Genomic DNA, 60,948 nt, shown 5'->3' on the forward strand with positions numbered 1-60,948 from the left:
ATTCTGGGATCGCCAAAGACAACTGCTGCAGGATTCATCCTCATGGGGATCGCGAATGAGCCACGGAAATCCGGGAAATCCACTTAGTTAATGTCCATCCATCCATTATCTGTTCCACTTTATCCTTTAAGGGTCACGGGGGGGCGGGAGCCAATCCCGGCTGACGTTAGGCGAGAGGCGGGGTTCACCTTGGAGAGGTCGACAGCCCATCACAGGGCAACATGCAGAGACAAACAACCATTCACAACTATGGTCAATTTCGTATCAAATTTCCCGGCAATCCGTCCGAACCGCGCGCGTCGACCTGCTGGTGGCACCGGGGCAAGAGCGAGCGGATCACTGCGGTCAGACATATGCATCACCTGGGGGAAAAGGTTTTCATCCATCGCATAGTTGCAGAGATATTTCAGTCCACGCAGACGTGACTTCAGTGACTTCTCTAATAAATGTGGTGATTCTGCTTAATTGTGTCATCAAACAAGCGCTCCAGCATCTTTCTCATCCCTGCAGACATGGCACTTGTAGGAAGAACTTTGCCCGTTCCGGGACAATAGAAAACCATATGGACCCGGAGCGAGCTAAATGAACGCGAGCAGAGAGCACTCAAAACCCGCAGCGGTGCCATCTGCGTTCGCTTTTTACATCGCAGAGAGAGCAGTGAGGCAGCCGTCCGCCCTTGTCCAGTGCAGAGGAATGTGTGTGTACTTGTATGTGCCCGATAAATCAAATCCAGCGGGGCGGCATCGAGTTGAGTGAGCAAGGGGCCGCTTTTATCAAGCAATCCCGCTCGGCGTTGCCTCCACGTGCACAACACACTACGATGCCCCTGAAGCTTCAGAGGGGCACAGGCCCAGCAGGGGAATCCCCTTCAAACGCCCTCACCCCTCAGAGGTTGACCCCTGTGCAGGAGGCTACGCAGGCTGCGATGACACCACCGATCAGGGGGAGGAACACCCACTCCAGAGGGTGGAGGAGAGTCCGAACAGGAAAACGAGAAGCTCCCAGGAGGAAAAATGTGAGCTGTAACTTTTCCACAATGCAAGTTCCACTGTAAACACACACACACGCACACACACGTACACACACACACACACACACAGGCCCTGAGGTGGAGGAGAAGCAACATGCAATCATCAGAGCAGAGTCTGAGCAGCATTGGTGCAAGAGTGACATCTGCTGGCAAGCACTCGAATCTACTCCTCGTTTATTCTATTTATTTTATATATACTTTTGTTTTTTCTGTTTCTGGCCGGTGATGCTTAAATTATTGTCTTTTTATCCTTTTTTGTTATTTTCATGTGTTTTTTTCTGTCTTGTGAGGCACTTTGTAACTTTGTTTGGAGAAGTGCTATACAAGTAGAGATATTTTTATGATTATTAATGTGCAAAAGTTCACAGTATGAATTATAATTACTACATGCAATGTGCAAGGAAACTGTTTCCTTTGTCTGTCTGCAGCCCAGTGTGTGATGCAAACTGAAGTTGTGTATGTGTGTATGTATACTGTATACATATATATACACATTTACAGTGTCTCTCACAGGGGATATCAGACACTTTAACTTCATTCTACTAATCTGCACTTTTTATTGGCATAGGATTTTGAATCCATGACTTCTACTTGTAATATCAGGCTGGTTATGAAGTGAAAGATATGAATATGCGCTGCTACACTACTTAGTCGTACTTACCTTCATTGTTGCCGTTTTGCCGAGGGCTTCTCCAAATATCTGACTCTTGTTTGTTTTCCACAACGTCCCCGGAGCCCGGATCCGTCTGCGGCTTCAAATCATTTCCAGCTGTGAGCAACTTATTCCTTTTCCTTTTGTGCATCTCTGATGAATGAAACATGAAATAACAGCGACGGTTCATTATCTGTGGAAACAACACAAACACAAGAGACACTGCTACAAGTTAATCCTTTATTCAAAGAAATGTTTGGAACCATAGGGATTAAAAATATGAATGCTACAAGCTGTAAATAGAGGGTGAGGTAAAAAAAAAAAAAAAAAAGAAAAAGGGAGGAAAAATTACAACCAGTTTTAAACATCACCAAAAGGAGTAATTAGCTGTTTTGTAATATAAAAAAAACACATTAAAATCAAAGTCAAATGTGTATTAAACATTGCTAATATACACACATTCTGCTCCTCTTTGCTTACTGTACAATACTGAAATGGATTCAGGCCGAACTTATGAGTGATAATGGCTGAAACGGATGCATTTAAGTGACATATGTTCATGACTTCAAAACTAAATTACCCTTTTTCTTTTTTTAGATACGTTAATATTAGAAGTTCATGTATAATAGGAGTCCAATTTAAAACGAAAAATAAAAGAACTTCCTGGCATCAGAGCAGCGTTAGGAGGACGGATTCATAAAAAGGAAGACGGGAGTCCCCTAAATAATGATTCCATCTCTTTAATCAAATCAGGGCATGCACACAATGCACCGTTCACCTACCGACAAGGTCGACGACACATCTCGGTTCATTAAACATCCTTTTAATAAATGAGAGAATAACACGGAACCATAAAATAAAAAATAACTACACAAAAACATCCCATTTGTTCATTTTCAGCAACTGTTGAGATTATGACACATTAAGGGGACAGACGGTATCAACAGAACAGCACTGACCAGGTCTCGTACTTAACGTGGAGTGAATAGAATGTTGGTGTATTCCAGCTGATTGTAGAGTTTATAGTTTTTCTCTCACGTGGTGTAGTTTTCAGCAAACAAGCCGATGTTTTGGTGCTATAAACGAGGATCCTCCTCATTAAGTTCCTGTGATGACAGGATGCCCACTTCGACCACGGAAGGAAAACAAACGTGGCTACTATTGCGAACATTTGTCCATTTTGCTCGAGCCCTGGAACAAAAACTCGAGGAGGGTTCCACGGGGTCAGAGGTCACCTTTGTTTTAACTTGTATTGGCTGAATGAGACGACGGCGCAGAAAGTGTCTGGAGAACTTTTTTTTTATTCTAGTTTCTATATTTTTTAGCAATATAATCATCATATATTATTATCACACAGCCAGACAAACTGTAGCATCACTTTTATAATTTATAGATGTTTATTTATTTACTACCCACATTTTTTTTCAGCGTGGGAATCGATCGGAACTTCCTGTTCGTGTTAAGTTACCACTTTGAATCAAAGTACAGGAAGTATTTTATTGTGAAACCACCAGGTGACTTGTGCTTCAGCTGCACCAGTCGCTGTTCTGCGTTTCTCACAAATTCAATCTCATCCCCTCCCGTTATTCACCGCGTGTGGATCCACGTGTGAACGTCGTTTTGTTGGATCGAGCCGTCACGAATTGTAGAATATGAGCTTACGTAAAATAAAACGCTTTAGCAGAAGGGTAAAAGAAATTCATACGATGTGAACCTCAAACGCAATGCCTGGTATAATAAACTCGGAGATAAAACATGTAATAACACACAAATCTTTTTTTTCTTTTTTTTTACAACCAAAAACGATGCATAGCATGAACGACCCTGCAAAATCCAGCTCCACTGCAACTTCATACCTAAAAACCTTAGCCAGGTCGTTTGTTCCCACGAGTGAAAACAGGAGTCAGGAGTGTTTGAACTTTTTTTTTTCCCCAGGTGAAGCCCGCTGCTCAGGCAGATGGCGGTTTTCGATCTAAAGCGCTCCCCAGTTATAAAAAACAAGGGAGGGAGAAGAAAGGAAGCAAGGTGTTTTCTAGAGGCCCAGAGGAGGAGGAGGAGGAGGAGGAGGAGGAGGAGGAGGAAGAGGATGTTCAGGGCTCCCTGCTGTAAACACTGTCGCTCGGCACCGAGGCTCCTCCAGTTCTGCTCTGACTCTGCGCGCTCTTCTCAAAAAGGAGTACGGGCCATGTTAAGCTCCACACTGACGCTCTTATGTGTCCTCCTCGTCGTCGTCGTCCTCCTCTTCCTCCTCGCGGCTGCGCACCTGCCTCTTCCTCAGAGCTTCGTCGGCGAAACCCTGTCCCTTGGATTCGGGGCGGCCCTCAGGGGACCCCCTTCTCCTCCTCCACACGTCGTCCTGGTCGCCGTCCTCTTCATCGTCGTCTTCGTCGTCGTCCTCCTCGCCGTCGGCCTCGTGCTCGTGCTCTTGTTGGTGGATCAACCTCGCCTGCTCCATGGACTGTTTCTCTGCAGAGTGACGATCAAGGCGAAAATCCATGACCATCAGTTTATGGAACCAGCCACGAACACTTTATAATTTATATACTCCTTTTTAATTAAGTCAATAATTGATAGACTCACTCTGGTAGTAATCAGGAGAGGAAAATCGCCGAGAGGGGAAGGCGAAATCTGCAATGAACACCAGCAACTGCAAAGACAAGACGACAAGAGCAATAGATTTACTGTTAAATCCTAAATAACTGTTTCACCGTTAAAGAAAAAGGATTAATAATGAAGCAGAATTACTGACCAGTCCAAGAGCGAGACCGGAGAACAGAGTGGCCAAGCCGAAGATGACGTACGATCCCCAAACAGGGATCCCCAGCTGCTCCGTCATGTAGTTATGACACCGCTGGAAAACACACATTCAGACACATTCACATTCATTTCCGTCTGACATACAATATATATTGTCTCTGCGATATGTGAGGTACGGTTACACTTTGTTTTCTGTGTCTACTGTATCAGATCTGTATCCTGTATAACTGGATTAGATTTTGTTTCCAACACCCACAGCTCTTTTCCTAATACAATTTCACACGGGACGCCTCGTTCTTCCTCGAATGGACTGAGGGAAACGGTATAAATACATCACTATATGTAATAATAACAAGCAGAATTGACAGTCAGCCTCACTTACCCGGATGAACATGGAGAGCTTGAACAAGGCGGACATCGAATTCATTCTGTCAAAACAAGGAGGAGGAAACAACAAAAGAACGGCAGCTTGTAAATTAACAGAGATTTGTGTGTAACAACACAACAAACAGAAACATCACAACAAGGGCTGAACACACAAAAAAAAGTATGGAAGAACATGGGACTTGTTTGTGGTTGTGATTTTACAGCAGCAGAGAGAGATAGAGACACTAAAAATAGAGCTAATGGGGCAGGAGGGTTATTTTCTGTTATTTCAAACTAAAACAGAATCACTGGTCTGATACTTGAAAGACAAGATTCTACTTTATGTTCTCATTGCAATAGAAAGAGGGAGGGACTGTGGATGACATGAAACATTCTCGCACTATTAATATACTCAACATATTACAAGCAATTTGTTGCAGAACTTAGATGAGGCGTTTAAACTCACAAGACGGAGGACGGCCCGAACCAAGAGGAAATTGGCTCCACTCCTTTCCATTTCTGCTCGTCGACGAAGCTGAGGAAGTCTTCTTTGGTGCGAGCTCCCTGGTACTTCCTGAAGACGCCGTCCTTACAGCTGAAACACACACACACACACACACTGAGTCATGATTTCTTTGGAACATCTCAATAACCGACACACTGTCACAAATACAGTGAATTCAGAAAGGAGTCAGACCTCCTTCACTTTTTCCACATTCTGCTATGATGCGGCCTCATGCTAAAATAAAAAAAAAAAAATCCCTTTATCAATCTAGACTATATACCCGGCAATGACAAAGCAAAAACAGAATTTTTAAAATGTTTACTAATTTCTTTAAATGGAAAAAAAACCTGACAGTACACATTGACGTAATAACTGAGACCCTTCGCTGTGACACTTCACAAACATTTCAGTGAATTCAACCGATCGGACACAATTTGGACTTCTGCAGATTCATGTTCTGTCGATCGACTTATCAATAAGTGTTTGCTGATCAGATTCTAAACTGAGTTAAGACCAGAAGATGCTTTTTTTTTAATCCGTATGACAAACACCACAAGCAGTCGCACGAAAAGAGGAAGCAACGAAAACCACAAAGCACCCAGGAACTTACTGGTAGATAGTAGGAAGTGACGTGATGATGAACCGTCCACTCAGACCTTAAGGAGGGAGGAGACGAAGAGCACGGTCAGGTTTAAAAAAAAAAAAAAGAAGTAAGTTAACAGTTTAAGAGAGGTGGCGATTCAAAGTCATGCTCATTTCAGTGGGTTGTCGTTCGGTTAAAACCTATCGATTACACCAATGGTTTGGTTTAATTTTCTGCCGATTGATTAATCAAATGAAGGTTTAACTGTTTCACTTCTACTTCAGCTTTTTCCAAATAATATAGAAAAGGTATTAGAAACATATGTTTAACAGCTATGACTTCACAATGCTCGTCTACATTTACTATCACAGCTGACGAAGAATAACAAGCTCATTCTACCACTTGAAGAGCGGAAAACCGCAGAATGACATGGGTGCTTCTACAATTATATTTCCAAAGAAGCTGCCGGCTCATTTCCTGTTGATCGGCTGATGGGATGACAGTTGGAGCTCTGATAATTGTAATAGACACACGGCCGCAGTTTTAGCAAGTTGGACCTTAAGTGTCTCACTATTTCTGGCATGTCGACAATAACACAACATAACATAACACAGATGTGGCTGTTTCATCCTACGGTTATTATGGTTTGGCTATGGTTTGTTATTACATAGCGGAAATTCACAGTGAGGTTGCCAGGTTGGTGAAGGGTCGTTGGGACTCACCGGGTTGTTCCGTCACGTCCACCTTGGCGATGTTGACCCCCATGTCCTCCCCCCAGTCGGCAAACTGCTTCCACACCGGCTGCAGCTGCTGACACGCTGGACACCAGGGAGCATAGCTGGGGGAGGGGAGGACATGTTACAGTTCACATGTAAAGACTCTTGTGACACTGTCAAAAATCACGCGTGTCGACGTGCAGCTGTTCGCCGACTAGCTGCTTGTGCTCGTTATTAGCTTGACGGACAACAGACGTTAGCATTACACAGACACAAGCTAGCTTCTTGTCAACACTAACTAGAGTAAAAGAAAAATCAGATACAACATAATGATTAAGTTTGGCAATGACGGCAGAGAGGAATTCATGCGCCATGTTTTTGTTTTTTTGTTATTTCTCTTTGAACTAGCTAAACAGAGCTAAGTGACCAGCTAGCTGCTCGGTTAGCCGTTAGCCGTTAGCCGTTAGCCGTTAGTTAGCGGGGCGACACTGACAACTCAATCATCCACTCCCCGGACAGGATCTCCTCCCAGTTGCCGTCGGTGACCTCCCGCAGGCTGTCCGGCTTCGCGCAGACCGGCAGCGACGTGAGCTGCGCCGCCAGGAACAAACAGCAGAACAACATCGCCGCGTCCGTGCGGCCGCTGCTCGCCATGACCGTCCGAGAGCTGCTGCTGTATCCGGACTGTACTTCCGCTGAGCGCCCGAGCGGCAAAGTCACGTGCTCGCAGGAAGTGAAACGTCCGAGCGAAGTGAACCGTTAAATGGGTATGGAAGATGATTAGTGCCACGTATGAGGGCGGGAAAAACAAATGAGACGAGGAAGATTTTTATTTTGTTGAGAATAAATCCTTAAAGTCGAAATTAAACTTAAGTAAAAAAAAAAAATTATGTCAAACTTTTGAGGATATATCAAACGTGACGCGTATTAGTATGGAAGAGTATTCGGGCCAGGCAAAAAAATAAAAAATAATCGACAAGAGGAAGATTTTTTTTTTCCATTTTGCTTTTTGAGAATTATGTTGAAATGTCTTTTTTATGGAAGATTATTAGTGTCAGGTATGAGGGCTGAAACAAGTGGGACGAGGAAGATTTTTTATTTTGAGAAAGAAATCAGAAAAGTCGAAATTAATCGTGAAATTAAAAGATTTAATTGGAACTTTTAAGAATATATCGAACTCAACTATGATCGTGACGCTTATTTGTATGGAAAAGTTTTAGGGCCGGGCATTTTTTATTTAGTTGACAAGAAAATGTCTTTTTGCATTTTGAGAATTATGTTAAAATGTCTACAAAAAAAAGGCAACATTTTAAAAAATAAAGTTGAACTGAGCCTGAGGAGAAAGATTTAAAAAAAAAATTGGGTATTGGGGCCATATAGAAGAAGAGGAAAAAATGGAGATTTAGAGAATAATGTCGTAATATCGCAAGAATATAGTTGTAGTTTGATGAGGGGGAAAAAATCCTAATACTGCAAGAATAAGGACATAATTTAATAAGAAAGTTGCGGCTGCGTTTGTGCAAACTGAGGTAGCTGATGATGGACAAATGTAAGGATCAATGGTTGCATCAACACTCCCAGGATGCAACACTCTGGCAGTTCACATAGCTGCTGCGTTGACTTTATCCTTGACAGTTGACTTTATTCATGAAATAGTATTTCAACTTTATCCTCAAATTGCAAAAAAACAACAACCCTTCCTTTCCCTTAGTTTGACTTTATTCTTAAAATGCAAAAACGACAAGACAAAGATATTCTGAGAAAATGGCAGACTGACTCATTCTGTATCAGTAACCTACAGTTTGAATTTTCACCCTTAAATGCAGAAGGTTAAAGCAGCTCGTCAAGTCTGTAAAACTAACCAGCAGGTGGTGCTGTTGTCCATAAAATAACTGAGGAAGGCAGAACAGTCCAGACCAAATATTTTGTTTCCTTCAGTCTGTGTCCTTCAGCTCATTCAATGTGAAATTAGATAATGGATACTACATAAAAAGGCTTCAAAGGCTGAATCACTCCTGTTAGATTGAACAGAATAAATCCTGCATTAAATGCCATTCAGATACAAGTACATACTTACACTGCTAATGCGAGTGTAAACTAATTTCTAATTTCTTGATTAAGCTCCTATTAATCAAACAATCCAACCCAGGATTTCAATCAGTCGTCACTAATCAAGACTGAAATTTTAGACCCTGAAAAAGTGTTAAATAAAGTTTTGGCTTATACTCCATTCAGAGATGTTATAGAGGATTAAGTTGCAGGTCACGGTCATGGCTCTCTTACCAAGCAAGCAGCTGCCGAGCAGAGTTGACAACCTGAGGAGGAAGCAAAGTCTCCCTTAAGACCGCATCCAGCAGCCTGGAGGAAGAAGATCTACCTTCCAAGACGTGGACACTGGGATATATATTGCTTCAAAAAAATTGGCAACCGAAGCGCCTGTCACCAGGTGAAACCATGGAGACGCTGACCTCATCTCCTGTGAGAAGAAGAGCCAAAGATGGGACATCGCCAAAAAACATCTTGATGTTGATCTTCCTGGATGTCTTACGCTGCTTGAGCATTTCCCCCCACTTAACAATTCTGTTTCAAGTGAGCCAGCTAATTTTCTTTTACTGTATTTTAAAAGAAAAAACTACGCCCTGACCCTGTATCCTCATGATTACAGCCGTCCTAGGCAGCCAAAAATACAAGTTATTTGCCATTTGTGCAGAATAGTATGTCAATTGTACAATAAAATAAAACCGTACCTTAACGCAGGGGAAGGTAATTGTACACAATAAAAATTGGAAGATAAATGAAGATAAAGACATAAAACTGATATAGACAAGGAACAAACAGATGATTAACAAAGTGGTGCCTCAGAATTATTATACACCCATCATTATGGCCATGCAGGAGAGAAAAACATCCCTTGTTCCCTGCTTTAGACCCTGTACGTTTGCTCTTTCTGTCCAAAATATGTTCATCAGCGGTCGCATATACTGTAAAGCTGGACAATAATTCATTATTTCAAACTTATTGTTATTTATTTATCATTATTTAAATACTAGGCCTGTATATCAGCAGATAAAAGGATGAGGGGAACACCGACCTCCCACCTGCAGGGTTAGGGCAGGGCAATCTGGCGAAAGCATTCGAGAGCAGCCCGCGCCTCAGATGTGTCCTTGACGTGCCCGTCTCAACCCGTGGGAGGAGGAGGAGGAGGAGGAGGAGGGGGAGGAGGAAGACAAAAGGGCGGGATGGGGAGTGGAGGAAGGGAGTAAAAAGGAACCCTGAGTGATATCTGACTATCTCACAGCTGGGGAGGATTTAGAGAACAGAGTGAGACGATTTCAGATGGGAAACGCCGAATCCCTCACAACACAATGGTAACTTGTATGCGCGCCGGTTATTGCAGGGCATCCATCACGTGGCCACGGAGGAGCCACGGGTCATTCATCACACACCCCTCACACAGTCGAGCTATGTGGCTGGTCATCACTGCAATGCACTCTTGTGTCAGTCAATCCTCAGGGTCTCGGCTTCCTGCGCCAGCCACACCGCGGCTCCGATTGACTTGAAATGTGTCAAGGTCAATGTGCTCTTCAAAAAGCCTCTGGAATCACTCGTTCGAATTTTGCACTAATTAGCAAAAACTGAAAAACTGTAATGTGAAAAGAACTACTTCTGAAATTTGGGCATTGGGTATTCCGCCTTCAAGGGTAGAAAATCTCCCTCTCACACCAACAGGTCACACAGCAGGGTGGGAACCCTGAGTGGACCACGTCTACATACACTAGAGATTTCTTCTCTCAAACACACTTCCTAATTTTTTAACTGGTCTACACTGTGAAAAGTTGAGTCTGGCAGGAAAGACAGATGTTCAGACTAATGATAGCAGTGGCGCGCGCGCGTGTGTGTGTGTGTGTGTGTGTTCATATTAAAACTGGCAGGCCAGAGTTTTATGACTGTCATGGCTTCACACATCTGATACAGTTTATCAGTCTTCTCTCTGTTCTCCAGTTGTGTTGTGTGTTCTCTCACGCGCCGTTTTGTCTGTTTCATTGAGAGGAACATGAGAAATATCCTGTCATAAAAAACTAGATAAAACAGGAAGACCAGACGCGCTGTGGTTTTTAAGGACCCACACATCACCTTTTACAAGACATTGTGAATCTGTTGCCTCACAACGGCGATGTCTCATGCACATGCAGCGGTCACACGTAATTATAAGTTCTTTTACGTTATCGTATGTATCGGGTACTTTCACATTGTGGAATTGGCTACTCTTATTTTGGTGAAGGGTCTGAACACTTCCTCTCCTGCATAATACTCATGACCTTTGGCCACGCTAGCGGCGCAGCTCCGGGGGTGACAGCGCGTCTGACTGTTTATTGATGCCTATTAACGCTTTACAATAATTTCCGTTTGGTTTGATGGGATTTTCCATGTAATTATTTCTAATCTGTTCGCTGGATGCACGATTCGGCAGAGCAACCAATCGCTACTCTGCTCTCCCATCGTGTCGACTAACCTGGACTATTTACATCCCGCGCCGTCCACGGGACCGTTTCAGAGAGTGTACTTAGTTATTTATTTACTCGAGGAATCGCGCCCACCCAGGTGTGCGCAATATATATACGCGCGAGTCATAAAAGCCACAAGACACTTCTACACTGATTTTCCAGCCCGTAATTTATTGTTTATGGGTCTAAACTTTTTACAGCCTCGCGAGCCTCTGTGCCTCGGATCCATGCCGACGCAGCAGGTCTCCGTTTGGCAAATGTCTCTGGTCTCCTCCTGCTCAACAGGACCTTGGCAACCTGGCAACACTTGGCTTTAACTGCAGCGTAAGTCAACACACTGTAAGTGCTTTGTAAACGTGCTCACTGCCTGCATGATGCCTTCATTATTAAGGCCTCGGTGAAATGAGCCCATACGTTAGGCCTCCATCGTCATGAATCAAGCATGTGCCGTGGGACTGTTTGGGGGCCGGAAATATATTTAGTGCCCGCTTCTTCTTCTTCTTCTTCTTCTTCTGAGTGTATTTGTTGTGTTTGAACTGTGTGCTTGATTCAAATTCAATTAAATTCAGTTTTAATTGTAGAGCGCCAAATCACAACGTACATTATCTCAAGGCACTTTACACAGTGAGGTCGAGATTCTCACAATATTACAGAGAAACCCAAGGGTTTCCGCAATGAGCAAGCGCTTGGAAACCGTGGGGAGAGACAAAAAAGTCCATTACATTCATTTTGCTTTTCACTTTTGTCCAAAGCGACTTACAATTATGGAGGCAGGTGTAGCATTAAGGGTCTTGCCTAAGGGCCCACACCGGCATGATCTGGAATCGAACCCCGACCTTCTGTACCTTATCCATTAAGGGTCCCACAGCCCTGCATGTCTTTGGACTGTGGGAGGAAGCTGGAGAACCCGGAGAGAACCCCCGGACACGGGGGGGGGGGGGAACACGCGAACTCCACGCGGAAAAGGCCCTGGTTGGTTCGAGCCCGGGATGCGAAAACACAGAACCTACCACCACACCACCGTGCAGCCCGACCTCCCTTTTAACGGGGAGAACTTTTCCAGCAGAACCGGACTCCGTTGTTGGCGGAACATCTGCCTCGACCGGTCGGGGTGAGAGGAGAGAAGTGGAGGAGAGAGAGACCAAATGTTCGCAGCAATCCGTCCAATGCAGCTCTTGAGACGATTCCCTGAAAACCTCGAGGTGGTGCCGGGGAGAAAAAGTACGATTCTCTCTCTGTGAACCAAACGTATTTGTGTAGAATTCCACGGCAGTTCGTACAGTAGCTGTTCAGATCTTTCAACCTGGGCCAAAGTAGCGGACTGACCGACAACAAGCTCGACAACATTAAAGCGAAGACTGCAAATGTGAACCGCGGCTTGAAATGAGACATCAAATGTACACGACGTATGAACAAAGCTATTTTTGTTTTGCAGAAACAATTGCTCCTCTGCCAAAACGTCCTCCGCAGGTTTTCCAGCACTTCCCTCGGCGTCTGTGGCCTCGGTCGACGTTTCCCCGCGACAGCGAGCGTCTTTGTTGCAGCAGAAGAAGAAGAAAAAAGAGAAAGGGAAGAAGAAGGTGACAGCCAGGCGGACGGGCACGCTGGCCGTCTGTTGGGGCCTGTTTGCGTCGGTTGCCATAGCGACTGTCAGGCTGCGACGGCGGAGGCATGGCGGAGGGGGGGGCGGCTGCTGCGTGACTTCATGCAGGGCGTAGGGCGGCCGAGCAGAGCGGGACCTTTGGCGTCCGAGTCGCGGAGAACCACAGGGGAAGCATCTGGTGGATCTGCAAAGACTCAGGGTTGGCCTCAGCTGCTCCAGCTGCTACCCACAATGCACCACAGCGGCTTCAAATCCTCTGGACCTGTGCGTCGTTGGGCCGTATTCGTCCAGGGATGCTGTAAGACGGTTGGAATTACGGCAACCACCAAATGTGGACACATCACCACTGGGAATTAAGGCCGATGCTTGAATTCGACGGAACGATCTCATCACAAGGCCCCTTTAGGTCTGGAGCTTTCAGCAGTGTCACGCGATCTTCCCTCAGAGCCATAGATGTTAAAACTGTGGTTTTAGTTTAAATACTCGACATGCTGTGTTTTTATGTCAGAATGGAGCTAGAAGTTAATTACTTTCAAACACTGAAATAACATCATCATTAATTATGGTCATTGAATCAGAAATGGACAAAAGCGGGACAGACTCTCAGAGATCAGCTCAGGACTTATCTGCGGACTAAGGTGACTTTACAGATTTACTTTGGATTTATTTCAGCCCAGAATCCTTTAACTTTCATTTCTTTTTACCTGTCACACCTAAGCCAAAGTCTATGAAGCGATAAAAAGTATCGGATCTATATATCTATGGTTACCTGACAACCGAAAAACTGCCGAGGAAGGTCATGTGATGCGACTGAAAGCACGTTAGACAAGTTCTTTTCAACCTTTTCAGACCTTCTTATAGCGCTGCAGAAAGTACGTGACGGTGAAGAGTGAACCGCTCTCTCTTTATGTTGAAATGTTCCAGTTATAGAACAACCCATGACAACCACTCAGTGGATCGTCATCATCGAGAACAACTAAACTCATTCAATAAAGTATAAAAGAGGATATTACTATATCAAATGCTATGATGAAATGCTAACCACACCAACAGGGCACATAGATCCTGGCACTTATCTTGTTTTTTGAAGCAGTAAATGGCACCTGGCACCATCTTTATCTTTTAGATTGTCTATATTGGATTATGTTTCGAAACACTCACAGAGGACGCCAAAAAGTACAGTGGCGCTGCTTTATGGAATTATCCAAATAAACAAAATATTAGAAATTCACCCTTTGCCGACTAGTAAAACAAATGTTTTTGGTCTAACTTTTATTTGATTTGACCCGTGTTGTTATTGTTTTAACAAAGCACCTTGAGCTACTTGAAAAGTAGCTCAAGACAAGTTGAGACAAGTTTTAAAGACCGGGAAGAACCCCCCCGGGGAGGAGACAGACAAAGTTCAGATGAGGACAATCTGCGAGCGAGGGCAGGAAGTAAAGGCTGCTCGGCTGCACAGAGAAGTTTCAGCTCCCGAGAATCCGAGCAGAGGAAATGCTGAAAATGTAGATGCGCATAACGTGATCTGTCGTAGCTAAAAGTTTTTTTTAAAAAAAGGTCAGGGAGGACAGCGCAAGTAAAATACCTCAGGGATTGTCCCACAAGCCTTAAAAGCATTCCCACACTGTTAGGATAGTGCTATGGAAATAAATATTCATATTATTATTATTATTATTATTATAAAAAAGAGAAGAAAAGAAAAGAAATCAGAGAAGTTGATGAGACAAGTTTTAAAAAAGTGTTTAATCAGATTATCCACATAGAGAACAGCAAGAAAACTACAGGATGACTACTTCATTACTGTATCATGGGGAGACCGACGTGAAAAATAAAAACACATGCACTCAAAATGTGTCATCTGGATCGGAGCACAGTTTGTGCGCTGCTTTTTTATCGGGACCGGCGAGCCTGCCGGCGCCTTCCCTCCGGTTCTCCGAGCAACGCTTTCACCGCGAGGCCTGAACCTGACGAGGAAGCAGGAGAGGAGAACGCGTCAGACGCTGCAAAGTACAAGGATGGATTTGCATGTGGTCAAAGTCTAAATGTAAGCAAAGCAGGTGATGAATGAACGAATGGATGATCCATTTGACAATACCTGTCTTATTTGAATTTGTAGCTCTCGGCTCCGCCGCGGCCGAAACCTAAAAGGGAAGAGACAGAGAATGAAATCACATTCATGTTGGGATTCTAGAAGAAATTAAAGCATTCTGTAATAGAGCCTCGAGTATTACCACACAAGAAACACCTTTTCCTAAGCCACTTTCAGACATGAGCTCTGGGGAACGTCAGGACAAAACCTTTGTCAGACGCCTGCATGAATTGTACTTATTTCGCTCGCTGGCGAATTCTCCACAGATTCTCCTGCTGCGCTTGTCGCACGCCGCCCGCTCGTGCATCCGGAGGGGGTCCGCAGCGCTACGGAAACTTTGGCTCCGAATTGCGACCGTGTTTAAAGCGATGCCACCGATTATATGACAGCAGGATCGCAGTGTGTGTGTGTGCATGTGTGTGTGTGTGCGTGTGTGTGTGCGTGTGTGTGTGCGTGCGTGTGTGCGTGCGTGTGTGTGTGTGTGTGTGTGTGTGTGTGTGTGTGTGTGTACCTATCAGGTGACAGCTCGTGCGGTCGATAGCACCACTTACAGCGCTCAAACATTCACATGTCGTGGTTGCAGTGTCGGTCGGATCGCGTGAGGTGAAACATGCTTACCGCCGGGTCCGAACATGGCGCTGTAGCAGGGATTGTGACAGTAGGGCTTGCCACCGTGCTGTAAGAGGCAGAGTGGAATTCACACGTGGTTAGAATGTCAAACTCAGTGGGGCGGATTCCCTCCGCCGAGGGCCGACGGCGCTGCACGTGCCTGAGGGGGCCGTGGCCCAGTCGGACCAAACGCTCGGCGAAAAATGTTCACAAGATGGCCTCACCTCTGCGTGTGAGCCTGATACCAGGGTCTTGCTGCACTTGGCGCACTTTAGACAGGGCCTGTGCCAGTCCTTCCCCAGCGACGACACCTTCTCCGCTGCCAAAGACACAGCAAACGGACACACATTAATGGCCACATCCAGTCCAACACGAAGAGCACTACTGTCGCCTGTGGAGGAGGTGGAAGGGTCATGGGGTCAACACAAGCCCTGACCCCTCAGTCGATGAGCGTGCTATCAGTTTTTCGACCAACCCGGTGTTGACTTTGCGGTTGAGTTCGGGAACATGGTTTGGGTGCGGCGGAGGGCCGAGTGTCCCCGATGGATCTGCCCTGCTTTTTAAACCTCATAAACTCTGATAAGGAGCGTCTTTATCTGCGGGGCCGATCGGGGACAAACACCCACCCCGGGGGCAGTAAAAGACGGGGAAGGAACACCCCCGGGGAGGAGACAGACAAAGTTCAGATGAGGACAATCTGCGAGCGAGGGCAGGAAGTAAAGGCTGCTCGGCGGCACAGAGAAGTTTCAGCTCTCGAGAATCCGAGCAGAGGAAATGCTGAAAATGTAGATGCGCATAACGTGATCTGTCGTAGCTAAAAGTTTTTTTTAAAAAAAGGTCAGGGAGGACAGCGCAAGTAAAATACCTCAGGGATTGTCCCACAAGCCTTAAAAGCATTCCCACACTGTTAGGATATGACATGATATCCCCCCCCCCCCCCTAAAAATAGCCTGATGGGGCGCTGAGATTACGCAATAGGCTGCGGAAAAACAGAGACAGTGCTCCAGGGCGGGGCCAGCGCCTCCAAAAACATTGCAGGAAAATGTTTGGGCCGGGGTTTGGAACATGAAATAATCACTGCACTTAAACTTCAAATAACAAAACCAGCCGACTGAGCAAACAGTGCGCTCCGTGGCCGGTTTAATTAGCGCCCAAGAGTCCGTCCAGATCAGGAGCGGAGACGCCCCAGACTTCGCTTTTCCGTTACGCGCCGCTGTTTATTCTGCCCCGATAGCGGGACGAGAAATGAGGTGCGACGGACGGACGGATAATGCAATCTGCTGCCTGCATCAGGCCGCAGCGCTGACTGGAGGAAGGCCAGTGTACACAAGCACACGCAGATCGGACATGTGAATGGAAAAACAACACGGATATTCCCCTTCACTCCATCCTCCCCCGGAAAAAGAATAACCCAACACATTCATGGTTGGGTAACGCTTTTTTAAAAAAAAAACGTCTGAGAACGCAGACACAAGAATTTCCGAGACATGTGAACGACCTTAAATGCACCAGATGAACATTTCAAGTTCATAAGGACGAAGAATGTGAGGGTTTGAGATTGTGTGGGAACAGTTGGCTGCTTTCTTGCTCAGAGTTGGGAGAGAAAACCGATACGTCACTCGTGACAAGTACGCTGAAGCTTCATCCTGCCGACAACTAACTAAGAGGTGCTCGGTGGTGGATTCTGTTTCCTTTGGACACAGCGGGACTAATCAACACCCCCCCCCCCCTTCCCAGGCTTCATCTTATGCTAAGCTAACCGACTGCTGCCGTCGCCTTAACTTTGACAAACACATGTTGAGTGAGGTATCAATCTTCTCATCTCGCTCCGGGCAAAAAAAATATAAGCAAGCGAGGATCCAACTGCAGCTCTGTTGCTAGGCAACGGCGCTACGGGCGCACACACTGTGTGAATACGAAATCGTTTCTGTGGACCAGGCCATCTCAATTTGGTCCGGCCTTCGCTGCCGGGACCATGTCCTTCCGAAAGGAGACGGCCAACTGCATTAAAGGACGCCGCTAATAATTCGAAAGATGGCCTCTGTGGTGTTCTCCGTCATTTGCGCTCGTATGCGATCTCGGCGTAAAAAACACGGCAGCATCACAAATGATCCCACAGCGGAGAGCGTGATCATCTGCAAAGTTTCCAGCGAGAGCATAAAGGATTCTCTCTTTTTGTTTTTTTGGAATTGGACCAAGTCCTCCCCCCCCCCCCCCCCCCCCCCCCCCCCCCCCCCCATCCCACCATCACTAAGCGAAGCAGCAGTAGCCTGATTGTTTCCATCTGAGAGCGGAGTAACATTAATAGAGATGAGACAAGGAGGGAGGGAGGGAGGAGGACGAGGGGGTCGGAGCAGTGAGGTGTGAAGGAGACGGTCGCAGTCCTGCCGGCCCCCCTAGTACAATGTACTGCTGCGTTCCTTCATATATGAACCTCCGGGAAAAAAAACTGTCTGGACACAATTTCCCGGACATTTCCCGGAGTTCACTGCCGAAACGCGGCTCAAGAGACGTTGAGCAAGAACTGGAACGCGAGGGTGTTTGGAGGGGGAGACTGATGCAGACGGTTCAGGACCACCACCACCACCACAAAGAGAAGAATAAGAAAAGAGCTCTATCTTAGCATCTCTCTCCTCCTCCTGCATGGAAAAAAAAAGAAGGAGAAAAGAAATCGGTTGGTTTGTTCTGGGAGGGAATCGAGTTTGCTTGATTTGGCCAGAAGGGGAAAGTTTATCCATTAAAAAAAAAAAGGGAAGACTTGGAAGCGGACGGCTCCTCAGCCTCACAGTAAATTCATCACACTGACAGTCCAAAGACTCGGCTCTTTAATTGGCCCCGGGCCTCGGCGCGTCTCTCCGGAGAAGATTTACCGCGTCGGGACAATGTTGAAAAATGGATTAAGACGCGAATAAAATGGAGCTGCCCCCCCCCCCCCCCCCAACCCCCAGATGGGGGGTAATTCGTCAGTGTGCTTTGAAGGAAGAGAGAGAGAGAGAGAGAGACGGAGGAAACCTGCCTCCTCTGCTCCCGCGAGTCATTACTCAAGTAGCTAATCGCCCATCGAGAGGGATGATTCAATTCGTGCGACTCCTTAAACTTCAAAGTAACTTCTGAGAAACCAAAAAAAAGAGCAGAGCGCCGTGACGGTTTGAGGCTTCCAGACGTTACTTTCGGAACTCTGATCGATGAGAAAGGAGCTCTGTAAATTTACTCTCAAGTGTTGTTCTTTCAGTGGGTATTTCCTCTGTGTTTCTACCTGTATTCTACTTCATTTCAGGGTGAAATGATGGTGAAATATGTACCTTTATTTCACAGCTACAGTTACATTTCAGGGTAAGATTTTACAGGCAAACCTTCATCTCATGAGCTCTCATGATGCATTATGATTGGCACTAGCACATAAAAGTAGACGGAGCTGTTAAAAGTAGAGTAGCTTCATATAAAAGTAGAAGTAGCAGCACCACAATGTACTTATATCCGATTACAAGATAGATTTAAAACGCATTGAAGTAGTAGATACACATAATCAGCACATATCACATATCATATATCATATCACGATGTTTTAAGTCATTGAATCAGCCCCTGCATGTTTCATATTACTATAGTACATTTGGAATATAGTACAATTTTGAGGTACTTGTACTTCAGTATTTCAATTTTTTTTGCTCATCTACTCGTCTCAGACACCATCGGGGAACTTATTACTGCACAACATTCACTTTTGTGCATCGTTACAGATGAAGCGACTGAACAGTAAAGCAGCTTTCAAATTGATTCCATCTCAACCAACCGCCGCATTAAAAGTGCTGCTTATTGGTTTAGGCAGCACTAATAATGGGCACATATGTATTAATATAACACTGACAGGAGACATTCTGCACAGTCGGTGACTTTCTTTCTATACTTTATGAACATTTTGCAGATTATTAAGTATGTATGCACTTGTGCTCAAGTAAAAAAACATTGCATGCATGACTGAGTAGAGTTGGCTGGGGAAACTTTTCTTCAACTTTCATCACTGCAAGTAAATTCAATGAAATACAAAAAAAATAAAAAAATATTGAGCAATAAATATTATAAATAAATAAATATTTATTGATCATGGAATTGAATCGTGTTCTACAAATCTGGACAGGTTCATTATTAACTCTTTGTTCTTTTAAAAACTAAAAGTTTCCGCTTGAACTGCAGCTGAACTTCAGTTTCCCGTTTCCTCATTTGATCAAAACAACAGGAAATATGTTGTTGTTTTTTTGCACGATGCGCAAATCATAACGAGGGAAATAAAAAAGAAACACGAAAAAGAGAAAGGGAGAAGCTTCAATCTTACCGAAGTAAACTTCCTTCTGGCAGTTCGGGCACTTTGGCATGGTGGCGCAGCTCTTTGGGATCCTGCAGGAGAGGGAAGTCGGAGCAGTCGTCCCGTGGCGAGGTGATGCGGAGTGATGGACCTGTGCGCCCGGACGCTCTGTGGCGCAGACGTGCGCCGCGTCCTCCTCTTATAGCGCAGCGGCGCAAACGGCGCCACTCACGCTCTTCTTCTCTTTTTTTTTCTTCTTGTTCTTCTTCTCTGACGGGGGAGAGGCCTGTGTGTGTGTGTGTGTGTGTGTGTGAGTGAGTGTGTGTGTGCGGGAAACCGGGAAATCAAAGAATCGGGGCCACACAGCAATTAGACTCCCTAATCGCGTGGCTTTTAAATGACTCCAAATGATTAAATACCTTTTTAATCTGAAGTAGATTCCAGATAGGATTTATAGATTAAACTGTCTCTTCCCATATCTTAATAATCGTAAAAGGGTTTGGTCACGAGATGATTGACATTTAGAAAATATTTTTAAAGTCAAATGAGATATTTATTTATATAATTACATTTAAAATATATTATTTTAATTGGTTGTTTAATAAGTTTTATTCTTAGTTTTATTGTGATATATTGGATATCGGAGGCTATGCAGTTCCTTTACAGGCTTATTAAACTACCAAATAGTAATGATAGTGAAATAATAATAATATTATTTGATAAGATAAAGAATATCTTATCTTGTACCATTAATAGAATGCATGATAATCGTACGAGATGAGGTGACCGCCTTAAACCTCACTGAATCCAAATGTGATGTAAATGTAAAATCTGCTGTACGACAACATATTTGCTTTCGCACCTGATGAGTGTACTTTAATCACTGGCAGTATTTCATACCATAGTCTGACCGACTAATCTTACAGAATGTCTCAGTGGAACAAACAATCAGTTATTGATGCAACGAACAAAAGACTTTTATTTTGTCTGTTCAGGTCCAGTTTCCTTTTGAGAACCTGCAGGATCGACTACTATATGATTTAGCAGAGGCACTGTCACAAATGATCATTGGGGTCAAAAAGGGTCATCTCTGAATGTGACCTTATGTAACGGGGTTGACGATAGAGGGATGTTTGTTGTACGCCACACTGACATCCTCCCTGTGAGATCGTCCTAAAACTCAAAATGCACCAAGCCTGAAGCTCAAGCTTCATTTTATTCCGCCAATAAATCGTTAAAATGCTTCCTTCCAAATCAAACAATGCTGATAACAGAAGATTCGAAATCAACGCCGTTGATAAAACGACACACCTATTGTCTACTCCCCCAATAACACCGTTCATATCCACCAGAGTCAAGTTGTTCCGAGCCCTTTATTGTTTACATCCCGACGTCTGACGTGAGTCAAAGAACTGCTGTGTCAAAGTCTACCTGATACGTGACGCCGCCCCTCCTATTCATTACTGAGTGGTGAGCTAAAAAAACCCTGATTAATAATCCAAGGCAAGATGACACGCACACACCTTTACAATCATCCGACGTTTGACTCACATCGCAGGCAGGCGGGTTTGCACTGTGAGCCCTGACCCTTCTGTGCCAAAGTTAGCGGTGCAACCCACTAAGCCCGTACCAGCTGCGACGGCATTAACCGCTTTTATATGCTCCATGTTTCTGAGCGGTCTCCCGGTTGAGGCCAAATGACACACACACGCACACACACACACACACACGACAGGTGTTGCTGCACAGCTGAGGTCACACATGCGTCGCTGGTGATTGCGCCGCCGCGTCTCCTTGGCTTCCACTCTGCTGGGAGTTTGACCTAGATGTAAGCGTTACAGCACAGGCCGATCACGCCCGACCGCAGGGCGACTTTTGAGCCGATCTGTAGGGTTGGACAGAGGGCGTGTGTGTGTGTGTGTGTGTGTGTGTTTACATGGGGGTTTGTTATGTCGTTTTTCGCACGTTCATGCCGTGTCCTCACATGCCACGCCGTCAGAGTAGAGCGTCTGAAATCCACTATAGGTGAGTGACTTTTTTTCCCAAAACCGTCCTGAGGAAATCCTTTTCAAGAAATTGCCGTGGCAACCAAACAAAACACTGCCGTCGCCAAGGGCCGCGAGGGGGGTCGCGCTTCGGCAGCCTGCCTGAGTCCCGGCGATCCACCGGGCTCTCGTCCGGCCCCTTGCGGTTGGCGCGTTCGCTTTGTCTCGTCTCTGTTGCTGCCGGGTTAACTGCAGCTCTCGGCGATCGGCCCTCCTCCCACAAGTTGGACGCGCCTGACGTGGAGCTTTCATGGTCTGCGGCGATAGTCGAGCACAGTGAACGCACACGCGAAGAGCCCGAGGATGTCATGCAGGATATCGGCCCAGCCCTTGTTGGAGCCATGGAGGCAGATGGCAGCGTCCGTTTGAAGGCCTACTGCAGGCAGAGATGCTAAGAGTGGCAGGGGGGGAAAAAAGCCTATCTTTTCTCTCTGAGGGGGTCATTTTGTGGACATCTTCCTCCTGAACTTCTCCGGAGGAGCTGTATGTGAGAATGCAGATGACCACAAATCTTTCTCCAGTCGTTTTGTGGACATTTGCCCTGGCGGCCCCCTAAAGTACAGAAAATATCAGTGAGGAGAATCTCGGCGAGTGAGCGCTCCACCCAGGCGCCACCCCTTGGTCTCAACGCTCCGGGAAATGTTCCTGCTGTTGTGAACGGGGCCTGACAAACTTTAGAAGAGCTCATAGTCCTCATGGACCCGTCTCGCTGCTCTCACCACCCGCGCCACTTTGCGACACAGCGTTTGAGAGAGAGAGAGAGAGAGAAACCTGAGCGATTGCATGCCAGGCCTGCGGCAAAACCTTCACAATATGACTTTGGAAAACGACCCTACAAACGCTGCACGGACGCAGTCATTTGATCAATTTTACGACAGAAAACGTGGGCTGGATTTGGCATCCGGTATGTATGAACTGAAAAAACGATATCCTGGTTTTCCTTCGGAGAGAATACAGCCGCGCCAAATATTCCACGCTTCCGTTCACATCATTCAAATACACGCGGGGCTGAGCGGTGACCTTTGACCGGCGAATTCGTATGATCCAAACAGGATCACCGAGCACAGAGGAGCTACTATGAGAGGAGGCCTCCAGTAAAGAGCCCATCAATGTTGTAGCATGAAACCGCAGCCGGTTAAATCCACATGTACAGCAGCGGAATCGTCGCTCTGTGAAAGTGGCTCATCATTCAAGGGTGAAGGAGAAAAGAAGGAGCACATGTATCTTGACGTTTAAATTCCATGTGCATGGGCTCCTCCGTTTGCCCCAAGATTAATGGAAGGGACTCCGAAAAATTACTCGCAGAGCAGCCAAAAAATGAAAGCAAATTTCCTGCCGTTAATCTGGAAACAACCCTCCTCGCTGCGCTTGTGTTAATCGCACCGGTATCTTCTGGGTTCCGTTGAATTTACGGCCGCAGCGCTGTAATTACGCGCGGAGCAGAACGCGATCTGGCTTGAGGGGGGGGGGGGGGGACAGGAAGCGCAACAAGCCGTAGCAGGGTGTCGACCGTTACCCTGCGCCAGATCTGTCGGGTGGGGACCCAGAGGAGGGGAGATGATGCTGGGAAGAACATGGGGTCAGGAACAGTTGCATGCGTGCATGCGTACACTGATAGAGATGCAAACAACAACAAAAAAAAATGGCTGTGACATGTGCAGCAGATGTTGACGCTGTTGAGCCGAGCGTTACCAAGTGCGTTTGCACACAAACAGTATTTAAAGTGGCTATGATGAAGATTCTTTTTCATTACCAGTGACTCGCATGATTGTCAAATGGGAAAATACTTTGTACTTGGAAGGGGCAAACTCTGCAGCTCTGTGGAGCATTTGAACTACTTTCAGGTCATAGTTTTGACCTTTGAGTTGTCTGTTACTCGGGGCGCTTCCGCACCTTCCTTGTTTGGTCTCGACATTCAGACTTTTCCGGAGCAACGGACCGATTTGGTCTGACCGAATCTGTCAGACAACATTCTTTAAGTGAGCTCCCGCGATCGCAATGTGAAACCAAAACTGACCGGATCAAATGATGACTATGTAACCAAGACGTGAACCTTGGTCCGGGCTGGAACTAAGAACTTTTTCAGCCATAAAACTAACGCACATCGTTGAGTTCCTCGGCCGCCAGGGTGACACAGCAGATTCACACGCTGCCCCTCGCTCGCTACTCTCTCTCCGACAAACAGGTTTTTTCCAGGGGCGCCATCTGCGCTCCCTTTATCGCCGTTCGCCCCTTTGATGCTGCCATTACCTCACGCTGCACAGAAGTTTCCTGCGAGCCGATTCAAAACACTGGAGCATCTGCGCTCTGTTGCGGTTGCCCGACGGGGAGGGGGGGATTAATCGTCCCTCTGGATTGGTTGTTTATCCCCCGCGTCACAGGGGAAAGTCTGAATCAGTCACGCACTTATAGAGAACTGCGGCGGTGCCTTGATTATCGGTGCCAGTGTGTTTTGACCCGAAATGAGGTCATGCAAATGCACCATCTAGTCTGAGAACTCCGCGTCCCTCCCTTTCGGAGGATACGACGTCCGCATTACAAATCCCATTTGGCATATTAGCGAAGACCACGGAGCGACGCTGCACGCGTTCACGACGTCGGCCCTCGGCCCAGCGCCGACGTCGCCGTCGCTCTGCCCGCCGCCGCGCTTGGGGAGTCGCTCATCTTGCATCGCTCCAGTCGAGGGCGTTCGCCCTCTTTCATCATGCCGCCCGCCCGCTGATGAGTTATACTCAGCTGTTTAACCACTACTGCTGCAGATGGGACGTCCAGACAGACCGTCATAGCTTCTCTCAGGTGCCCACCGGAATGAGAGCAGTGGTGGTGTCATGATGACGGGAGGGTCGATTTTCACCGGCCAATCACCTCAGTTGGAGCTTTTCGTTGAGCCACTGAAACTTATCCGACGGCTAACAAGGTGTAGCTTTTTCCTGAAAGCTGCTGCCGGAGCCCTGCGTTCCGGCTCTCGGGCCTTTGCACTGGATTGGATTCACTCCCAGCGGTTGTTTCGTTAAGTACTGAACGGTTGTAGACATTTAGGGTCTGCTGCTGTACATTATGAATAGTCCAGGCCTCGATCGTCTGCGGACGAGGCCGGTTTCTTTTTGCTCAGCGCGATGCATGTCCCGTGTGTGAACCCGGCAAAGATTCTGTGCCCGGGTTTTGTGCACTCAGAGTCTCCATCTCTTTCCACGCTTTGCAAAAAATATCTCTTCATTAACTCAGCGCCTCTCTGCGAGAAGTTTAAGATGGCAGACAACTCCAAGCCGTGTTTGACTTGGACGTCTTTCAGGTGCAGCCCTTCAATCTAAACAAACACACTCATGCGCGCGCACACACACACACACACACACACACGCACACACACACACACACACACACGATGCATGCGCAAACACCGTTGGCTGGGGTTAGTAGAGGTCAAGCCTTCAAATCTTCATGGGAAATGTCAGGGCAGCAGAGTCCAAACTGGGCATCATCAAGAGGGAAAACAGGGACAGATTCAAACCCTCTGCGCCAAGGTAAACCCTCGTCACTAAGGGCCCGTTTAACGCCGGACCCTGGCAGGAGCTCAACTATGTACCAGGAAGAGGAAGGTCAAACAAACAAACACTGCGGTATGCTGTAATTTCCTTGGCAACGGGTTGTTGTTCGCCGGGTTGTGTACGCTGCCATGGCAACACGGCGACTTGCTCGACAACAGGAAAACGAAGAGGCTGCATGTCCCTGAGATCATTTCCCTTTAAAAGACGTGAGACAAAATTAACCCTCGAGTCGCGATGTAAAGAGCCAGCATCACGTATTTCCTACCGGCAATCATCTCTCCATTCACTGATCTGTAAACACGGCAACACCTAAACATCTAATCACCTATTAACATTCAATAAAGATGGTTTATTACATCGTAAATCATAATGTAGGTGTAAGCATTTTTATTATTATATTTGTGAAAAACTATGAGTCACCCCATTGGGCGCATAAGTAGAAGGAATTGCTAACAAATACTATATTAATAAACTTTATTTTCACATACAGTCCCTGCATTTGTGGGGCTGACCAGGAGTTTTCAAGGTTTGCTATGGGCGTATCCTCAAAAACTCAAATATCATAAACCGGTGACTCTACATGTCGGACGTGTGCGGCAAAGGAAACAAGCGGCCCGCTGCTGGGATACATCAGATGATGTCTTCTTGACCCGGGAGCGCTTGTACAATCGCCAACATCTGGCTTTACCACTGCAGCTCTTGGCCTGGCAGTCCCCCCGCCCCCCCCCCCCCCCCCCCCCCCCCCCCCCCCCCCCCCCCCCCCTGAGCCCCATTCCGTGCCTCCAGATTTGTTGCCCATACTTTGTTCTACTCATTAGACCTGTGACCTGCTTCACATATACTTTCATATCTGACTGAGAGAGAGCGAGAGAGAAACAGCATATTTCACTCCGCGTCCGTCTCGTGTTTTGCCTTGTGGACGTAAATTGCTGGGTAACAAGGTGCCATTGTGTCCATTGTCAGAATACTCGTGTCAACCATGGTGCTTGGGTTGCGACAGACCTCCGCCTGCCTCGGGACACATCACCCGGTCGTAGAACATCTCCGAACCGGTTTCTTTTTGTCGTTTTTCGAGCCCCAGTTTCTTAACAGCGTCGCCTCTCGTATCCCGTCTGAAGTTGCTTCGCTGGAACTCATTAACTCGACGGTAAACAGCAGAAAGGCATGCTGGATCGATTTAACTGGATGAAAAATTCGAGAAAAAAAAAGCATGACTCATGACGGGAATTTTCCACAATCAGACAATTGTTTCGTACAAACCGATGGCAGAGACTCGAGGTGGGATGTCGTTTTGGATTTACGCACAGCAACAAGTGTTTCCTGATGAATTCTGCAAACGGTCTTCTGAACATGTTTGTTAATTTGTTTGATTATTCTTTTTCTTCACTTTCCTCTATCCTTTATTCTTAAACTTGCACAAATTCATATTTCATACCTGAAACAATGTCGTATCAGGTGATATTGTACTGTATTATATTATATCAAACGTCTAATGGCATGCATTACACTTTCTTCTCATTGCTTTGGTTTTCTGGCAGACAGGAAGTTATTTGACTGAACGTAACAATAGCAGCAATTGAAGCATGTAGCCAAATATTAATATCCAGGAGCCAAATACTTCCCTCGGTATTTGGTTCCTCCGCCTATTTTTCTGAGTGTAATTCATCGCTCTGGTTTCCCACATGCATGAATGCATTTCTGAAAAGATAGACGGCAGAAATGTGTCGAACACCGTTGCTTAAATATCAACACGCTGTTTTGACAGTCCCCCTCTTTGTGCGCCGGCCCCCGCAGACGTCTCCTGTGCACGTGCCTTCGTACTGTGCCACGTCAGGAGGAGGCCTCGGACCGGAGCACAGGACGTCAAGGTGAATGCAGATAAACGGGGGCGATCTGACGTACAGACAGTGGAAAGAAAACACGACGCTTTCAGAAATCAAAGACCAAACTCCCAAACGAAGGATAGAAGAGAAACTCCGTACGAGTCCGTCGTCCCCGCGCTGAAAACAGCCTTCGTCCACCACCCTCAGCTCTCACTCCTTTTTTTTCTACTGCGAGGCGTCGACAGTCTCCCCGGGCCCGGTCGCGACTTCCACCAACTCACGCCGCTTTGTTTCACGAGCCGCTGGGCCCGCTGAGGTTTGTTTTCATTTTTTTTTTTTTACTCTCTTTCTATTTGCCGGAAACATAAGTGGTGACACGTTAAAGCGAAGCGTGGGATTGGCCGTTTGCCGGGCCAGGACTCGTTTGTCAGATTTTAGGACCCAAGTGGGTCTCGTCTCACCTCACCGTAGGCTCGGCACCAAGTCGGAACAATCACAGAGTCCCTCTTAACAGCTACAAGCTTGCTCTCTATTTTTTCAAAGCGATTTTCAAAGTTCACGGTGGATGGACGCATGGTGACTTGGACTCATACATCCACTTTGTGCAGCGGTTCCTAATGTCTAATAGTGGTTTACGGGGCAAGATTGGCCTCCGAGGGGGAACTTCAGGAACAGACTGCGGGGGAACGGACTATACTTTTGTTGTCCTCTATAATATTGATAAGAGGAAATTAGGTTTGTGTTTAAATTGCTGCTGTGTTCGAGGTTTTTGCTGATTTGGATGAAAAATTCTGGTTCATTCCAGGCAGAAGTGAGTACAAAGATTTCCCACAATGTCCAACCAGTTGAGTTATGCAGGAGCAGGTGGACGCTTATTTCGCTGTAAGGAGCAATAGCCGCACACACGGTTTCTGTTTCGGAAACCGCCCTTGCAGAATCCCACCAATCCGAGCGGCTTGCCTCATCCGCCGCTTCTCACCGGGCAATTTTCATCACGCTGCAGTTTTCTCTTTGATTTTTTTTTTTTGTTTTTGAAAGCTTCACGGTCGGTTTCAATCTCAGCTGAAACTGCACTTAAATCTCGAAAGCGCTGCAAGCGGTCACCGGCCAGGGGACCGCTTTGGATGTTTATTTCGATCCCGTAAATGTCCCGTAAATCCCACTGAAGGCCAATCAGCCGACTAATGGTTCATGCAAGTTGCGTGAGATGACATGCCCGCGCTCCCCTTGGCCTCGCGAGTCATGCTAAAGAGGCAGTAAGCAGCGACGCGCTGTAAATTTTTACCAGGCTCACTCCATGGCCAATGAATAACTGAGGTAGTTGGGACGATATAAAATTACAGCGTTGTGATTTATCAACGTAATAATGTCGCAGAAAATACAGCTTACGCCGCAGGAACGGAGCAGAGGACCATTCAGCATGGATGGATGTATTTATAACCGACCCAGATAAAAGTCGAGGTTGTGAACTTTCCCACGTGTCACTTTGAGAATATTAGCAAAGTGACTGAGCGCCGGTATTAGGAAAATGACCGGTGCAGCTGGAGAGTTGCCCGAAGTTGAACGGGAAAACAAAACAAAACATGAACCTCTTGATATTCATGCCTCGGTGCTGCCGGAAAATCAATCAGCCCTTTTCCTTCAGACAGAGTCTGTGAATGTCAGTGAATGTCGAATTGCAGCCGGAGAGCCGTCTACAGCCCCGCCCCGGCCCCCGCTGACCCGCGGAGAATCCGGCCAGGGCTGACGGATGGACGGCTCGTCTGTTTGTTTGTCTGTGCTCTCGTACATTCGGTCCACCAACTCAGAAATATCAGCCGCCGACAGCTGCCAAGGGGTCGGACGTTAGAAACATTTGAACTATGTTATATTTGTTTCTTTGTCCCCTACTGTGTTGCACTGTTTTTGTCATTGTAATCCCAACGAAAAGCTCAGTTTCAAAGAATATCCAACTGTTTCCAGCTAACTCATTTTACATTGGGATGCCTGCAAAGGGTCTTAAAGCAGAAATAGACAACTTTTGGTCTTTAAATTGTCGTTATGGTGTTTAAACTGACTGCGTAGGCAACACCAGCCATTCTTATATGGGCCCCCAATAAGCCTTGCTTTCACTGCGTTATTCTCTTGGCCACCGGGGCGCGGCGTGGGAGGGGAGAAGGACTCGACGTATGGCACAAAGGAGGAACGTCAGCCATTGCATAACCAAAAAAGGACGAGAATAGCATTCTCCCAGTATCTATCCCCGGTGATGGAGAGGTGATCGACAGACACATCTCAACCTGGCGAGGGAAACGGAGGAAGTGAGATGAGACCCGAGTGAACCTCGGACGAGCGTTTTTTTATTCACGGTTGTTCGCTGCTTCGGACAGCAGTAGCCGGGCGGTCGCAGCTCCAGCGTACGTTCTTCTTTCCTCTCCTCCGTCATCGCCAAAGTGGTGCCGGCGACTTCCTCAGGAGCTCTGAGGAAAAGTGCGGCCTGCGTCCTTACCGCCATCCTGCTGGTGCAGCAAATTTTACGACCAGGGGGCCCAAAAAATAATACCACCGGTAACCACTAGGGGGCACGAAAAGCGGCCTGTTGCGTCTTTCAGCATGAACTCGGTGACTGATGCTAAAAGGCTTCAGCTGCATTTCCTGGGCAGAAAGTCAGCATCCTCACCTGTTGTCGATCGACACAGACGACTTATGAGTAAGGAAAACATCGCTCAATCGAGCGTTGGTCTTTGGATATCGCAGCGTAGCGTTAATCCAAGTGTGCATGAGTGTGATGATCCATTCCTTATCCCTCTGCCCTTCTTGCTGTTGCTTTTTCATTGGGCTGAAAATAAAGACGACACCCTGTGAACTCTTGTCGATTTTTAATTTGGCAACAATCCCACACCTCAGCACGTGGGACAATGTCATGCTGCGTCCCCACTGCAACGCGGCATACATCATGTAAAACATGCAAATACGTGATATTTGAACTGATCAGACACGCTCATCTCACTCCCTCGTCTGAGAGACATTTTCCTAAACACTGCGGTGTGCAGTGTGACCGCCGTCTTTCCTGTCGGACGCAACCGTGAAAATCTTGTGGTTTTCCTTGATAGATATCTCATTGGACCATTTCAAATGAAGGTTTCTTGCGGCGGGGGGGATTTTTGAGCCACATCTCTGGCAACGCTACCAGGCTTGCCCGACCACAGACGAGTGAATAATCAGGCAATGATAACATGTTATTTCCATATAAGAAGTATGAATCTTTGGCCATGCCTTGGATCTGGAGGAGGACGCACTTGTGTAAAGAATTTCTTATAGTTCTTATTTCTGCTTTCAGATATGTTCGAGCGCGACAGAGGCTCTGCGAATCATACCAAAAATTGGCAGATGGTTAGAAATAACCTGGAATGCGGCTCGTCTGAGAAACCCGGGTCTCCGTGGTTACCGCCTCCCCATAACACAAACAGGCCCGTCCATTCCCCTCGCCAGGCACAAAAAAAGAAAAAGGAAAAGAAAAGGCGAACGCAGAGGAAATGTTTTCCCAGGTCACGGGCTCCTGAGGGTCCCTGCGGTGGGCTTTGGCCTTGTGGGAACCCCCGAGCGACCGCCGCAGAAGTCTGTGAAACAATATCACGGCAGCAGCTGGGGTCCAAGTGAGCGGACATGAGGCCGCGTCGGTGTCTGCGCTTCAGAGATTCTGCTCTGCTTTGTGTTCCATCCCGTGTGTCTCGCGTTCGCAGTCGGACTGGCGCAACGCGACAGGCGTAAAACAGGCCGCTGAAGTTAAAATACACGCGCGCATTTGTGCAAGGGGCATGTGATATTGAATGATAGTGTGGCCGTATTGTGCATCGATTTCTTTCAGTTTTTTGACGTAATTGTGTGGGCGGGAACTTCCAACTTTCCCCACTCTAATCATAGTAATCATCGTCCACTGCAGCTGCCGCTGCGAGAAATTCGCACTTCTGTGATTTTAGCCGAGCTGAACAAAGGTTATGTTCACGTGCACGAGAGAGAAAAGGAAGAAGAAAAAAAACTACAGCTCCCATGAAAAATGTCCCAGCAGGTGTTGGAACTAATGGATGTGGAATAAAGAAATGAAGTGACGATGACATAACTCTCACCATCGCTCCGATGTTTTAAAAACCCCTGCAGTGTTCAGTCCAACTCACTTTTTTTCCCCGCTACTATCCCCCGTCGACTCGCCTGTTTGACCTTTGACCTGTGGAGGTTGAGGGGCTTACAGGAAACACAGGTCATTATGGCCAAACAGCTCTACCGACATGACCCCTCGGGTGTCAAGAGAAGCGGCGAGTCTCGTTTTACCACTTGTCAACGTGTCTTTCGTGTCCTCGCTGCCGCTCTCGTCTCTCTCTCTCTCTCTCTACCTACCGTCTCCTCTCATTGACATTCCAGTCGTCGCTCATCCTCCTCCACGAGTGACAACACAGACTGCTCGCAGCGCTTCAGCTCGCCGCCCCTCCCCGCTCGTTTCCCACCGCAGTACGGCAGCGACATGCACACTGGGCCCCATTGTACGCAGACACTTTTTTCACCGGCTGCCCGACAACGAGCGGAAGCTGCTGTGACATCAGCGGCCTTGGGCGCGGACAAAAGCCGCCGCTGACTGACGTTTCGGGAGTCCTACTGGACGAATGAAAGACCTGTGACCCGATGATGATGTGACATTGGCAGAAACTACCGGTGGGGGGACCAGAAGTAAATGCAGCACGTTTGAACGGCTAAACGTTTGCCGTCTCTGGGGCGCAGCTGAGACTGCTTTTTCTCTGTGGCTCCGGGCCTGGTATATTAGGTCATTGTTTTTATATCTGAGCTCAATTAAAGATAAGAACTAGGCGGATTGACTCGGGAGTGCTGCCGCGTTCGCAGACATTCAATCATGCATTCTTCGCCTTCTCACTGAATGAACTGTTTTTTTACTCGCCGGTTCACGAGGGTCCAAAGTCGTCTTCTGTTTCATACTAAGGGCGTTTCATCATCACGTTTGGGCACATATTCATATTCCGACTATTTGATTCAATGGAGTTTCGCACATGTGTGAATGGCCAAACTATCTGATTGACAGTGAGAACAAGGAACAAGCTCTGAACACTGAACAGCAAAGTCGTATTTGTGTCCAATGTTCTTTCCCCATTTTAGCTCAGCTTTGGTCTCAACCAGCAGCCGAAGGGAATAAACATAGTTGTCTTTTTCAGCGGCCAAATTTCTCCGCAACGTTCACCAGCTAGTCGTCAACTATTCCTCTCTGCCGTCTGCTGCTGCACAGGAGATGTGCGGTGGATTTTTTTAGAGCTTCGCTGCCGAGGTTCGTCTCGATGAAGGCAGCGAGGCGCCGCCAAAACGTTTAAGTCAGATGGATTTCCTCTCTGTTGCTCAGCCACTTCTCTTTTTTTTTTAAATTTTTTATGAACATTTCATACAAGGATGACTCACTAATGGATTCCAGTGCGGCGGCCCACCTACAACACTTGGATCCAATCCCACCAGAACTCTCTGTCCCGTCTCTCCTGTACGTCAGCGCCGCCTCCGAATTAGAAAAAGAAAAAGAAAAAAAATACTCCCAGCTGAGTGGACCGCCAAGTCTCCTTTTAAGAATGCGCCAGCGGAGGCCACAAAATTTTCCACATTAATTCAGGGTCCCGTTTTATTCTTAGCACTATTCATCTTTGGCCAGGACGTTTCATAACTCCCCCAATAATCCTGCAGGTATGCATTGCAATTTGCGGAAGAGGTGCACGGGGGGAAACCTCTCGGTAATGAGCGGAGAAACGGGGAAAGACGGGACAGTAACGAACCCACTGCTCCGCGCGATCTGTTCGACAGCTGCCTCCCGACCGTCTGAAGGGTGTGGCTGAGCATCGCATCAAAATCCCATTTTCAGGAGTGAGAGTGGGCCGTTGACGAGGCCCTAGAGCCGCTTCACATACTCACGAAAAGGCCAGGCGGGAAGTGCCGCATGCGCTTCGGGCAAGGATGGCGTGTAACTTCAGCCACAGCTTCCGATCTTAACTTCTTTATATTCTTTTCTATTTTTGTAAACCAGATTCGTGTCGACCGGATAAACCTGGAAAACGCGCTGCGGGTCCGTAACCAACACTTCGCGTACCTCGTCAACTCTTCAACAGCTGTTTTTGCCAGACACGAACTCCAGAAAAAGGGCGGAAATGTGTCACGGTGTTGGCAGACGGATCGAGGACCCGAATGCAGGGGGAGGTGAGATCGAGTGAACGAAAGTGACTCACGGCCTTTAAAGAAAAACTAAATCCAACGAGGGGGGGGTCCCAAAAAACAAAACAGAATGCAAGTGACATGACAGACTACCACACGAGGAAGGATCCACAGAGTAGAACAGGAAATGGCAAACCAGATCCAATAAATACAAGGAGTTGCCAAAGTGACTTAGCAGAGGTCCACGAGGAATGTTAAATAAATTTAAAGTCCCCAAGAAACGAGCGGCCATATGGGTCAGAATCATGACAGGGATAATCGGGGTCCGGGCTTTTTTTCCCTGAGTTTGACGTTGACGTATATATGAACACAGCAGCGGGAGATTGTCCGCGCCAGACACGCGTTCACAACTGCAGGGACGTTAACCCTTACGACGAGTCTTCTCGTGACACCGAAGGGATCCAGAGTGTACAGGAGACGAGGGAGGGGTGGAAGGTCCTGGCTTCAGGCCCGGACGGTGGCGGCCTGCCACGGTTTGGTCACGGTGAAACCGCAAGCAGGCGGCCTGACCACCTGTGCCGAGTGACCCCCTCACGCGGGGTAGTCCCGGAGAGGGTCGGGGCCGTCAAGGGGCCGCGAGGGGGTGCCGGGGTTTGAGCTCGGAGGAGGGAGGATGCGGAGGAGGGGGCATGTTGCGATCGGGGACAAGGAGGAAGAGGCCGACGGGGCTGCGCCGCGTGATTCAACTCTGCGACATCTGCTTTTTTCCTTTGACCATATCGCAGACGCCTCCGCGGGCCGCAGATGAGCGCCGCACGGGACGAGCGGAAAAAAAGGGGTACGTCTGCGCAGCAGGGACGAAGTGGAAATGGGCTGGTGGGAGGATGTGGCACGGTCGCCGCGAGAGGAGGAGGTCGGTGCTCACAAAGCCCCTGACGCCTTTCACTAATGCGCAGGGATCTGATCTGACTTCGCCGTGCAACCAGATGGGCGTGGGCACGCCTCCCATCCGATGTGTTTGTTTTGCTGAATTAGACGCTCGGCTGTATCGAGGGGCTATTGGAAAAAAATCAGAAGCCATAACTCCCGTGCAAATTTCCAATGATTATTTCCAATGATGTCGGCTCCTGACAATAAGAGACGAGATCTATCATCGGAGCGCTGTGTGTGTGATCTCCGTCGACAGATACAGGGAGTCTGAGTGGCATCCTCTGAACTCCACGATGTCATAAATGCGCCAATTCACACGTGAAAATATGTGAGTGAAAATCTGATCAGTCAAATGGGATTAAACCAATACATCGCTGTTATTACTGTCCTGACTTTTCGAGTGGGGGGCACATTGTCGGCCCTCATGGACGGGGGGGGACAAAGATAACATGATGGCGATTCCACTTTTGCTCATGGGCAGCTGCTGCTGAACGTGTTTTTAGGAACAGAAAGTGATTTTAAAAAAACCCCGCTCCCCTAGACGTGTCCTGGTTCCATCAAGGTCACGGACCTTTCACAGCATCAGCGTGTGAGATCATCTTAGCTATTGACTGTAGATGGCGGAAAATACGAAAAAGGGGGAAAAGGGACACGGGCAGGAAGTGATATCGACTCGCCGCAAAAGTTGCAATTATGAAAAAACATTACAACGAGGAGCGAATACTGACACGGGCTCTTTACGTAATGTTCCTCGGGCACAGGAATTCCCACACCTGTAACCGCAGACTCTTTTTTTACGCGTCGCAGGGGACTTCATCACGAGCCGAGCCTCCTCCTGTGGCGTTGGGCTGGTCCGAAACGTGGTCCAGGCGCATTTCTTTTCACACTTTTAAGGCTCTGGCCCCACAATTACGTAAAACAGTGTCTACTGCAGGTGTGGACATTTCCCCCTCCTCACGTTTCCATTATCGTTTTTTTAATGAGTTATCCGATGCCTGTGAGAACCGAGCGACGGAATCCGACCGCCGCTGCCTCCTCGTCACGCCCCAACGGCAGATCTGCAAAAAGGGCAGACGCCATCTTTCAGAGACACGAGTGCCCCCCCCCCCGGACCGACGCTGTGAACCCTCTGGCTCCTGCGGGCCCGGCACATCCTGCAGGTGGAGAGACGGACTGTGTTCTCTGGGTAAGTCCTGTGTGTCTAATTTTATCTGCAACAGATGGCTTCATTTGGCCGCCTCCATCACGGGGCCACGGTCGGTCCGACGCGCGTGTGTGTGTGTGTGTGTGTGTGTGTGTGTGTGTGTGTGTGTGTGTGTGGGTCTGTCGTCACTGGACCGAGAACAGTAACGAGGTCACATGTAGGCGGCCGATGTGGCCCCGTGTATTGACATCCGTGTGGTATCCAGGCGAACACAGTTGTTTCCCGGGCGCGGCCCCCGATGTGCAACGGAAGACGCCTCCACGGCGTCGACTGAAAGTGATGTGGCCGTCTCGCGTGTGCATTGACTTTAACCTTTTTTTTTTTTTCTGACTAACGCGATGACGCCGTGTGCGAAAACCGTGCAGGCTGAGTAAGGGGGCCCATACCTGTACTGGAGTGGCCTCAGTCATTTCTGACGTTTTAAAAGGGGATGTGAGACAACGCGGTGAAGGGTGACGCCGCTCGTCGTCCTGCCGTCGGTGCCGGAGGAGAGGAACAGAGACTCGCTGTCAGGGCAGCTGGAAAACCAAACAGTCATGTCACTCTCACTCATTCGTTCCTCCTCCACTGATCCTGGTGTCTGCAGTGCACGACTGCACAAGACAACAATGTAATCTCTGGTAATCGTCATATATTGCGTTCAATCAACTCAAAAGACATCCCGTGGTGAAAGCTTCTAGGTAGTTTTACGGGTCCCGTACTTTTTTTAATAGCTTCCTAAAAAACATTCATACATAAAACATTAAAAAAGAATCATAGAGAGGCTCCAAAGTGAGTATATGCAATATTCAACGATTAACAAGATATATGGAGACTGTGTTTCACTTATACACGGCCAGCATCTTTATTATCCTTCGCTGCTTGTTTTTTTTGTTTTTTTATCGTTCCGTACAGCTGAACACCATAAAATGTACAACTTTTAATTGTGATTCATATGCAGGCGCACACAATGTGGAGTAGCATGTTTCCAATCGTACCCTTTCTAACGTATGACAGCAGGTTTATAACGTACGTATGCTGTGGCGGACAGATGTAAGATTCCTCGCGTGGGCAGCGTTGAGTGGAGGCTGGTGAAGATATAAATATAAATATGTATACATAATGAAAGTTCAGGCAGTTGTAATTATTATTCAAGTAAAATAAGTCTTTTTCTCATAGCTGCGTGCATAACTCATCTTTTGTGTTACAGTTGAGGCAGTTAACATTGACCTGGGCCTGACCTCCAGAACTTACACCCCAGTGATTCATTCAGGGAGAGGAGCTCGCTCGCTCGCTCGCTGTGTGTTGCGCCTGCTCCGCTTTCGTAATGAAAACACTATAAATCCCTTTTTTGTAAGAGGAGACTGACACAATCGTTTCCTCTTGCGTTCGCCCGCCCGCCTCCTCCCGGTCACAAGTAAGTGCAACTGCCATAGAAACGAGGCCTCATTATTTTTAAGTAGTTTGTATTGTCCAGCTCTTTACAGGTCATAGACTGAGAGACCACTCCTAAATAAAACAAAAACAACAAACTCCAAACCACACGTTTGCTTATTGCAGTCCATGAACAGAAGGAATTCCGACTCGAGTTTCTGAAACATTTATTCGAAGGGATTGAAAAAGGGACGAACGCCGCGGGGCCGGAGCGCAGCGTCCCGCAGGCCGCGTCGCGGAACAAGCACAGGTGACAGTCGTACAGTAACACTAGAAATATGCACATTCTTACAGAATGACTTGTCCGCAGTGTCTCCGCCTCTGTTAGTACAAGCTGAGCTGCTGTTTCTGGTTCCCCCTCCCCCCAAAACAAGTACAACACTCCCAGTAGCGCGTCGTCTCTTGGAAAGCAACAGCAGGGTTATTCATCGGAAAAATGACAAACACAAATCTTGTTCGTAGAGAATTGCACAGCTCACGCCACCTCATTTTTTTTTTTTTACCTCCTTCCTCATCATCAGTCCCGTAAAGGAGTGGTAGTAGTAGTAGTAGTAGTAGTACAGTGGCTAAGGAAAATTTTAAAGGACAAGAATTAATAATAAATACTCCTCTGGCAAAAGCGAAGCCCAAACCCCCCCCCCCCCCCCCCCCCCCCCGACATTCTGCCTCGCTTTTCAAAAATAATAGGATTATATAAAACAACGGGGACAAAACATTGGTGTTATTTATTAGCGTTAACAGTTTTCAATCATGGAGATTCAGCCATAAAACTGGTTATTAATAGCAGGTACACAGTCTCAATACAGCCTCGTGGATGTAACAGTCTACCAGAGATCCACCTCCCCACCGTTATAAGGAATGTTGTCCGGCAGCCAAACGTTTTTTTTTGTTCTTTTGGCAATGTGCTCCTGAGTACAGGTGGTGTTCAGGAGGAGTGCGACTCCCCTGCGTGTCGGCACGATGCACCTTTCCACACCTGAGATTCACTATCCATCGGATTATTATTATTATTTTTTTTTTTTTTACATAAATCGAGCCACAAACATCCGCACGTAAGACTTCAACGTTTGACAGCAGCGACATTTAAAGTGTTTGAAAGTGTAAACATGGCGAATGGGGTTTGACGTTTTCCTTCTAAGAAGTGAGTCGACCGTGGGAATGCCGGATGTGGACGCGCGCTGGGGGGTCTCCTGGAGCAAACACAATATCTATATATATTTCGCACGTCTATGGCCAACATTTGTAATCAATGAATCATCTGATCCGGGGAACGCTGGGAGCAGAGAGAGGGGGAGAAGGGGGGGGGGGGGGGGGGGGGGGGGGTGGATCTGGAGCAGAAGGCTGGTCGTCGGAACGGCACAGGTCGGGCGGGACAGAAGAAGAGGCCACAAATAATACTGCGGTCGACGGTCGGTGTTGTGTAGAGAAGAGGGGATGCAGGCTGAGAAGGGGGGAACAATAGGTTCAAGGCTGGGTCACGGCGCTGGGCTCCTTGTCGTAGATGTAGCTGCCCACACCGCCGGTGTTCACGCCTGGAAAAACCACAGGGAGAGCGGCGGGTGTCAGGGGGGGTTGGGGGGTTAAGAGAAAGAGGGCGAGAGAGGAGGGTACAGCGTGAAAAGGCGGGAGCGAGAGGCCCGAAAAAAAGAAGAAAGAAGAAGACAAACAATCCAGCAATTGGCGATTCTCAAAAAGCTCAAAGAAGCTGCAGACCGTGTTATGACGATGAGACGGCTGTTGAGCGAGACCGATCTCAAAGTGCTCTGACGCACCACATTCTGTTTTTCAAAGTGTAGCTGACAAGTGGTGGGTTGACAGACAGCGCCACCTAGCGGTTACCTTTGGGCCCGAAGAGGACGGCGTAGCAGGGTTTGTGGCAGTAGGGCTGGCCGTCATGCTGGAATGATAGAAAAATAATAATAATGCAGACATGAACACAATAATAACATTTATCTAATGTCCTTAAAAAAAGTCTTTATTACATGATGGTCACTGTAGTAATTTGTAACCCTGTAAAAGGGGGTGACATGCTGAAAGTAATATAATAGAATATATATGATATAATAAAGGAAACGCTTTTGGACTATTTGCATTTCGTAATTTGATCTCACTGTATAACATGTATAACAGCATCAGAATCAGAATTTAGAATCATGTTTATTCCCAAGTACGGAACACAAGGAATTTGATTCGGTGTTTTGGTGCATAGCAAAAAAACTAAGTACTGCAAGTACAGGGAGAAGAGTAGTAAAAAAACCCAACTGTACAATAAAATGAAACATGTAAAATAAAAGTAAAATATATAAAAATATGTGCAAAATACAAAATAATTAGGTGCTTATTTTACCGAATATGCCCAAATTTATCCCCTTGTTTTTCTTTACATCATTTCATTTTATATATTTAATTTATTTGATTAAGATGATTCACATATGTATGCATGAAGTATGACTTCGATGCCAAACCATAACATCATTTAAAAGTAAAACTTAGATAGTAAAGGAACACCTCATAACGTGGAGTGCACCTTCTTTTATTTGTCTTTCTTTTTGACTCTTTCCATTTATTTCTACTCGTCTTTCATCCCGCCTTCTTTTCAGTATTTCCCACTTTGTCTCTTTTCTTTAACTTTATGAATGCCTGGTTGTTCTCACCTCTGCGTGGCTGCCAGCAGTCAGAGTCTTGCTGCACCTCTCACAGCGCAGACAGGGTCGATGCCAGTCCTTGCCCAGTGATGTCACCTTCTCAGCTATTGTGACACACACACACACATGAGACACCATGGCAACCACTTGGCAGGTCCACACCTATTACTGCAACCTCTTCCAAAGTGTGGAAATACTCACCAAAATACACCTTCTTCTGGCAGCGGGGACACAGGTTGGCTTCTCCGGAAAAAGTGGTAATGCCGCCAGCTGCAGACACACACACACACACACACACACACACATTACAATACTGTAAAAGCTAAAGGCAGCAGAGGAGAATGGTTATGATAATAATGGGGAGGAATGACACTTAAACTGAACCAGGAACTAAACAGCTTTGATACGTGTCAAGAGGGAATCATTGAATATAAAGATCAATGAATATAAAGATAATTGTTGCCAGTTAAGATTTGCTGGATGCCAGACTGAAACACTTCTCTCAGTCCCTCTTACAGGAGCCAATCAGAGCTGCAGAAGGATGTTTGATTACTTGCAGTGCTGCGATCGGAACTGCAGGTGGCGCCAAAAAAAAACAACAACTCAAGCCTGGTTCACTTCAACAACCGCCGATCAGCGGACGTCTTGTTGACAACACCCAAATCTTAATGGGAAAGAAACGCCCCAGGCTTCTTCACATCAACACTCGCTGACGGAGCCGCGCTGTTCACGACATACAATATGAAAACGTGAGCGTGTTTCTTGTTGTTTGCACCTTTCGACGGGGCCTTGGGCGCGAACACTCGCTTCTCCTCGGCTTTGGTGACTGCATCCAAACCGGTAGGGTTGTTGTTGGCCGGAGTCTCGTACACATAAGAGCCGGCTCCACCGATGTTCACACCTGGGAAAAAATGATAATAATAATAATAATAATAATAATAAAGATCAGTATTGAAGTACTGAAATCAACAATTTAACTATTTGATCAAAAGTCAAATAAATACTGAATAAATATTGAATATCTAATAAAAAAAATTTAAAAGCTTGAATAAATAAATATTTGTGATTAATTGCATAATAAGGGAATGACATTATTGTTTCAGTCAATTAATATACAGACACATTGATATAGAAATAAATCAATTAAATGTGTGAATAGGTCAAATCTATTCATTTTTCTTTTATTTATCAATATATATATATATTTCTTTACTCAACACAATATTTATGTCTTCATGTATTTATTTCAGCATTTGTTTCTATAACTCATGGAGGAAAGGAAACTGTCTAAATTATTTTAATGTTAATCTCCTTTTAATTGTCGCTTGGACTTAAAATAATGTTCTTTTTAAATATATGCTTTTATTCTGAGGGAACTCATTTCCTGTGTTTGGTTATAAGTTTTGGTTGATTAGGATCAGCGCAAAGTAACTTCCATCTTTTTATGGATTCATAAATTAAAACCGCTTGACCTTCATTCATTTATCTATCGAAGCATAATTATATTTTAGTATCAACCTGATGTGTTTAACTGTGACAACTGTGACAGAAGTATTTGTGGAGTTACAGGACATGCAGTTCACCTTTTGGCCCAAAGAGAGCAGCATAGCACGGTTTGTGGCAGTAGGGTCGTCCATCGTGCTGCGGGAGACAGAAGAACGTCATGACATGCAGATAAAACAACCTGAGCAGAAGAAAAACAACATCCTGATGACGCAGATGAGAAAATTGAACCGCGACGAGTCCCATTTTTCTGACATCAAATATTTTGGTTATGATCTGGACGGAGAAAATGTGTCCAAAAATGGAAACAGGTGTGGGGGGGTTTCTCCCCCCCCCCCCAGCTCCCGGCTGACCTAACGATGATGTCATTGTCACCGGTTGCTCCGACACATAATAAGGACAGCGTCTGTATCCGAGAGACCGGTGTGTGTTGGCGAACTCATCGCCACGCTTCAGAGGCACCTTCGTGACCGTCTGCCACTCGAACAGCGATGGGGAAAGACATAGATGGCCTGTTGCTGATGCATGCTGGGAATGTGGCGGTCATCGCCGGAGCACGTGACCCAGCTCGGGTGAGGGATCAGGGCTGAGGGGGGCCAGTGTGGCCACTGGTCCGGAGCCCCATGCCCATACATGAGAGGTAGCGAGCGACGGCAGCGGGCGCGACGCCAGGCCCCGGGCGGCGGAGGGCGCTTCTGCCTCCGCCACACGAGCTCCTCTCCTCAGTAAAAAAGGAATATTCTTCTCTCACCTTTAATGATGCACGAAACCATGACGGGACCAGCTACTGTTAAAGCTTGCGCGCGCACACACACACACACACACACACACACACACACACACACACACACACACACACACACACACACACACACACACACACACACACACACACACACACACACACACACACACACACACACACACACACACACACACACACACACACACACACACACACACAGGGGCCTCATTGTGTGAGCGGCATCGCCGTGGCCGTGAAACATCAAGAGGCTGGACCCTAAAAAAAATGGATTCTCCATGGCTGCGGCACGGCCCACTCTCTTCCCAAGCAATGCAACTTCCTTCCCCACGTCCTGACACCGAAATCTGTCCACTCCATCTACTCTTCTCTTCTCGTTTCCCAGCCTGCTCGGCTTCCTGGGCCGTTTTTTTGTTTTGTTTTGTTTTGTTCTGCTTTTCACTTCCTCCGTCAACAGGACTTTTCTACTTCATAGTCTCTACTTGTCGTAGCCGTCAGTTATTTTAGGAACAGGTCGGGCTTCTGAAGAGACTTGACGACTTTACTCCGCGGTTCGGCCTTTTTCTCTCGTAAAAACACGGCGGATTGAGCCAAGCGGCAACCCACCGTGACGTCACCGCAACCGCCTTCGAGCCTCCAGTTTAGTATCGTGACCAGCGCCCTCCTTTTTTTCGGGCGGGCCTGACTGAGAGCTCGTTCCAGTCAACGTCCACCCATCTGTTTGTGTGTTTCTGACATTGTATTTGCTGGGGAATCGGCCAATTCGGCAATGCTCGCCCTCCTGACACTAATTTTTCCGGGGCCACATCGATGCACCCTGAGCTTGTGTCGATGTCTGGGATGACTGTGATTGGTTTGGAGCGTTTCGTTAACGCCCTACAGCAGAATGGTAACCGGGGCGGCCAGACCGCTCTCCGGCACGGACGCAGCGCTGTGCGGAGATAAGTCTGGCTATGCGAGACTAATACAGTCATGATCATTTAGGGTCAACGGCGGAGAACTTGTCACCTTGTGTTTTCCAGCCTGGCTTTCTGCCACCAGCCTCTGCGAGCTGCCGCCCTCCTCCGCACTCTTATAAGAGAAGCAGCCATTACGGCTCTGAGGTTCATAACCTTTTGCATACCAGGCCTGAGATTACATCGAACACTCCCCTGGACAATGTCCCAGCTGCTTTACATGCTTCATTCAAAAAGAAAAAAAGTGTTATGTCTCTCTCGCTCAGTCTGACTCTGTTTCCATGACGATCAAGTTTTATCTACTAAAAGTCAGGCTCGTGGCCCCGGCGCCGCAGCCCAGGGGCGGGATTTGGATGCTGTCCAGGGAGGGAGAGGGAGAGAAGGGGATGGCGGTGCACAGAGAGATCGTGTGACCGCGTTACTGTAATCGTGCAGAGATTAAACAGCCGGAGCAGCGTCCTCTGGGTTTGAGATCACATCCTCCTCGGAACAGAGAACAGAGGTGGGCGACTCAGAAGTGAAACTCATCCATGTGCAGAGGAAGAGGGGAGGGGGAGGGGGGGGATTGAATCATTGGCTGGGTCACGGAAGGCAAAAAATAAAAAGGAGGAACGATAAGAAAATCCCCAGGGTGACGGTGCCAGATAGTGAGCAGCGCTCGTTCGAGGGGTCACGGACGGACGGACGGACGGCGGAATGCACGTTGTTGAGACGTGATAGTGCGGTGCGATTACGTAACGGAGAGAGGAGAGCGGATATGAAAGCCACTCACCCCCGTGATGTAAGGGGGGTTCAAATTCCCACAAGGACAAACCGCATTGACAGATGCTACCGGGCAGGGGGGAAAAAAAAGGGACACAGCACTCAGCAATTTCCTGTAGAAAATGTGCGTGGTCAGTGAAAAGAAAACGCTTACAGTCAATTCAAAAAAGATGCTCTCCAACTAAAGCTGTTTTTCAGAGTGGGAAAACTGCAAAAATGTCTGGAAAATTGGGTCTGGAATTTGCCCTTTGACATATGACTGACATATGGAATGGGATACTGTACGTACACTGTAAGTGTTTCAACTGTAAAGCCACAATATCTGCCGAGCCGGTCACATGTTTCATTCAGGATTCGGTCTAGTTAGGGTCTTTCAGTGAGTCAATACATAACAAGGCAAGCCAAACATAACAATTTCACAATGACAGTCAATGCACTGAGGCGCAGAGGTGGTTGGCCTTTGACCCCGTGATGATCGACACTAACGTTTTGATACTTGTGAGGAAGAAAACGACCTAAAATGAATGAACACCATGAAATTCAATTCAGAAGCCATTTCGGTGGAGTCTGAGCGCATGTGACGTTAGCGCAGATGCCCTCCGCAGTCAGGAGCCGGTGACCTCCTTTGCCTCGGGCGATGACAGACAAGCACACGCAGCCATGCGGGCCAGAGTGAGTCCAGATCACTGGCCGGCTGAGAAGTTAAAAGTGACATTATGAAATCCTTTTCTTTATTTCGGCCATTTAATCACACTGCGAATGGAACAACTGTTCTTAAATAAAAAATGTCAAAAGCCTGTATTTACTACAACTCACACCTGAAGCGGTTTAGAGCAAGATGCTGAATCCCATCTGGACTTTCAGTGTCTCTGATCGATCGATTATGACACAACAGGTCCATTAGTCGAAGGGAAACTGACAATTTGATTGATTCGTTTAGTCTGTGACGCCTTAAAATCAAAGCGTTGTCTTCTCTTTTGGACTGTGTCAACGTTGTGGCCATTTAACCAAAGATCTATATCGTATTTCATTGTATTCTAATACGTACGAGGGGCCTGAAGCTGTTACATTACATAGCCAAAGCGAACATAACAAAAAAGTAGGAGATGCAAGAAGCAGGAATGTGAGCTGATGTGGGATGAAGGATCAGGACCAGCGATATTGTCCCTTTTTTTATTCCGCCATCATATCAATCACCACTTTCTGATAACTCCATACAATAAACCTCTCGGTTGACTGGAAACCAGAACGTGGAGGTTCATCCCCGACGGCGGCGGCGGAGCAGAACGAGAGAAGAGAGGAGAGGAGAGAAGACCTGGTGATCACGTCATGTGCAGAACGGAGGGACAGTGCTGCGCTGTGACGTCGCACTGACCTCAGCGTGGCCTCCGGCGTTGAGGAGCTTGTTGCAGCGGTCGCACTTGAGACACATCTTGTGCCAGTCTTTGCCCAGCGACGACACCTTTTCAGCTGAAAGACAAAAGACGAGAGACGTTCGCATAAAGCAGCATTCATGCACTTTACTCGGAACAACAGATTGTACTCGTGCCGTCTCAATCGCTCGCCGCAGAGTGGGCTGACGTCGCCGCCATTGCTTCACTCGCCACGATGGCGATTGGCTGGTGCGCCGCGTCTCCGGGGCTGCGGTGCCTCTGTGGAAACCCTGTCATTGTAAGGGGCGGGCGGGCTGGGGGGTGGGGGGGGGGGGGGGGGGGGGGGGGCGATACAGGGAATGCCTGTGTACCACACAGGATGCCGTCATGAAGTCATTGCAGGATGTAACAGACAAGTGGCGTGAGTCCCAGTGCAGCTGGAGCAGCGGGGGGGGGGGGTCTGCCCACGTCTAACCCAGATCCTTTGTGTCCCCCCTCCGAACAAACACACACCCATCCCCCAGTTTACAGTAAACCCCTCGCAGACTGCCCCTCAACCCCGTTTCCGTCCCCTTTTTCTTTCCCTCCAGCCTACCAGGCAGACCGCCCCCCCTCCAGACAAGCAACGGACCCTAATTATACACTTTCCAATAATAAATCTCCGCCGCGTCCACACAATGGGCCCCCGAGGAGTCGTGCAGGGCAGCAGAGGAAACACCTTCTCTTCTTATCAGGGCAGGGCACAAACAGCCGGATGCTGGAGTTGCGTTTCCCACATACCTCAGGTCAACACACACACACACACACACACACACACACACACACACACACACACACACACACACACACACACACACACACACACACACACACACACACACACACACACACACACACACACACACACACACACAGTTGCTTCTTCGTCATGACCATGAGGTCAAAGTCCGGTGTCAACATCGTGTCAGGACGCAAAATTAAATCAGATGTCAGGGATTTGGCGGACGGCTTCTGACCAGCATGGTGGTTATTGCACGGGTCTTTATCTCATAAGACCTTAACACCAATCACGTTATGCGTGTGCCTCACGTGCAACAACCAAAAAAAGAAACGCTTCTCGCCGTCGCTGCAGGAAATCCCGACGGCTCCCTGCAGAGATTTGTTTGCTCACCGTCACTTCTGCCTGATCACTACGGAGACAAATGGCCGACAACAACGCAAATCTGGAGAATAGCGGAGGATGGGGTGCGGAATGAAGGGTGAAGCGTGGGGGGGGGGGGGGGGTGTCGCCCCCGTCAACACTTTACAGCGCAGGAATGCTGACTGGGGCCGGAAGAAGACACTGACTGGAAATGTTCAATCTCTCTAAGAGATACTGTTATTCAGAGTAAAAAGGCCTGTAATGAATCCCTCTGAGAATCCACAATCTGCTCTTAAATTAAATTGACAGCACTCGTCTTGAAAAGAAAATACATGTATATCCACAAAAGAGAGCGGCACAAATCCTGTGGTTGTGTCCAAAAGGGCGGTTCTCCGCTGATGGGAGTTTTTAAAAAATTGTGAAGTGCTGGTCATGCTGTCTGCTGAGGGAATCCACCGCAATCGACACACACACACACACACACACACACACACACACACACACACACACACACACACACACACACACACACACACACACACACACACACACACACACACACACACACACACACACACACACACACACACACACACACACACACACACACACACACACACACACAGATTTTTTTCATCGCGTTGGGCTCCGGATGACGTGGGTGACCTACACTCAGCGCTGAGCCTGAACCGATGCTGCTGCTCATCCTGCAACGTCACGTTAAACTTGACACAAACGAACCCTTCATCGCTTTTTCTCAAACAATATTTTTGTACTGAACCTTCAATAGTAAAAAAATTGTCTCGTGCAGAATCCACGAATCTCCGAGCGCCTTCAGGTAATGTTTGAAGACGGAGATGATGGATGGAAAGAGCGGGGGGTGTGTGATTTGTTTCCACACACCCCCCGACACCTCTGGTGTTAAAAATAGGCCGACAGACGGACCACGGGAGTCCTGCTGCCAGTGAGCGTGTGCATCCGTCACCGACTGACTGACTCACGATCGAACGCAGACACACCTCCACCAGACAGATTTTTGAAAAGTCGACGTGATGAATGGAAACAGACGTCAGAGCCTGCAGTGTGTGTGTGTGTGTGTGTGTGTGTGTGTGTGTGTCCTCATTCCTCCGTATACGAGCTGTGTCTGTGTCTGTGTGTGTGTGTGTGTGTGTATGTGTGTGTGTCCTCATTCCTCCGTATACGAGCTGTGTCTGTGTCTGTGTGTGTGTGTGTGTGTGTAACAAAGTCCACAGTTTAACAGCTCCCCGGATTTAAAGGGCAGTTGTTATTGTAAGAGGGGTGAGCCTGTCTGTCTGCATTACGTGTTGGGGGAGTTATAGAGTTGGGGGGGGGGACCTGCATCTGGCCCAGATGTTTACAGCCCCGGCTCTGAGCCAGCCGAGCTGTGCTTATCATCCTTCATATAGCCCCGGCAGCTGAAAGACATCCAGACGATATGCATTTGGATACGGAAAAAAGAGGGGAAAATCTCAATTAAAAAGATTATATATAATTAAAATGATGTAATGACTGCAGCAGTGGACGGATCCCAGAAATAGCGCCAAGTGTGGGCGGAAATTTGAAGCATCTGAGGTGCCACCACATCACCCCCCCCCCCCCCCCCTCCTCCCACCTCAACGTGAGGGCAGATGGATAAACCAATTTGAGTAAACATACAAGCTCCTGCGAAGTGAACAGGCAGGTCTCTCCGGATATACTCATGTTTACACTGTCAACATCGACGAGGATGTGCCAAATCCTTTTAGCCAGGCTGGTTTCCCTCATGACAATTTGCCCCCGAACCCAAAACATACAACAAAGGACCCCCCCCCCCGGGAAATGTTACCGCAAAAAGAAGAAGAGCCCGACCGTTATGGATATTTGCGGGCCAATAACAATCTGATACCGATATATCGGCTGATGAATAACTTTATATCTGAAAATACATATCGCTCAAATTATTTGCAACTTTCCAACTCGGATGTCGGTAATCCCGAGTTCCAAAGTACAACGGAACGCAGCATCACCAGCCCACATGAGGTTCGCGGGTTGCGGTAGACATTTCCATGGTAACAGCGAGCTCCACCAATCAGAGAGGTGGATGTGACACTTCAGGATTGTGGGTAGTGGTAGTACTTCTCAACGACGTCGGCTTTTGGCTTCTACAGGTGCACTTACAGTCCGTTTCACAATCCCGTAGGTCGTGGTGAGTCGACCTTGGGTGGTTGACTCAGAATATGAATGGGTTCTCCACCTCACTGTTGAGCTCCCCGCTTCTTACAGAACAGTGAACGCAGGTAGGTGAGTGTGTGGTGGAGTCGTGATTCGCGTGAAGTCCTTGATTGACGGACAGATGCCGCTACCGCGGGACCGCCGAGCTCCCGGGGGAGAGAACAAGATAAACGGAACCAGAGTGCAGGTCAGAGGTCGACACCAGGACCATATGACACCTGCACCACTGTAAGCCGCTTAGCTTCATTTGTAAATTCCTCCTCTGAGCCCTCCGTTGCGCGGTCGTCTCCTCCGGGCCCGCATTGTCAATAGGGTTTAAATCGGCGAGCTGCCGACTCCTCTCCTCGCCCGTTCAGCCTCGCCGTCCGCAGTCGCTCAGCTCCTCCGATGTTTGCCGAGCGTTAGTCAAAGTCACGGAGGCGAGACTGACGACACTCGACATCGTTCATTACGTCCGCAGAGCCGCCGCGTGCAGGTCAGCCGGCCGACGGCACATGCTCCACTTCTGTGGGAGTCCGTGATAAGGCGGGATCCGGGCGAGCGGCAGCACGAGAGCAATGTCACATGGAACACGAGTTCCAAATCTGTAAAACTCCTGATGTCCCCTTGGACACGACATAAGCGGCGGTGCTAGATTTGAGTTTGAATCGGAGCCAGGAAATTACCCAACAGGCTCAAGTGCACAAAAAAAAAAAAAAAAAGGCCCGACGCCCAACGAAGATGACATCCCGTTAGCACGGCGAGCTTTTAAGAGTTAAATAAAAGATTTCAAACGTTAAGGACATACTCCCACTGTCATAGCTACTAAGATAAAGATGCACAGCAATCAGTGACATAAGTATTAAACCATAACTGGCGAGAAAACATCATAACTTATAATCTTGTTTTGGGAAAATTGCAGTCACGGGGCAGCGACTGCCAAAAAACAGAAATTTCAACTTCAAATAGATTCGGCATCTCTGTAAACTAATTTAAAATGAATAACGTGATCTGGCAGAGGGTAAGAGATTCCGTTCCGCTTACGAAGACAGACGGGACGGGACATCGGGGGGAACTTCCAGCCGGGGCGGGTGACTCGATTTAGTTTTGTCTGTTTCTGGTGCGCGATGCACTTACACGTCAGATCGTGACGAGCGAAAACCCAATTACGCTCAGACGGGCCGGGTCCCTTTCGGCCGGTGAAGGGAGAACGGGGGCCTCGCCGGCCAACGCTCCGCCAAACACGGGGTAATTGGACAGAACATTAAGCACCAGAGGGGAAACGTTATCGGCCCATTTCTCCAAAATGACTTCATTACGGCGGCGTAATTGTCAACAGCGTCCCAGAATGCAACTCCCAGAATGCAGTGCAGCAAGGTTGGGCCCTCTCTTTATCGCTCAATAATTTGATCAGGGTGCGACGGGGGGGGGGATATCGAATGCGCTTTGACAAGGGGAACGACAACACTGCAGCGGGAGCTCGAGTCCGCGTCGAGATAAAATCAGCGGCGACCGCGACGGCTCCTGTTTCTGGACGTTTAAGAGAAGTGGCGGCTCTCTGTGACACACAAGTTTATGAGTTCACTCTCGGTCGGTTTGTCACAGATGAGGCTGATGATGACAACAATAACTCGTGTTCGGTCGTACCCTCTGGTAACGTGGACCCATCTGCTCCGCAATTTCCTACGATAAACCCGTCCAAAGGACACACGGATAAACACACACCGCCCTCCTCCTCCTCCTCCTCCTCCTCCTCCTCCATCAGTGACTGCTGAGTTCGCAGCGGTGGCTCTTGTCACAGCGGTGCGATGACTGCACGTCCTAATAAACACCGAGCACCTGACTCAATGAGCGACCAACTTCCAAGTCGAGCATGGGAAGGACATTTAGTGGCGGGGGGGGGGGGGGGGGGGGGGGCCTGAAAAAACAAGCAGCCTGCGTTTCCTCGTCTGCATCCTCTTAACTAATCTGCTCTTCGGAGCACAAAACCCGCCCAGGATTTCAGAACCGTTTTTCCTCAACGTGAAAGACAATGGCCATTGAGTCGAAACAAAGAGGCGTTCCACCTCACCGAGGGAAGGAACTTTGAAGGAATGTTTCAGCTGAAACTCATTCGTCACAAGCAAACTTTGTCTCGAGCATCGATCGGTGCTCAGAATTCCCGCAGTTGTGAACGCATCGGACTCGGACAGTCTTCTGCTGCGTTGTGAGTTTTAAACACTATATATATATATATATATATATATATATATATATATATATATATATTTAAATATGTCAATGATTCTAAGATGTCGTAATCAAACCTTTTATGACAAAGAAATGTAGCTGAACCATAAACTTTATCATGAATAACTAAAATTACAAATACAACCAAATGAATAGAACTTGAATTATGAAAATAAACATTTATTTAACCTCAAATGTAAAACATAAATGCACATTTAAAGGCTCATATCAGTTGGCCGATGGTATCGGTTCGGCTCTAAACACATCGGCCGATACCGATACGTCTGTGAAAGGCTGATATCCGTGGAACCGATACATCGGTCGGGTTCTATGCAACATCAGAGAGGCAACATCAGAGAAATGAGACATCTAGAGGCCGGAGCCACAATTGTGAGACGACAGGCAAGAAACGCATGTTTGGTCTTGTTTTTGTTAACTCAGCATTACTGTACTGCAACAGCACGAAGTGCGAGATTTTTGATAATCTGCACGTTTTTATAATAATCCATCCAAAATTTGATAGGCCTTTTTTTTTTTTTTAAAGAACTTTGCGCAAAAGGAAGTTTCAGAGATTTAAAAGGGTCACACTCTGCCTGCTCTGTGTAATCTGTGAGTGGTTTGACCCCGTCAGTGGTGTTGAACACTCAAATTGATTTGCCCAGCGTCCATGTCGCGTGCGCGTGCGCTTCCCGTGGCGCTCACGCCGACTGTGTGCCGGGCGGGGCCGGATGCGGAAGGGCCTTTAGGGAAAAAATGCACTTGGCTCCGTCTCTCTCACCCTGTGGCTGATGCAACGCCGTGGCAAAAAACTTGGAGCTCTGGAGGTCGTCTGTCGCCCCGGCCGATGGCGAGGCTTCCTCCCCAGGCTTTCTCCCTCTCTCTCCCTCCCTCCCTCCCTCCCTCCCTCCATCCCTCCATCCCTCCCTAAATAAAAGAGGCCGACCTTGTGAATCCCGCCGGCTGACGCAAATGGGCTGCAGTTAACTCGCATCCTGTCTGCGCTGGTCAGGGGAGCCGCAGGCGAAGCACAGCTCCACGGCTCCCTGGCTCGGTGACTACGCTCGCCCTCCCTGAACCCCTGAGCCCGCTTACCACCCCCCCACGCCACAACTCCTCTCTAGCCGGTCGGGACACCGTGTCCCAGCTACGGGGACTTCAGAAAATCAGATCTCGTGTGCGTGACTTGCTTGCCGTTGTAGTGGACCATGTCTTCAAAAAGACAGAAGCAGTGCCTCTCAGCAGCGGACGTGCACCGTCAGATCGGGCCTATGGCAAAATTGGATTATCAAACCCCTCAGAAGCGCGTGCATCATGTGACAGCGCTCGCTCTCCTCCGAGTAGAATCATCTGAGTCTCGTAAAAGTGGCCTAATCTAATTAACAGTGTCTGCACGAGAGCGCGCCGCGCTCAGAGTCGCTCCCTTCCAAAGAGTCGTGACTGCAAAGTTTAAGAGTTTAAGATACATGATTCTGGAGATTTCAGTGTTTGCGGTGTCATCGGTTTGACGCCCGTGTCACCCGCTGAGCCGCTGCTCTCAGGAAACACAAGAGAAGAGGAGAAACGTCCGCATCTGTTCACAGAGGGCACTCGAACTAACCACGCGCCGCCACTTTGTCCCGATGAAGACGCGGAGGGACACGAGGGGACGCGCTCTGAACCACGTTCAGATGTGGTTTTGAATATTGAAAGTGCGTAAAGGCATGTGACAAGAGCTGCGAGGGCTAATCGACTATTATGCCGTTTTGATAATCGATTAATCGATAAACCTGTCAGCACCAGGCTTAACGCCATCTCCATTAGAGGGGAGGATCAAATTTGCGCCTCGAAAAAGAAAGCATGAGAAGAAGAAGAAGAAGAAGAAGGACCCTCATTGACTGGTGCACACTCGCTGGCAGGCCACGCAATGGAGAGCGAACGGGGGGGGGGGGGGGGGAGCGACTCAAGAAAAATGACGTTACATAACTGACGGGGCACATTCACACGCAGCCCGGTGGGCAGCCGAGAGGGAAACAGGGCACTCTGGGGAAGAAGAAAATAACACTGGGAAAGGGTATTGCGGGATTCGACAAAAAGAGGAGGTGTGTGGGAAAGGAACGACAACAACGCCGCCCTGGCCGCGACGTGCAGCGGAGACACAGAGAGAGAGAGAGAGAGAGAGAGAGAGAGGCCTGCGTGAATAGAGATGTCGCTCCTCGTTATAATGCATGAGGCACTTTGAGAGTCTCCGCTTAAAAGCCAGCTCGGCCCCGTTTGCCCCCTCCCCGGTCCTTGTAGTCGGAAGAGGAATTCAGGGCCTGAGGCAACAGCGAGGGACTGAGGAAGAGCGAAGAGGGCGAGAGTGAGAGGATCCAGCGAGTGAAAGGGAAAAACCGGCCATTACTTCACATCAAAGTTCTCCCTTATTCACTCAGCTGCACAAAGATGCGCGGCCCTCCGTTCGGGGCCCTGGGCTCGAATTCGAGTCTGGAATTGAGTGAGATTTTGTGTAGCCGTGCCGTGTCGTCCTCCGCACGGACCCCCTCTGTCTCCCTGCCTCTCTCACGCCATCGCCGTATCTCCTCCATCCGGGGCCTGGTCACGCGTCCGCCGACCCCGGTTGCCCCCCGGTATCATTGCGAGCGTCGCCGCACCCCGGTTGACCTAACAAGGCGCGAGCAGGGGGCCACAGCGGAGCGGACGCTTGGGAAATCTGGATTTCAACCCTGCAATTAAGAGGGCTCGCGGAGAAGCGTGTAGAGTGTCTGCCAATAGCTTCGCCAGAGAGAGCGGCGGCGGCGGCGGCGGCAGCGGCAGCAGCAGCAGCGACCGTCAACATTGGCCTCTTAGTGGCGACGGAATTGAACATGTGCGACTATAAAACAGCCGCCTGTTAAAGTAGCAGTGGGAAAATAGTAAAAAAAATCAAAAGAATTTCCATCCCAGACTTGTGGCTCACCGCCGCCACTTGATGAGGTGTTTTTTTATATCTATAATGTGAAGAAGAAGAAGAAGAAGAAGAAGAAGAAGAAGAAGAAAGGGCAAGCGTTGGGACGCTTTGCCTCTCAGAATCCAATATTGGGCCGACAGCAGCTGGAGGGGCCAGGTGGGGGAGTGCAGGGCGGGCCAATCGCCGCTCTACATAGAGCACCGCCGCCAGCCAACCAAAAATGCGAGCAGGCCGAGCGGGAACGGGAAACAGACAGTTTTCCTCTCTATCAATAACACGTGTCCTGGTCGGAGATCAGAAGCGGGCGGCTCGCGACGGTCTCTTCTCCTTCTCCAACTGCTCTTCCTCCCTCCCTCGCTTCCCTCTCCGCAGAGCGGGGCGGCCGAGCGGAGGGAGCGCCGCAACGTAGGTGGAGGAGCTGCTGAGCTCATTCTGCAATAACTGAAATTCATCGTGTTGATGCTGTGGGCAGCGGCAGCAGCAGCAGCAGCAGCAGCAGCAGCACAGGCTGATTCTGTTATTTCTCCCTCCCTGACCTCTCCCTTGTCCCGTCACATGTTCCCCTCCCTTCCTCCCTCGCAGTGACTGAAACTTTATATACTGTCATTATCATGTGCCTTCACCGTCACTCCATCCACCCTGCTTTGACGCAAGCCACCCAAATTCAGACCCATGCTCCTTCCCAGGAGGAGTTCATCATCCTTTCCTCCTCCTCCTCCTCGTCATCCTCCTCCTCCTCCTCCTCCTCCTCATCATCATCCCAGTCCACTCCACTCCCAGCGCTCTCCACCCAACCTGACACACCCCAACCAAAAATAACTCCACTAGACTGGATGTCAGTGTGTTTTATGTATATATAAAAAAAAATTAAAAAAAATACATAGGCTACATCACAGAGAAGCTGTGACTCACGCGCCGCTGCAGCTCCAGCTCCGCGAATACTCAGACAACGTGCATTGGAGAAGAATACAATTATTCATATTTGTGCAGAATACATATTGTTCCATGCCAGTGACTCCGGGGGGGGGGGGGGCCCACGGGACGAGCAGCAGCTGCGATGCTCGCTCGCTCGACCCGCCACTCCCGTTACGTAAGAGGACTTCCGTCCACTCACATAATTGATTTGCCCCCCCCCCCCCCCCCCCCCGCCCTCCCCTCCCCTCCCCTGTCACAGCTCCGACAAGTGTAGAGGAAAAAAGGTCAGCACCGGCCGGAGGGAAGGGATTCCTTTTTTAGGGCCAAACATAAACACAGGGATTACTCGAGGTTCAAGGGACCTCGGCCTGTTCCCTCCTTTGAAAATAAACTGGAGGAAGGGTGCAGATTTGGGAAGAGAAAAAAAAGCGGCGACGTAAATTTTGGTGTTTATTATCACAATCTGAGCTCCTTTAATCTCCCTCTCTAATCTGCTCTTCCTTCTACTGTAAACAGCTGTTACAGGAGACGTGTGTGACTGCCGGATTCCTCACTTTTTGCCACTGTGGGTGTGTAAAGTCTCTTTGCTCAAGTGGGTGTTTGTGCTTTTCTCTTCCCATCACCTTGGCTCACAACAAGGATGCACAGCTTTTCCTCCCACTCGACGCAGCGTGATGCTGCTGTGAGAGAGGGTTCAAATCTCAGCATATGGCCGGGTTTTTTTTTTCTCCCGCACTCTTGGCAGTGGCTTCCCCCCGTCGGCGACCGTCCGACCGAGCCAACCGCCGGGGCTTGGATGTCTACCAAACTCAACAAAATTTTTAAAAAAAACACGGCCACAGATCAACAGACTCAGAATAAGATGCATCATTCGTCTCTCAGGGTTCGATCAAATCATTTCATACGGAGTAAAAAACTGGTTTTAAACATTTGCCCAAATGGCTTTTGTTTACATTGATCCCCTTCGCCTCTGCGGCTTGTGGCTCTCTGTGAACCATTTACATGTTACCAGTAACTGTTGTTTCCTCCCTAGCATACCCGAAGAAGGGGAAATATGGCAACTGTGGGGGGTTTTTTTGCATTTTTTATTCCCACCGACCACTGGACAAAAAAAAAGCCTGAAGCAATATTGAGCTTTTATGGATCCAATTTTAGGGCTGCTGCCCCCCCCCCCAAAAAAGGAAAACCATACACCACAAACATTCTTGTGGAATGTGCTACTGTGCTCACAACACACAAACAGACATAGTGAATGTGTTCATTCAGAACTTCATTTGAAATATCAGAATTTTTTGTTTTGTAGTCTGTAATTTAATATAGATTAATTCTCGTTGGGGTTTCTTCTTAATGAATGAACATTAACTGCCTCCAAACCACAATTAAATCCTGGTTAAATCAGAGAACTGCAGCATGGAAGGATAAAAAAACAAAACAAATGCACAACGTGTGAGCCGATCGATGCCCTGTCAGGAGGGAATAACATCTGCGGGCCAATGAAAGTGGAGGAGTAACTTTCCAACGACCGGCGGCCATCACTCACCGAAATACACCGTCTTGTCGCACTTGGGACACTTCGAGGCCATGGCGGATGCTCGGATGTTCGGATGCTCGGACGTTCGGATGCTCGGACGTGGCGGGAGGAGTGAGAGTGATCTGCCGGTGCTCTCTGCCCACAGCGAGTGTCGCGCTCCGCTCCTGCAGCCGGAGCGCCTGTTCAGTCGACGGCTGCTCATTAGCATAGTCCCGCCCCCCGCGCTGCTGCTACCACCGCCACGCCTCCTCGTGTCTGCTTCAAGTGCGGTGGGAAAGAGTTGGCACGAGACGACGACAACAACGACGACGACGACGACGTGGTTTTAAAGGGATAGTTCAGTGATTTTGCACATAATCCTCTTTTGCTCCATTAATGTTTGAACGTCCCTAGCACATGTTTGGTTGTCACAGTATTCTTCAATCTACTGGCAAAAATAAACTATTTGAGATTGTAGACTGTATATACAAACAGCATGCATTGGGGCGTAGATTCAGTGTGATTGACAGTTAGTACCGTCCAATGAATGGTCGCAGGTGAATGTGGACGTGCAGTTGACTTTGGCCCCACCCCCCCGCTCCTACAAATGTGGCTACTTCCTGGTTTCAAAAAAACAAAATGGCGCTGGCCAAAATGCTTAATTCAAGGCTTCAAAACGGCAGTTCAAGAACCAATGTGTGACGTCAAGGTGGGTTGCCTCTTATTTGAGATACATTGGCTCCTTAGAAGTCTGTAGATGGCTTTTAATACTTACCTAGCTTCCTGTTTTATCTGACGATGAGCTAAAGGCTACAACTAACAAAAAAATGTCTCTTTTCTGAATCTCTGGGGTTCATTTTTGTATCCAATTTTGTGATACAACAGCCATATGGTCCATTTTGATTTTAATTTTGATATGCAGGAAAAAAGTCATATATTCATGTCTATAAAAATACAGGACAAAATACAACTTGACTCGTCCATGTAATTCAAACAAACAACAACTGAACCTCCCCTTCCTTCCACACGTCTAAAATCTAGATGGATGTTGTTTTTGTAACTTTCCAGAACTATAACAAGGATAAGCAGACACCGAACATCTGTCTCAAGTTTTCCTCTCAAAATTTTTTGCATATTTATTCCGAACACTTATCATCTGTACAAACAAGCTTGACATAATGAATGCTTTTTTAAAGAGATAATGTCCACAAGTGTACGCTGTTAAACCCTTTCATAAAATGTTGCCTGTCTCTCTTTGACCACAGGCCTTTGTGGTCACTCAGACCATCTTATAGACACACTCACCTTTAGAACATTGACAAATGACTTGGTGTGTGTCCTCATTTGTTTTAACCATACCACGGCCTTTAGAATCTCCATAGCTGTATCTTAAGTTCTGAGTCTTACAAGCAGCACTCGAAGGCATCATCAGTTTTTCTTCTGTGGCCGGCCTTTGGATTTCACAGTCAGCCCAGGCCAGGCGGGAAAGCTTGAGGGGCAAGTGTCTGGGCAGTCCAGACCCCCCTCCGCCTCTTCCACAAGGGGAGTGGGCAGTGTTGGGTTGAATCACAATGCAGCCTTTCAGAGTGAGCGACTCGTAGGAATTTGTTAGGCAAAGGAAGACGCTGAAACGTGGCTCGGGTGGATCAGCTTTCCCCTCGAGGAGCGTTGCTGGCTTCGTGACAAAAGTAAGGCCTACTGAGGGAGACAGGCGGAGCAGGGGGGAAAAAACAACGCAGCTTCTGAATTTCTCACAGTCCAACGTGTAGTTGAACGCATTCGCTTACGATAAAAGTCCCGTTGACCGGACGCTATCAGCTCTTCCAGGAGGCGCCTGGAGAGTTCACCTCGTTCACACATCAGTGCTGCTCCTGGTCTGTTCGCCCGGTGACACAGTGCAGGTCCCGGTCCAGAATAACAGACGCTCTGGAATATTCCCACATCTGGGACCCGGCTGATTAGCAGCCGTCAGCGGCGGTGGCTGTAACGGGTTCCTCCTTATCTCGCTGAGTTCATTGTTTAAAAAGAACCCAGCCCTTAACGGTCAGCTGGAGATTTCACAGCCGCGTGCAGTGAGGGTAGAAAAACTTTAAACTGGGATTTCCTATCAGTTATACAGTCATAGTCGGGTTGAGCACCTTGGGGAGAATTCGGTTTTGGGGGGTCCAATCAGAGAAGGTATTGATCTTTTTACCACATGTATTTTCATAGATTCACTGGCACAAACTTCTTAAATAGGAATATTTGCTCAGACAACGTAAGCAATCTAAAAATGTTACCTTGACCTTCATGGGAATAATGACGAGATGCTCAATCAGTTACTAAACTACCTTGATTGAGTTTTTTCCTGTGTGATATTACTCGACAAACAGAATCAAATGGAAGCAATTTCATGCGATACAAACCCGGCCAACACGATGGAGGATGGAAAACAATCAAATGATGTTAAATTGGCTGCGTCACCCTGCCTGGGCTTACTGCAGTCAAAGAGATTTTCGTACTAGAACAGATTCTTCCCGCCACAGCGCTCACGGCGTGTTCCACGGAGGACACGGGTTCATCGCCGTTCACCTCCAGTCGTTTGCTGTGGTTGCAGGTTTACCGCCGGTTCAGCTGCGGCGCCACGATCAGACCGAGACCGAGCCGAGAGGAGAGGTCGTCAAAGGTACTGCAGAGCGAGACAAAGAGGAGGCAGGAGATTGAAACTGGAGGCGAGCCACCGCTCTCCGAAGTCCTCAGCTCGCTGACTACATGTGATAAAGATGAAAGGAGTAGTAGGGGATACTATTCCCACATTCTGAATCATAAAAGATTCATGTGATGCTGAAATAAATAGGAGGTATAAAAACTTAATATCTCTCATTCAGGGGTTGAAAATATTTGGAGCAAAAGTGAATTAGAAGCGAGGGACGAGGCGACCGGCTCATCCCCCGAGGTGGTGTGATGGATGATTTCCCCCCCCCCGTTTCCGAGGAGTGCGAGAAATCCCAGGGAGACTGAAGTGGACGCATCCAGGCCACTAGGTTTGACTTTCAACTCGTCTTCTGATCCGGCGTTTGGTTTCGGACCCATCCGCCGCATCTCCAGAGCAGATCAAGCATCCGGCCCCACGGGGGGGGGGGGGGGGGGGAATAGACAGAAATGGGGTAGAGGGGAGAAAAGTGAGGTGGTCCTCTGGGCCTGAAAGCATGTTAGTGCTTTCATAGGCTCGGGCTAAAACAAACTAGGGACGGGGGAAAAGAGTACACATCGTAATCTTTTCTTGTGTCAAAAAAGCAGGACACTTGGGCTTCCCTCGGCTCCACTTTGATCGAGAAGAGCGTTTTATAATGCAGTCTTTGGCTCGGGGAGACGAGAAGTCTGAGGAAATATCTTGATCTATTTTATATTTATCCCAGAGACCCTGCATTAAGAACTTGGGGGGGGGGGTGGAGCTTCATATTTGTGGGCATTTACAAGGCAACAAGGGTCAAATTGAGAAAAAAATATGCAATCGGGACAAGGCATTATGATAATTATAGGGTCCAGTGTTTTTGGAGCTTGACTCATGCGGAGCAGGACAACTTAGCCTCTTAAAAGTCTCTAAGCTTAAAGGAAGTACATTTTACAGTACTGACTTACAAGTGAGGCTTATATACATGGAATATCCTCCCGATTGGTTTTGTAAAACAGCATTATAGTTAAATTCTGACACTTCTTTTTAAAAACACAGCAGGATTACGAATTTGAAAATGCTCTCAAAAGGCAGAAGTGAAATCTCCTTAATTACAGTTATGTCACTTCCCTTGAAACATTGGCATCTTATCTGTCAGATGCTCTTCGAGTATGATAATATCATACCACCTTAAATGGGGCAATTCAGAACATTTGAAAAGACTGTTTCAACCCCGACTATTATCTCTACAAGTATAGATGAGCAAGAATCGAAGTGAACAGTTTGACGAATAATAATCGCGACGTACAAAGTTCTCACTGGTGAAAGGAAAAATCTTCTCTTCAAATCTGAATTTGTACTGAACAAAGAAATCAAGGGAAAAACAGCCATGTGTTCATTTCTGGAACCCATCGCTCACACTGACTGAGCAAATGTTATTCCAAGGGCCTTTAATATTTCTATCCATCGCCAGCGGAGTTTCAATGGGAATTGGAGTCATAACTGTGAGCGTTGCTGGACCGCTTGCCCTACACGGGATCACCGGGCCCGAGCTGTGACCCCGGAGGTGTCAATGGACTCTAGCCGCACGCCTGTCCTCAACACAGTTCCCCTCGACACACATAAAGCTCTGTGCCCCATGCGGGGCCGAACGGGCGCCCCGGTCTCCATTGGGCCCCGCGAGAGTGACAATCCGGCTTCTCTGCCTCTGTCTCCGGCCCGTCTCCCTCACCCCCATGACACGAGCACACGCATTCAGTCTCCACAGCTGTACGCGCACACGCACGGCGACGACCAGCCCGATGCCTGAGGCCCGACGCCCGAGGCCCGACGCCCGGCACCACACAGCACACTGCTTCTTTTCGGCAAACGGGCACAAGTGCAGTGAGGGAGGCTAGCGGATGATTTAGGTTTCCGATTGAGGTTGTTCGCGAGGCCTCTGCTTATGGCGCACGTAGCACATCATTTCAAAAGCCCTCAGACAGCTGTGGAATTTCGGAAAAAATTTGTGAGAACACACTGTTCGTATGGACGACACGTGATCCGTCGGGCCAAGCATGTGCGTGTCTTTGAGCAAGAGAGAGAAGGGGGCGAAAAAAAAGGGAGAGCTTGAATTAATTATTGAGATGTTCCCATGGCGCACACTTCTGAGTGGTGATTATTTTAGAAACAGTAGCCTATGTTTAGCTCCGCGAGCAGACAGGGGCGAGATTTAAACATCCTCGGCAGACGATAAGCTGGCGGTCCGGTGACGGACGGACTGGGGCGCCGAGCGGTCGGAGAGATTCTAACGGACAGACACTGTATCTCGCGGATAAGACTGAAGGACACTCTTATCTGCCCTCTTTCTCTCATGTCTCCAGTAACGTCATGGACCCCTGTCTCTTGTGCTCCTGCATCGGCCCCTCGTGCTACTTGATAACTTGTTTGTATAATTGCTGAAAAGGCATATGTATGAATGAAGTTCTAATCCTTTCATACAATCCAGCGGCACACTGCTGTTCGTTCTCAG

The 60,948-nt window shown here is 48.0% G+C and overlaps 4 protein-coding genes across 6 annotated transcripts; 1 reads left to right on the top strand and 3 right to left on the bottom strand.

Annotated features, from left to right (window-relative positions):
- Positions 1-1,908: 1,908 nt before the first annotated feature.
- On the bottom strand, positions 1,909-7,327 carry tmx1 (thioredoxin-related transmembrane protein 1). Its single transcript, XM_035609953.2, has 8 exons — positions 7,103-7,327; positions 6,616-6,731; positions 5,921-5,966; positions 5,272-5,400; positions 4,822-4,867; positions 4,432-4,533; positions 4,263-4,329; positions 1,909-4,148 (listed from the first exon to the last, which is right to left on the bottom strand). Exons 1-8 carry the CDS (start codon positions 7,261-7,263, stop codon positions 3,892-3,894), a joined length of 924 nt encoding a protein of 307 aa, XP_035465846.1. The 5' UTR covers positions 7,264-7,327; the 3' UTR covers positions 1,909-3,891.
- Positions 7,328-8,879: 1,552 nt separating this feature from the next.
- Positions 8,880-13,948, top strand: LOC118285953. The gene is made up of 4 exons (XM_035609954.2): positions 8,880-8,940; positions 10,730-10,811; positions 11,315-11,438; positions 12,550-13,948. The coding sequence occupies exons 1-4, from the start codon at positions 8,880-8,882 to the stop codon at positions 13,072-13,074; spliced, it is 792 nt and encodes a 263-aa protein (XP_035465847.2). The 3' UTR covers positions 13,075-13,948.
- A 493-nt stretch (positions 13,949-14,441) lies between these two features.
- Positions 14,442-19,949, bottom strand: crip1 (cysteine-rich protein 1). 3 transcript variants are annotated; one of them, XM_035609957.1, is made up of 5 exons: positions 19,749-19,939; positions 15,640-15,734; positions 15,425-15,482; positions 14,813-14,858; positions 14,442-14,717 (listed from the first exon to the last, which is right to left on the bottom strand). In XM_035609957.1, exons 1-4 carry the CDS (start codon positions 19,786-19,788, stop codon positions 14,818-14,820), a joined length of 234 nt encoding a protein of 77 aa, XP_035465850.1. In that variant the 5' UTR covers positions 19,789-19,939; the 3' UTR covers positions 14,442-14,717; positions 14,813-14,817. The 3 variants fall into 3 exon arrangements, with proteins under 3 accessions (XP_035465850.1, XP_035465848.1, XP_047193559.1); XM_035609955.1 differs by having other exon boundaries at positions 14,442-14,681; positions 19,749-19,933; XM_047337603.1 differs by lacking the exon at positions 14,442-14,717 and having other exon boundaries at positions 14,827-15,072; positions 15,340-15,482; positions 19,749-19,949.
- Positions 19,950-36,999: 17,050 nt separating this feature from the next.
- On the bottom strand, positions 37,000-55,995 carry crip2 (cysteine-rich protein 2). Its single transcript, XM_035610818.2, has 8 exons — positions 55,814-55,995; positions 44,854-44,948; positions 41,078-41,135; positions 40,270-40,395; positions 39,696-39,764; positions 39,504-39,598; positions 38,689-38,746; positions 37,000-38,381 (listed from the first exon to the last, which is right to left on the bottom strand). The coding sequence occupies exons 1-8, from the start codon at positions 55,854-55,856 to the stop codon at positions 38,314-38,316; spliced, it is 612 nt and encodes a 203-aa protein (XP_035466711.1). The 5' UTR covers positions 55,857-55,995; the 3' UTR covers positions 37,000-38,313.
- Positions 55,996-60,948: the final 4,953 nt, after the last annotated feature.

Source organism: Scophthalmus maximus, chromosome 15, assembly GCF_022379125.1.
Source record: "Scophthalmus maximus strain ysfricsl-2021 chromosome 15, ASM2237912v1, whole genome shotgun sequence".
Lineage (NCBI taxonomy): Eukaryota > Metazoa > Chordata > Actinopteri > Pleuronectiformes > Scophthalmidae > Scophthalmus > Scophthalmus maximus.

What these genes read in the sequence shown, in the direction of transcription:
- LOC118285953 (XM_035609954.2), top strand. Translation starts at nt 8,880, where the DNA reads ATGGCTCTCTTACCAAGCAAGCAGCTGCCGAGCAGAGTTGACAACCTG. An exon ending in CAACCTGAGGAGGAAGCAAA is followed by an intron (nt 8,941 to 10,729) that starts GTCTCCCTTAAG and finishes GTGGTTTTTAAG; the next exon opens with GACCCACACATCACCTTTTA. An exon ending in CACTTGGCTTTAACTGCAGC is followed by an intron (nt 11,439 to 12,549) that starts GTAAGTCAACAC and finishes TTTGTTTTGCAG; the next exon opens with AAACAATTGCTCCTCTGCCA.
- tmx1 (XM_035609953.2), bottom strand. Translation starts at nt 7,263, where the DNA reads ATGGCGAGCAGCGGCCGCACGGACGCGGCGATGTTGTTCTGCTGTTTG. An exon ending in GGGGAGTGGATGATTGAGTT is followed by an intron (nt 6,732 to 7,102) that starts GTCAGTGTCGCC and finishes CCCCTCCCCCAG; the next exon opens with CTATGCTCCCTGGTGTCCAG. An exon ending in CCGGTCTCGCTCTTGGACTG is followed by an intron (nt 4,330 to 4,431) that starts GTCAGTAATTCT and finishes TTGTCTTTGCAG; the next exon opens with TTGCTGGTGTTCATTGCAGA.
- crip1 (XM_047337603.1), bottom strand. Translation starts at nt 19,788, where the DNA reads ATGCCAAAGTGCCCGAACTGCCAGAAGGAAGTTTACTTCG. An exon ending in CCAGAAGGAAGTTTACTTCG is followed by an intron (nt 15,735 to 19,748) that starts GTAAGATTGAAG and finishes TGTCTTTGGCAG; the next exon opens with CGGAGAAGGTGTCGTCGCTG. An exon ending in TATCAGGCTCACACGCAGAG is followed by an intron (nt 15,483 to 15,639) that starts GTGAGGCCATCT and finishes TGCCTCTTACAG; the next exon opens with CACGGTGGCAAGCCCTACTG.
- crip2 (XM_035610818.2), bottom strand. Translation starts at nt 55,856, where the DNA reads ATGGCCTCGAAGTGTCCCAAGTGCGACAAGACGGTGTATTTCG. An exon ending in ACGCCGGAGGCCACGCTGAG is followed by an intron (nt 41,136 to 44,853) that starts GTCAGTGCGACG and finishes TGTCTCCCGCAG; the next exon opens with CACGATGGACGACCCTACTG. An exon ending in CTGCTGGCAGCCACGCAGAG is followed by an intron (nt 38,747 to 39,503) that starts GTGAGAACAACC and finishes CTATCATTCCAG; the next exon opens with CATGACGGCCAGCCCTACTG.